This window comes from Piliocolobus tephrosceles, chromosome 15 (genome assembly GCF_002776525.5).
Source record: "Piliocolobus tephrosceles isolate RC106 chromosome 15, ASM277652v3, whole genome shotgun sequence".
NCBI lineage: Eukaryota > Metazoa > Chordata > Mammalia > Primates > Cercopithecidae > Piliocolobus > Piliocolobus tephrosceles.
The window spans coordinates 7,199,149-7,271,237 of NC_045448.1; the positions used below are offsets into that span (position 1 = coordinate 7,199,149).

At 37.5% G+C, this 72,089-nt stretch overlaps 1 long non-coding RNA gene across 1 annotated transcript; it reads left to right on the forward strand.

The window, feature by feature from the left end:
• The first annotated feature begins 16,749 nt into the window (after positions 1–16,749).
• On the forward strand, positions 16,750–43,244 carry LOC111531200. The gene is made up of 4 exons (XR_002728175.2): positions 16,750–16,898; positions 40,777–40,863; positions 41,491–41,528; positions 42,622–43,244. It is a non-coding gene; the product is annotated as an uncharacterized LOC111531200 (long non-coding RNA).
• The last annotated feature ends 28,845 nt before the right edge of the window (positions 43,245–72,089 follow it).

Below are 72,089 nucleotides of genomic sequence, written 5' to 3' on the forward strand. Positions count from 1 at the left end.
TTGCGTCCTTTGTAGGGACATGGATGCAGCTGGAAACCATCATTCTTAGCAAACTATCACAAGAAGAGAAAACCAAACACCGCATGTTCTCACTCATAGGTGGGAACTGAACAATGAGATCACTTGGACTCGGGAAGGGGAACATCACACACCAGGGCCTATCATGGGGAGGGGGGAGGGGGGAGGGATTGCATTGGGAGTTATACCTGATATAAATGATGAATTGATGGGTGCTGACGAGTTGATGGGTGCAGCACACCAACATGGCACATGTATACATATGTAACAAACCTGCACGTTATGCACATGTACCCTAGAACTTAAAGTATAATAAAAAAAAAAAAGGAAAAAAAAAAAAAGAAATTTAGGTATGACTTTCCAGTGCAACTCAGCAATGACCACTCACTTTTGCAATAATAATGAACTAATATCTAAAGGTTAGTGAGCAAACGTAGCAGAACCAGCCAGAGGGAGTCATCAGGAGGCATTCTAGCTGAAATACACTGTGTAAGCCTGGGAGGAAAGAGGTTCCCCTGAAAGGCTCTATCTGGATTCAGGGGTTTTCAGGGAGCCAGTCATTCGCTAAATCCATATAGGCTGGGAAGCAGGTAAAGAGCTGAGGCTGCAATGTAATCAGATGGGATTTGGGAACAGAAAGTCAGATGATGCCATGCCTGCCTGGACCTTAGACCAGAGCTCTAGAGAGTTCTCTGAGTAAAAGGGCGAACTTTGAGACTTTTGCAGGACACATTCAACTCTCAGTTGCCTTCAGCTCCTTATTGTCACTTTTGCTTTGTTTATATCACTGCAGTTTTCACTTATGTTTGCTCACACCTGTAATCCCAGCACTTTGGGAGGGTGAGGTGTGTGGATCACCTGAGGTCAGAAGTTTGATACCAGCCTGGCCAACATGGTGACCAAGTCGCTGCTAAAAGTACAAAAATTAGCCGGGCATGGTGGCAGCCACCTTTTATCCCAGCTACTCAGGAGGCTGAAACAGGAGACTTGTTTGAACACAGGAGGCAGAGGTTGCAGTGAGCCGAGATCGCATCATGGCACTCCAACCTGGGCAACAGAGCAAGACCCTGTTTCAAAAAATAACAAATAAATAAATAAACTAGTTAATTAATCTTAGGCAGCAAGAGTAGGAGGTTTGATTATGTGTCTGTTGCTTTAGTCTCAGGAGCCTAATCAGCCAGCCATGAACTCATGGTTATAGGATTCCAGCATTCCTATGACTTTTAAAGTCCTATGATTAGTTCAGTCAACAACCCAAAAAGACTAATCATAGTGTGAAATATCTACTTCCTGTGAACTGTACATTGTCATATTTCCACTTCAGTGCTGCAGAGTGCTAAAAAAAAAACATGTTGGTGCTAAAGAAAATACCTTCTTTATCATGTCAGCAGGAAAGGTTTGAAAATTAGCTTTGTTTTCTACCAGCAAACTCTATTCATTTGTTCTTTCATTAAACCCAATTATTGAAATTCTGCTGGGTGTCACCACTGTAGTGGGCATGAGGAATACAGTGGTTAGGAAGATCCGGTACCTCTCCCAAGGAGTTCCTAGGTACGTATGGAAGGACGACAAGAAATACATAGCTACCTCTATTATGAGTGGCATCGTAAACACAGGGTGTAGGACAATTCATAGCAGTGAGTTTCTCCCAAATCTAGGAGTCAGGGAAAATTTTCTGGGCAAGTGATATCTATCTCAAGACTAAGAGGATGAAGATGTCTTTGTTTTACATCTGAAAATTGATGTCAATTTTATCAGCTGATATGAATTTTTGAATAAGGATTGCAATTACTATTAGAAAAGATTATTAGAATAGATTATTGGTTTTCACATTACCTCTTTCTCTAATAAAGTTGCCATTTTTGTCCCATCACAAAGAATGTATATTAAGTAACATTATATGATTTTTAAAAACTCATACATGATTAAGTAACATTATACAATTTTCTGTTCAAGAAAGGACAAAAACATTACTGATGAAACTAAGCATCTGGTTCATCTGATGTCATTAGACACTAAGGCCTACAGGTAAGTACATGATGATGAAGAAATGGCAGAATTTCCCCTTGATGATGGGAGGCTTGGTCAAGGCCAGGAAGACCATTATGTAAAGACTTCATTGAAGAGAACTTCAATACTCTGACTCACTCACCCACTAACATAACTGCTACTGACTGCTGGCACCGTATTTTAATCATCCATTCATCCATTCAAAAATATTTTTAATGAAATATTTCAATAACAACTGAAGTGAAAATGCCCTTTAAGTGGAAGAGCTCATTTTTTGTGAATGAAGCAAACAGGAGAGTCATTCCCATCAGGGTGTCAGGACCATTCATGGTTGACATATGTCAAGTGTTGAGACTCAGAGGTGGGCAGAACTAACTCCACCTGGAAAAACAGAAAAAAGTTCCAGATTCAAGCAGGTGGGGAAGAGAAAGAAGAGCATTCTATTCAGTCCGTTTATGTTAAGCCAAGTGAAAGGACAGGATGGGCTTCAGAAAGAGTGAGCAGTTTGGTTTCTTTAAAACATTAACCTTCTGGGAATAAGGATGGAAGGATAATTTGAACAGAATGTGGGGACATTTTTCACTTTTGGGGATTTTATGCTTTGATCAATTTGCAACTACTAAAGGACTTTGACCAAGGCAGTGGTTCAATTAGTCTGTTATGTAGAAGATCCTTCTGGCAGTAAGTACATCAGTGAAGGGCTGAGCACAAAGACAATAGAGACGAGTGTGTATGCATATGTTGGGGTGGGTGGAGAATAAAATTCAATTGCCCGTTGAGAGACAGTGCATTGAAAGGACGCATTGAAGACAGTTTTGGGAATTAAAATGTTCAACATTAGTTGAACAGTGAAATGTGGAGGGGAGCATGAGTAATCAAGAATTATTACAATTTTCTCACAGAATACATGCTACCATGCAGGGAAAGCCAAGAGAAGCATGTTTAGGGGGATGATATGTCATGAGATACAATAATCTTAGGTGATGGGCTTCTTGATGTGCCTCAGCTTTCATCATGTATTTTTTCTTATTTCCTTCACTTAGAAGCTGTAACTTATGTAAGCTTTGACTGACTGTAATTCACTTACTGCTGAATGCATATTCCTCTGAATGACCTGCAAAAGCCTATTCTGTCCAAAAGCTGTGTCTGGGACAAATGTGATGACGTCAAGGGATTCCATCCTGGGCAAATGCATATAAGAAAAAAAAATTTTTAAGATGAACACAGCAAATTTCCCATGATAAAATATTTCTTTAAAAAATAGGAGAAAAAAGTACAAAGGCTTTAGAAATACCAGGTGAGGGATGTGTGAACTGATGAGTCTGTGGCTGTCACTTGCCTGTTATCGCACAGTAAATTGTCAGCAATGCTTCCACACCAAGCTAGACAAAGAGAGCCTTTAGAGCCTATTCTGATTACTCTAGAGATGCCCAGAGAAGGCTGACTCTGCACTCTGTTGATTTGTTTGAGTAAAAAAATTAAGTGGTTCAGACATAGGATGGATATATAAGATCAGTCTGGGATTAGCTCACTGCATTGTATTCATTTTCCTGTGTCCAAGAGTCATTTGAGCCAGTGGAGCTCTGTCTATAAGAAGACCTTTGTGCCTAGGGCTGAAGCATGGGGAAATATAACATGTTCTCCTGTTTTTGATCATTGCATCCCATCTTAACTGCAGAATGAGTGTTGGAAAGAAACTCTGACTTTGAATTTATCACAAAATACCCTTCAGTGTAGGATCCCAAATACTCTCTAAATGATTAAATAAATAAGTGAATGGATGTCTTTCCTCCTGGAATGAAAACGGTATTTAAAGCAGACCTGGGTTTACCTCCCAGCTCTGACCCTGATTAGGTATAAAACCAGGTGCAACCTATTTGGCCCATCTTAGCCCCAACTTCCTCCCTTACCCGAGAAACAGGTAGAGATACCCATTTCATACACTAGTACATAAGGAGAAGGCGTAATATAAGCAATGGACTTTACTCATTGTTTCAACAGTTGGCTTTCAATGCATGGTAGTTCTTACTAGGGTTGTAAAGATTCTTTCCTAAGTGTCTGATTCTCTAAGCTTGATAATGGTTTGGCTGTGTCCCCACCCAAATCTCACCTTGAATTGTAATAATCCCCACAAAGGAAGGGTGATGCTAGGTGGAGATAATTGAATCACGGGGGCAATTTCCCCCATACTGTTCTCATGGTAGTGATTAAGTCTCACAAGATCTGATGGTTTTATAAATGGGAATTCCCCTACCCAAGCTTCTTGCCTGCCACCATGTAAGATGTACCTTGCTCTTCTGCCATGATTGTGAGGCCTTCCCAGCCATGTGAACTGTGAATCAATTAAAACGCTTTCCTTTTTACAGAGCTTGCAGTGAGCCGAGATTGCACCACTGCACTCCAGCCTGGGTGACACAGCAAGACTCCGTTTCAGAAAAAAAGAAAAAAAAAAAATACACAAAAACTCTTTCCTTTATAAATTACCCAGTCTAAGGTATGTCTTTATTGGCAGCATGAAAACAGACTAATACAAAGCTCTATCATATATGCACCTTGTCAAAAAACAGGAAGAGAGGGGAAGAGGGTGAAAATTCTTGAAGGTAAGAATATTGAAGGAGAACCGTGGTTGAGAATACATGCTGAGGGAATCTAGAATATTCAAAAGAGAATTGGCACTAGGGATACATGTATCATAGCACTCCTTTTGTGGTTTATCCCAGAAATAAAAGCTCTTTTGGATAAAGGATTATTTGTACAACCATTGGTGAGGAGAGGAGCTGACAACAGACTGCAGCATAGGTAATGTGACACTTCCTCTTGCCAAACTTTCAACACAGCTTGTCGTGGTTCAGCAGCATCAGTGGGATTTATTGGTTTGTCGAAAGTGACAAAAGTTTTCTCAATAGGCAATGATAAACAAAGGAGACTGTTACAATAAGAATAATTTTGGAGTTCTAAATCAGATATAATTTCACCAGAGAGAATGAAAGTATGGAATTTTACAAGTTGTGTGTGTGTGTGTGTGTGTTTACACCATTATGCTGTGGTCAGGCAGCTGCTTTTCCTTCTTTTTAATTAACATTTTTAGAAACATTTCACATTCATTGTTTGTTTTTACATCCCCTAGTTTTCTTTTATTTTTTTGTAATCATTAGAGTCTCTGCTTTATGTGTATTTCACACACACACACACACATACACACACTCTTTCAAAACCCCAAACCACTATTTTTTTGTTGCCCTATGCCTCTAAGTTAAAGGAAACTAACATTTTCGCCTCTCCTTGTTTCAAGTAATATTGTTTATCAGCACTGAACTTTTCCTTTCTCCAGATGCATATGTTTGATTGTGAGTTTGATGATCATTCCCCCACATGCTTACATGAAACCTGTAATTAAAGATATTTTATGAAAGACACTGTAGTCGTCACTAAGCTAAAAGACCTTGCTTTCAAATGGTGAAGCTGAGGCTCCAAGTGCTTAAGTTGAAATATTGGTTATATAATCGACACATGTGCTTGTCAACTAAATGAATTTTTTTGTTTCTTCTCCAATATTAAATATTTAGCAGAAAGAGATAAGTGCCAAAAGGCAAGCATATAACATGGTCATTGTTTTGTTTTATTTCCTTTTTAATCTTTGATTTTTGAAGATCTTAATTCAAAAATTAAAGGGCACTTAATGCCACCATTATCCTCCATCTCACTCCCTCATGGAGCAACTACAGACTTCAATTTCTTTCAGTCCTAGTGAGATAGCTGTAGAACAGGGAAACTTCAATATGCACGAAGGCTAAAGGGTAATAGAGCTTAATTTCTTACTCACATAGAGTATAAAGGAGGTGTTCATGTTGGTGGGTGTCCCTCTTCCAAGCAGGGATGCAAGGTGCAGCTCTTTTCTTTTCTTTTCTTCTTCTTATTTTTACTTTCTTGAGATGGAGTCTTGCTCTGTTGCCCAGGTTGGAGTGCAGTGGTGTGATCTCTGCTCACTGCAACCTTCACCTCCCAGATTCAAGCAATTCTTCTGCCTCAGCCTCCCAAGTAGCTGGGACCACAGGCGTGTGCCACCGTGTCCAGCTAATTTTTGTAGTTTTAGTAGAGACAGGGTTTCACTGTGTTAGCCAGGATGGTCTCAATTTCCCGACCCCGTGATCCTCTCACCTCGGCCTCCCAAAGTGCTGGGATTACAGGCGTGAGCCACCGTGCCCTGCCCAGCCTTTGTCATATTGAGTAGAAGCCCAAGTAGAAGAGTAACTTGTGGACGATGGCTAGAGCAGGGTTTATGGGCCAAGCTGGAAATTGTAAAACAGTATACAGCTATTTTGCTCATAGTTTATTGGCTAGAACTCTGTTACCTGGACACACCTAACTGCAAGAGATCCTGGAAAATGAAGACCAACCGTGCATGTGTGTACACATGAATGCATGCACAGAAATGGAATCATACTCTTCCCATGTTTTGCTGCACGTTGCGTTTACCATATCAGCCCATACAGCTCTATTGCATTATCCTTAGTGTTTGTATAGTGTTTTAATAAAAGAATGTTTTATTTAACCAGTTTATAAGCCCTCATTTTTAAAACCACACCAACTTTCACAACAGAGTAAAACCTTGCTTATTAATTCTACGTAATGACATGTTTTGGAGATTTGAATTTTGTTAGTAATTAAGCCTTTATCACACTAAGCACCACTTTTCATCTAAATTTTAAGAAATATTTGCACGAAGCTCTTTCCAAATGCATTGCACAGTTAGGTGCTGTCTTAGAAAAAAATCATCCGCAGACAAAAATTTAACAATTTCATTTATGAGAATGGGGATCCTCCAAGCACTCAGTTTGTCTCTCCTGTTTCCTGCTCTTCTTGACTAGTTAGCTGTTGCCCTAGGCTGTAGATGTAAGCAAAGTATGCTTATTTGGGGCCAACATATACCAGATTGGCTGCAAACTTCAAGCTGTCTTCCCCTGTCTTGGTGATCAAGGATGCCTCACATTGAAGTGGTGGATGCACTAGATCAGAGTAATAAGAACCATTGAATTACTACATGGAGGGCTACCCTGAAAAATTGCCAAGAATTGCAGTGGAATTTTCATGACTCAAAAATGCAAACCATTATTGCATCAACCTTCTGAGAAATAGGTGTTATTACCAGAGCATATTCTAGCCTAAGAAAATGCTTATGCAATGTTACTTATTATATTAATCTAGTTACTTTGCATTATTAATTATATTAATTTACATGTTTAGATGGATTCATAGCTTGCTTAAGGCTTTCCTAATCATTAGCTTAGGAAGTATTTTATGACTTCTACAATAATGCAACTGTGGGCACAGACGGTTTTGAGATGTGTTCTCCTCAACATTTATGAGTTCGTACTATTTTACTTTTGAGTTTGCATATCTTCTTTTAATAACATGTTTCTGCTTTTGTGTATGTCTTCTATCCTATTGGCACTTTTTATGTCATGTGATTTTAGTAGGCAACATTCAAATTTAGTTTTACCTGTAATAGCAAAAGTAAATTGTCTCAGAATGAGAACCTGAGAACCACCTTTCTGAGTAAGCCATTTTACTCTTAGTCCATAGAATTTGAAGCCTTTGTTTTCTATCAGAAATATTATCTCAATAATACTTCAAATTGCTTCCTGTCTATTTTTGTTTATGTATTTTTTTTAAGACAGAGTCTCTCTCTGTCTCTGTCACCCAGGCTGGAGTGCAGTGGCACGATCTCGGCTCACTGCACCTCCGTCCCCTAGGTTCAAGCGATTTTCCTGCCTCAGCCTCCCAAGTAGCAAGGACTACAGGTGTATGCCACCACGCCTGGCTATTTTTTGTGTTTTTAGTAGAGAAGGGGCTTCTGCATGTTGGCGAGGCTGGTCTCGAACTCCTGACCTCAGGTGATCTGCCCACCTTGGCTTCCCAAAGTGCTAAGATTACAGGTGTGAGCCACCGTACCCAGCCTCTGTCTGTCTAGTTTTAAGAGTAGTCCTACAGCAATCCTTAGCTTCTCTACGTGTTTTTAAACTTAATTCTATCTTGTCTCTCCTTGCTTCCTATCTACACAACACTTCACTCAGTGTCGATTACTACAGGGTGAATTGAAGTTCCAGGAGAGAAGGAATTAAGCTGATACTGAGGAGGTCTGTATGCTAATCCTGCCCAGTACTAAATTGGTGTCCAGTTTAGCAGAAGGCAAGTCACTGCGTTCCTTTTTTCAATCAGTAAAATTATAAGGCTGGGTTTGATTACCAATTAAGATTTTTCTGTGTACCAAATTATCTGGTCTTTGGAGACTGAAAAGCTGTTCAAATCTTATAATCAAGAAGCAAAGAAGTACTAGATAACATATTTTCAGTATATGCTATGAGCCAGTTCACAATGCCGTGCACTTCACTATATCATTTCATTAAACAAATTTGTGAGATCCTCTTATGATTTCTGTTTCATACATGGGAACTGAAGCTCAGAGAGTACCATGCTCAGGGTCATGGAAGGAGTAAGCACTGAAACCAGCAGTTACATCGGAGTGTGTCTGACTCCTGGATCTCAGGACTTCTACAAGCAAACAGGAGTAGTGGCTACATAGGCCCTCAGAAAATTACCAAAATAAATAATAGGTGCTGTAGTTTGTACCAGAAGCCAGACCACTGTTCTGCCCTTGGTTGCAGCCTCTTCTGCACAGACATCGTCGGTCCATACTTCCACAGCCTGTCGTCTCATGGTTAAGGAATCCCTCAGGAGCAGCAGCCACTGCAGCTTCTGGGCTAGCTACCCACCCTTCTGTAGATTCCATGGGTGAGGAATGGATCTAGACAGACTTTTAGTCACAGCACAACAGGCAGCATGAGCTTCTTGTTGCATCAGTTCCATATGTCCCCAAGGTAGGCCCAGGTGATTGCCATGTACAGTGGAGTCTGCATCACAGCTGAGAAACACGGAGTGCCAAACCCCTAACCTTAATGGGGCTGCTAGAAAACCTGCCCAAACTTTGTTTCTGCAGGAGACACTATCCTTATTATCTTGATCACAAAATAAGTCTGCCCTTTGCCCTTAAGGGAGACACTAGCTTCTAAAGCTGCTAGACAAATGTAGTCTGAGATGCAGAGACGCCATAGAGAACTGCATCCTGACAATTCCTAAAGGTGAAAATGTGGCCAGAAGCAAACTCTATTCATATATGTGTCCCTCTGCTGGGCTTCCATAGCATCATAGCATTTGCATTGCTCAGACTTCTCTGCACAGCCAAGAAGGATGATACAACATAGAATGTGGACTGTGGATGAGAAGTCCCCACAAATTCTCCAGAAGGCTATTTGTCTCTGGAGCAGATAGTCTGAAGTGTAGACTGGTATAATCCATTTGGAAAACACTTTGGTAAAATGAAGAAAAAGACATATTAGTACATTGATACACGTTCCATGGAAATCACAGGTCTTGGAATCAATCCCCAAAGGAATAATTCAAAACTCTTCAGAAGACCCACAAAAATAGATCCTTTATGTAGCAAAAAGTGATCATAATTTAAGAATAGGAGAATAGATATTTTATAGTGTATTTTCTTGATGAATTATTATCTTTTTACTTAAAATGATGGCTATGGACTCCAATAATAAGAAAAATATCTATGACTTAATGTTATATGAAAAACTGGGTTTAAACTGTGTGTATAATACAGTACAAATGTGGTAAAACACTCCTAAGGGGAAAAGGTTTGAAGAAAATTCATTAACTCCTAAGCATTTGTTGAGTTAGACCGGGAGAATGAAGAATGACTTTTTTTCTCTTTTTATAATTCCCTGCTAACTTTAGACACATAGTTAGATTTTACAAGGAAAAATATGTATAAGGCTAAAAAGAAAAAAAAAAAAAATTGTAGTGATGTATTAATGTCCTCTCTAGACCTAAATCAGAAACCACCAAGCATTTTTCTTCTTTTTAATGTTAAGTCTTTTCATTTGTTAGGTTTATTCATTAAAATCTCTCCGTTAAAACAATTTGTCTGCCAAGCATAAAACAGCATCTGGGCCTCTAAAGAGAAGTCATGGGACAAATTCCCTGCCCAGGGCTCACTGTTGAGGTGAAGGTACACTTCATCGGACAGGATTCCATTTTTCTCTCCTTTCTCTTTCCCTTTCCCTTCCCTTTCCTTTCCTTTCCTTTTCTATTTTTTTTTGAGACGGAGCCTCGCTCTATCGCCCAGGCTGGAGTGCAGTGGCTCGATCTCGACTCACTGCAAGCTCCGCCTCCCGGGTTCACTCGGTTCTCCTGCCTCAGCCTCCCACGTAGCTGGGACTACAGGCGCCCGCCGCCACGCCCGGCTGATTTTTCATTTTTTTTTTTTAAGTAGAGACGGGGTTTCACCCTGTCAGCCAGCATGGTCTCGATCTCCTGACCTCGTGATCCACACCCCTCGGCCTCCCAGAGTGCTGGGATCACACGCTTGAGCCACCGTGCAGGATGGATCTTTCCTTTTTCTACAGGAATCCCCCCCCCCCCAGGAATAAAATGCAAATTTGCATGGGTATTGCAAGGTCCTTAGAAGTTAGCATTGACTCCTCCATAATTCTCTGGCCCCACCCATCATTAATAGAGCCTTCCATTAACAGCATCTCCCCGCCTAAGCATGCTGGGTCCTACCTCACAACCACCCCTTACTCTAACTGGACCCACACTGAAATTTTTCAAGCTCCTAAAATGCTCCAGGGTCTCTGGCTTCACGATCTATCACCTACAGTTCTATCTGCCCAGAGTTCTCTGCCTCCCCAATTCACTCTCACCAAACTAGCCGTTTTCTGATTAAAATTACTTTCTTCATGACAAAAACCTGTACTCCAGATCCCCCAGTCTGGATCAGGCACCCCTGCTGGGTCTCCTCCCTGGGAGCCCTCACCTTTGTCTCTACGGTTACCGAGTCGCATCGCCCTCTTGGTGCTCTCAAACGCTCCCTCCACAGTCTGGGAGGTTTCCACTGGGGACTATCCTGGAAAAGGCTTAACAAGTGATTGCAAGAGGTGACAGTGAGCACCCACACGTCATCTCAAACTGCTGAGAACAGGCAAGGCAGGTGAAGGTCCCGCTCCTATTGTTTTGTAACAACATAAAAGCACAGTTTATTTCCTACATAAATTTTATTTTCCAAAGAGGCCTGATCTTGGGTACTGAGATGTGAGATGGACTTCACGGAGAGCTGGCTGCATCACAAGGCCCCAAGGGTAAGAATCAAGCCTGGAACAGAGCACTCAGGCGCATACCGTGTGCTCACAGGTAAGGGCAGGGGTGGGCAGTGAAGAAAGCTTTGGTGGCTCCCATGTAACCCGACTTACGTCTCTGCTTTCACAGAATGAGGCATGAAACTACTAGCTAGGCACTCGCCTTCCTTTCTATTTAAATTTGCTCTATTGGAACGTGTTTCTATGTCTCATCTAAGTTATTGTCTCATAGTGTTTGGATAAACTTTGTTTTCCATTATCTTCCTAAAAATAAACTTCTTGAAATACTATGTGTGAAATCATCTCAACTTGCTTCTGAGGTAATCAGGCTTTTGGTAAATTCATGAAGAATTTATTCCAAGTGTTGGAAATTCACCCTTGAAGTCTCATCTCTGAGCGAAATGTCTGCCTTAGAGAATAACAATGATCACAGCACCCCAGGACTTCTCCTGTGTCAGTGGTTCTCCTCACCATCTAAGGGGAGGGGCAGAGAAACACCTGCTCTGTCATAGCAGCTCCACGCCCCTCCCCACATCTGATTTCCTCCTTGGTGGAGAATTGCTGACCATTCCTGTCAAGGATACAGCACATCTGACAAATAGATTGAATTGAAAAATGTATAAAATCATCTAATTGTTAGGGAATTAGGTAAAATCCTTAATATGTAGAGAAATTTAAACATATTTTTATAGGTTTCTATGTATTTGAACAAAGATTTTTTTTGTTTTTCTCCAGGCTAAAACACTTATAACCATCATCTTAGGTGAGGAGAAAAGACAGATATTTAAAAAAAATTTTGTGATGAGAAATTATTTATTCAAATATTGTTTTTTCTTATTTTTAATCTTCACTTTTTTCTCTAAAGATCAATACCCATCATTGTATGCATCTATTTCTTGGAACTTGCAAGGAAACCAGTCAAGAGATTTTTCAAGCCTTATAAGTTTATCCACCTGAGCGGTTCACCGGCTACATAGTGTTCTAAACTCTGGAGTCCAAGAAATGTGTAGTTTCCATTTTGGAGCCATTTTCTTTAATAAATAAGTAGTGAGGCTGCCATTCTTGTCAAAACTGAGGACCACAACCCTACTCTTGAAACTAAAAGATTGTTTGTTATGAGGAATTATGTTTGAGAGAGTTCTGTTTGAGCTACACAAGCAATGTATCCTTTCTAAAGAAATGTATCCAGAATCGTAGGTGTTCATTGCTCCAAGCCATGTGCAGAATAAAAAGAAAAAAAAACAAAAAACAAAAAAACCCACCAAGTTGTTAATATTTTTGGCCAATACAGTGATTACACTGCATTCCCCAAAGGGTTGTCTACAACGTATCTAAGCTAGAAATCATCGACAGTCAATACTGCGGGGTGGATCAACGGCGATTTCATCAGCGCCAGCCCAGCTGCTCCATGACAGAGAGGCCTGCCTGCAGCCCTCCATCTTCCACCTGTCCACGGCCGACACAGGGTGGGAGAGGGTTTTGCTGACATCAGTGATCTGAGCTGAAAAAGTGAAGCCACCTTTTGGAATATAATTCATATTGGTTTTTCAATCATTTGTGTCTGTGTGTTTTCTTTTTGTTGCAGTTTTTTCCCTTCTGAAGAAACTCGTCATGCGGTGTTGAAGGTGACCTGACTATGGCAAAGAGCATGTTCTGTGTGGTTTGCCTTTCCACCCACGCACAACACACTTTGCAGACTTGACAGGGATGGATCAGCCCCACAGAAGAGAAAACAAAAAACCAAAAATACCCCTCCTCTGAAAAATACCCCCGGTGTGAAACTCTTTCTGAGAAAGACTGGCCCTTTTCTTTAATGTAAAAACATATATATAACAAAAATAGATTTCTTCTCAAGACTCTTGTTTATTCAGATCATATCAATTCTGTTTCCAGCACAACATGTTGTAGCTGCTACTCAGAGATTTTTAGAAACTGAGATCGACGCGACTGCAATGGGTTTTTGCTGTCAGTGAGCCGTGCTTCTCACTTGCTTACTAGAAGGTAAATGCGTAATTATATAGCACACTCATGGAAGAGCAATGAACTTTATGGGCGTATTTCTAAAACAGTCTGTTTACATCCACGGTGCTATACAAGTAACAAATAATAATAACAGTGTGAAGAAAATTAGCTCCTTAGAAGCATAACAGTTAATATGTAGCTCTGTATAATTAATATCCTGCAATTTAATGTGTTACTCATTTTCTTTTTTCCCCTCCCCTTTACTAGGAAGAAAGAATTTGTTTAATTAAATATGGCATTTTAACAGTAGTATCGAGCCAAAGTAGATCAGGCTGAATTAATCTGATTTCCTACCCCATCCGCTTGACATTGGGCATCAGTTTATGCCCGACTTCCATTCTGCCCACTTAGAATATGTAAATGTTGTCAGCTCTTCATTGTTATTTTTATCTCCATGCCTAACAAATGTGTAGAGAGTTCTCTCCACTTTCAAATAATTGTATATACATTTAATCAGTGGTTTGCAACTGGAGCCAATTTTGCTCTTCCGGGGGACATTTGATGAAGTCTGGAGACATCTTTGGCTGCTATAACTAGGGGAGGAAGGAGTTCTACTAGTGTGTGGTGGGGAAAGGCCAGGGACCCCTGCAGTGCCCAGGCACACCTCCACAGCAACTATTCAGCTCAAAATGTCAGTAGCACTGGGGCTGAGATCCCCTGCATTAGCTCCTGGATCTTTAAAACCATCCTCCAAGGTAGGGATTGTTATCAGTCTCCTCATTTTATGCATCAAACAAAACAAAACAAAACTTAGGCCCAGATGAGCCAGGAGATTTGTATCCAGGATAATCACAAGGCACAAAGTGAAGGACTTGGGCCTTGAATTCAGGACTCTATAGTCTAAATCCCTCCACACTCACTCCAGCCACTTTTTTTTTTTTTTTTTTTTTTTTTTTTGCATGAGTCCTGCTTGCATAAGGCACTTTTGTTTACTGTAGCTGACAGCATATGTGCTCTACAGAAGTATGTGGGGGCACATGAATTTTCCTGACATCCACACTCTTATTCCAGCAAACAGTTTCTAGGAGGCAAACAAGTCTGACTTGAGGCAAAATTGTGAGAAAAAGCCAAGCCCATCTTTGTGCTTGTGTCCTCCTGTGTTTGTCAGTGATGCCTCCAACAAAGTGGCCACCCTAGAGAGTCCACTGCTGTGTGCTCTCATTCTTTCCTGGCCAGGGATGCTTAACCCCACCCTTCAATACATCTCACTCGTAAAATATATACCAGACCCATACAGCAGCTAATCAACGAACCAGGCGGAAAGATGGTATGCTCAGAATGTGGGCATTTCCTGGTAAGCAGGAAAGGCTTCCTGGCCTCTTCAAAGTAGATCCGATTCCCATCAAAGCCTGTCCTCTTTTCTGGGGTGTCAGGGCCACTCGCATTGCGGCTTTTCAGTGGAGACATGGTGCCTGTCAGATTCAGGAAAATGTTTTCCTACAGCCAAACGAGCTCTCCATGCTCCCCTAAACAACACTCACGAAAAGCTGCCCAAAGCTAGGGATACAGAGGAGAGGGTTACTTACCAGAGTGACTTCTAACAAACCATTTTTACACAAGACAAAAGAGCAGAGAGATTCAGCTGTGTGTTTATCCTGTGGTCTACAGTAACAGCAGCCCCTCCGCCGTCAGCACCGCCCATGCTATCATGCCTCTGCCTTCTCTCTAGAGTAGTGCACTCCCGGAACACACTGGGAAGGGGCCCTTCCTCTAAACTATCTAGCTGTCACTGTCACCACTTAATAAACAGTTAAAATGCACTGACTCAGATTGCAGGTGTCCATTTGGCCTGGGTGATTGTCAAATGGACCCATCCCAGCTAATTTAGGTCTTCCGTGGCTCCACTCAGATGCCTAAAGGCAGGCCTGATGCCAACACACCCTGGCAAATTCCAGGAGCAAGGGGGACAGGAAAAGTGCATAGAGAGTGCATCTGGGCATGGTGGCATCCAGGTGTGAGAGATGTGGAAGAAAGACTTGGGAAGGAGGAGCCTCATGCTGTGAATCAGTGAGTAATTTATGGTCTGTGCTCCAAAACTAGCAGCAGTCCCTCTTCTCCTACAACCCCTGGAGGCAGAATCCCTGGCTCTGCCATGTTAGGTCTCTCCACACCTGCTGTGAGGAGCAGGAGAGAAAAGAGTGTTTGTCACTCAAGGGAGTTCTTCATGGATGGCTCAAACTTGCCATCGTGAGCCAGCTAGTCCCATCACTCCTCGTACAAAGGGCTTCTTTCCTACACTCACTTAATTCAGTCAAATAACATCCATGTGTGGTTCTGGGCCACATTCTATCACCCAGAGTGGCCCATTAAGGATGCCCAAGTAGGGTGAAGAGTGTCTGCAAGTAATTTTGTAAATTTTAACAAACTTAACAAGAAACATTCTAAAGCATTCAAAACACAAAATCGACCAAGTGCCTGCTACAGGCCAGGCACTGTGCTGGGCTCAGAGGATGCTCCCGCATAATCCTCGAGCACAGGAGTTTCAGAGGAAGCAACTGGTTGCCAAATAACTCTATGTACATAATAATAAGACACATGGGATACTGAAGAGAAGAGGAAAAAGAATTCCCATCACTCAATACTGGAGACAGATTTGGAGTTGGTAACAGAGAGTATCAACCACAAAGTGCACATGACCTACTGACTTCAAGGTGTGTGGCCAGCCAACAGGTATTCTTGACATCCTTAGCGTGGAACATTTTGGGAACATTGTGCTTCTTATCCCCATCACTAGCCTTTGCATTGATGTTTATTTCTTAATTCCACATTTATTCATCCTTCCACCTTGATTTATCTTTCCACATTTATTCATCAAGCTTATTCATGTTTCTAGACTATTTTAGGGCAAAACATTACCCTGAATTTTGTGTTTCATGGATGTTCTGATATGGGTTTTTTTCTGTTCTTTAGACCCAATTGAAATACTGTCTCTTCCAGGAAGTTCCCACTGAATGCTTCCAGCATCCAAGAATCTACACAGAGTGCCCACTCTTTATTTGCGGGTTTTAAATGCACACCTCACTTTTTATTTTTTTTCATAAGAATTAGGTTTACTGTTGTGCAAATTGCTTTATCCAGTTCACATTCTTACAATCATGAGAAGAATATTTATATCCAGAAGAATGCTAAACATGTACAAGTTAGTCTTTGGATTCATTGTCACTGAAATCTCACCAGCGCTTTCCATGATCCCCATACAACACCGCCCTTCCTCCATCCCCACCAAAGTCAGGCCCTCCCCACCCTGTGCTGGCATAGAATCCTGAATATGTCCCTTCCAGTGCCCTTAGAAATGACACTGCCACTTGTATGTTTGTGGTTCTCTTTCTCTCTGAAGAAACTTGAGTCCTAAAGAACAGAGACTGAATCTTGTTTGCTCAGCATCTTGTTTAGGGGCAGATAAACAGGAGGAACTTTGTGTTCATGTTGACTGGGCGGAGGTGTCTGTATGTGGGCATCTGCGTGTGAGCATCATCTGCCTGTGTGTATCTGCCTGTGGGTATCTGCATGTAGGTGTCTGTGTGTGGGCATCTGCACGTGGGTATCTACATGTAGGCATTTGCATATGGACAGCTGCCCATGGATATCTTCATTCTGCATATGGACAGCTGCATGTGGGTATCTGCATGTGGACAGTAGCATGTGAGTATCTGCATGGGGGCATCTGTGTGTGGGTATCTGCATGTGACCATTGGCATGTGGATATCTGCTTCTAGGTATCTGCATGCAGGTATCTGTTACTCATCTGGGCATTAGCTCTGAGGAACCAGCACATAGTCCTGAGGCTGGAAGCCTGGGACATCCCACTATTTATGTTATACAGAAAAGTAGTACGATGCTCGAAACAAATCGTTCAAATCATTCATCACACTGGAACCGTCTTACTATGAGTAAATTCCACCTGTACATGACAATTTTTGTTTTGTTCTTTAACCCAAACTTATGGACTCACCTTCAAGTGGCAATCTGAGTTTTAACCTTGAACTGTCTCTCATTAGGTGTTGAAAGCCAGCTGAGCAGTCAGCAATTGAGGAAGTTAGTGTCAGGAGCGACCTGTGAATGCCTGTGTCCAGAGCTTCGAAATCCTGTCTTCCTATTAGGTTAAACCCTTGAATAACACACAGACCTTATCAGTGAGTCTTGGTAAACTATTGTCCCTGAGTTACCTCTGAAACTCATGACACTACATTTTTAGAATATTTTTGCAAATAATTACCATATAGAATACATATCTGTCTGTTTTATACAGTTTCGTGATAGGCATCTCGGTCGTAACCAAGAAAGGTAGTATAAAATCATGGCTGGGAACAACGTATCACTGTCTTGGAACCCATGCCCATGGGTACTTCCGCTTTGACTAGCTGTGCATGAACTTGACTAGGCACTTACCCGCGCAAAGTTTCCGTGCCTTCTTTACCCAAAAATGATAATAGGAATGATCTCTGTGATTGTGAAACTGAGTAAAATTAATATATAAAATGGCATACGTGGCTAGGACATAATTAAAAATCACTTTTTATTATACTTTTGTTCAGTGTCAATGTACATTATCCTTTTAGTCACTATTTAGTAACAGATAATAAAGTAAAATGAAAGATGCCAGTTTTTCTTTTGGCTGCTGTGAAGCTCAGAGGAAATGTTTAATCCTCAGTCACAGTAGTCATGTCAATCTTGACGTTCATTACATGGCTTTTCTATTCCTCTCATGTTATTTTTGTTTTTATTTGACATTTAGATTTCTGAAGTCTATATTTTATCCAAACAACACATTTTCAGAGTAGATGAGATAGGTTCTATAAATAAGTAAATACATAGATTTTTATTTATATAAACAGAAAATATAGGCTCCCTGTCATGTAGGACTTACAATATTGTTAGGGTAGGAAAATACACAAAAAGTAGAAGTCAAATTATAGATGTCTGTGTGTACACGCACACACACACACACACACACACACACACAGTGCTGTGACAGCAGCTTTCACAGCTGGCTCTCCAAAAACAACAACAAAACCCCTCCTTTGTAGGGTTTGCCAATTTCCATGGTGTAAATATTCTTACCATGGCTAATTTTAAGCTCCCACTCATTTAAGAACTGGCTCATACAATTCCAAAAGTACGAGTTGGCTCTGCAGAAAGATGCCAAAGTGGCCTAGTCTCAAAGTGGGAACTCTATTCAGAAAAGAAGGGCTACATGTCTGTGGACCAAGAGAGTCTAAGAAGGTCTTAGGGAGCACAGACAACCTGAGGTGCATCTTAACAGACTCATACCATTTGGAAATAAATAAAGACAGATGAAAAAGTTCTAGCATCTGTGTGTAGCCAGCTCACTCATTCATTGTGTATCATTGCTTTGTTTATTCAAACCATTTAAAAAAAAATTATAACCAGACACCAGGCACTTCCTGTAGAGTTTTAAAACATGGAATTTTAATCCCTGCCCTCAAGGGCAGGAGGTCAGGGAGATGTAAAGTGTAAAATAATGTGGACACAAGGGGAGAGCCACATGACACTCTCCAGGTGACATCCGAGGAGAGTGGTTGACCGGCCTGGTGGGGAAGGGACGGAGGCTGAGAGGCAGGCCAGGGAAGGGCATCCCAGCTCGAGAGTCTTTGAGTGAAATAAAAAGTAGAGGAAGCATGGAGTGTGGACAGCTGCAAGCATGGCCCTGTTGTGACATGACCTGCATGCTAGGTACAGGCAGGAGCAAGAAATGTGTCAGGGAGGCGGGATGCGGGAGAGGCAGATTCTGAAGGATCTCAGGGCCCCAGAAAAGAGCACGGCGTTTCAGCAAGTCTCAAGGCACCACTGCTGCGATGGAGCTGTGATCAGAACTGCCTTTTAGGTAAGTCATGTGAATGGATTCGCTGTCTGTGTTGAGTCTGAAGGGCTGAGCGCAGAGGTAATGAGATCCTGCGAAGGCCATTTCCAGTGTCCAGGCAAGAGCTGGTGAGAGCTCAAACAGAGTAACAGAATCAGGGATGGAGAGGAGTCTACAGACTGTGGTTCGTAACTTGTCTCTCAGTTTGACCTTTTAAATCAGCTTATACTGTAAGCCAAGCAATATCATTATCCATTAATTTAGGTTTACATTTTAAAAGAAAATAAGACGGGTTTTTATTGGCTAGTTTTGAACCATATTATTTTGTTAACTTTCTGTTTATTCATGCAACAGACTCTCTGACCGATACATTAACCTGGAAGGCATTTTACATACATTGTATTCCTGTTTTGATACAACATACAATAATAATTTTCAAATCTTCTTTTGCATTAAAAATAACACATTTTTACTAGATTAGTTTTATGTCAGTCGGGTAAGATAATAATTAAACATTTTCCTGAATAATCATTAATCTTAACTGGGGAGTTTGTGCTAGAGTTTGATCAGTAAAAGAAAAGGTAAAGTTAATTATGAAATTAATGTAGCTCTAGGAAACTTGAAATGTCTGGAGCTTAGAAGATTGGACTATAGCTCTTTTGATGACCAATGATCAGATGTATTTTTTCTGTCACTGAAAATAGAATAACTGAGATACAAAATAACAAATTAAAAGATCACCATTGCTACGATCCGAAGAGAAAAAAACAATTAGTTTGTTTTCTTAAAAATAAAGTATTAGCAAAGTCATATCTCTGGGTTAATTTTACCACTAGAAGTTCCTACGAGCCAGGCACCCTGGCTTATGCCTGTAATCCCAGCACTTTGGGAGGCCGAGGTGGGCGGATCACGAGGTCAGGAGATAGAGACCCTCTTGGCTAACACGGTGAAACCCCGTCTCTACTAAAAACACAAAAAATTAGCCAGGTGTGGTGACGGGCGGCTGTAGTCCCAGCTACTTGGGAGGCTGAGGCAGGAGAATGGCATGAATACAGGAGGCGGAGGTTGCAGTGAGCCGAGATCGTGTCACTGCACTCTAGCCTGGGCGACAGAGTGAGGCTCCATCTAAAAAAAAAAAAAAAAAAAAAAAGAAGTTCCTATGATTAATGCACCGGCTTTTCATAGAACATTGCCTTAACATTTAAATTAAAACATATTTAAAGAATATTGAAAACACTTGAAAGCCATTTGAATTTGCATTTACTATACAATAATTTGAATTTCTAGTCCAAAGTACATTTTTTCTCCTAATGCTTTCTGGGATGCATGATTTATTTTCTTTTTGTTAACATAATCAAATAATTTTGTTTTGAAATGTGTTTTTCATTATAAAACCAGTGTAACCACATTACAGAATATTTGTGGACAGCAAAAAATCATTTCTACTTTAATGTTTATTGCAGAATTTTGTAATAGCAAAACAATGGAAACAACTAAATGTTCATCGATAGAAAAATGGTTCAATAATCTAGCATGGGATATAATCTGACAATTAAAATAATGAGGTAGATATTGACATACAGAGATATGTTGACATAGAACGCCCACAAAGGCACAGTATTGAGTGCAAACATTAAAGAACCAAACAATCATAGAACGTGATGTCATTTGTATAAACATACACATAACAATAGGTGCTATAAATGCATAGAAAAGGGACTTCAAGACTAAGTACATCAAATTGATGAGATAAATCACCTCTAGAATGATTGTGCATATTTGTGCATTTGGTAAGACATAGGAGTAGATTTAGGGGTGGCAATCAAAAGGAATTTAACCTTATTTGTTATGTTTACAATTTTTATCACAATATTATGTACATTTATTAGTGCATTAATTGCAAAATTAATAATAAATAAAATAAAACAGAAAAGTGAGGTGTTTGGAGGCTCATGGTTCCACTCCTGTAGCACAAAACTGGTTAATGTTTGGTATATTCTTTTCAATACACACACACACACGTATATGTATGTATGTATGTATAAACAGAGTACATGTAAAAATTCCCTCATTTTTTCATCCAATGTTTCAGCATATTGTTACATCATCCAATGTTTCAGCATATTGTTACATAGACTGCAAAATTGGGGGTTGGTTTAATTTATGTAACAGTTCTGATACAGTTAGATATTTGTTCTCACTCAAATCTCATGTCAAACTGTAATCCTCAGTGTTGGAGGTGGGGCTGGGTGGGAGATGGCTGGATCATTGGAGCAGATCCCTCAAGAATGGCTTGGTCCATCCCTTTGGTGATAAGGGAGCTCTCGCTCCAAGTCCTTGCAGGATCCAGTCATTTGAAAACATGTAACACCTCTCCCCACCCAGCCTCTCTCTCTTGCTCCTGCTTTCACGAGTGAGATGCCTGCTCCCACCATCCTGTGCACTACGAGCCAAAGCTCTCTGAGACCCTCCCAGAAGCCCAGCAGATGCAGGTGCCATGCTTTCTGCATAGCCTGCAGAACCGTGAGCCAATTAAACTTCTTTTCTTTATAAATTATTCAGTCTCATGTATTTCTTTCTTCTTTCTTTCTTTTCTTTTTGTTTGAGACAGTCTGGCTCTGTCACCCAGGCTGGAGTGCCTGGTGTGATCTTGGCTCACTGCAACCTCCGCCTCCTGGGTTCAAGTGATTCTCGTGCTTTAGCCACCCGAGGAGCTGGGATTACCGGTATTCACCACCACACCCGGCTAATTTTTGCATTTTTTTATAGGGATGGTGTTGCAATATGTTGACTAAGCTGGTCTCGAACTCCTAGCCTCATGTGATCCACCCTCCTTGGCCTCTCAAAGTGCTGGGATTATAGGCATGTGCCACTGCACCTGGCCTCATGTATTTCTTTATAACAATGCAAGAACAGCCTAAAGCGAGTTCTCTTTGGAGGTAGTTTACGTGTTACATTTTAATGCTAGTAATGAACATCTTGCATATACTTTCATCCCATATTTTGAAGTGTTTCCATAGGAAAGATTTTTAGGAACATTTACTGGTCAAAAGATATGCACATTTTTGTGGTTTTTATTTTATCTTTCACGAGGAATGTTACCTGTGCTCAAGAATCTATACCAACATGCTTGGAGTTTTGGTTTATTTTAGATCCTTAAGCAGATTCAGTTAACTCATTTGTTTTATTGTGTTTTGTTTTAGGAGACACTAATTAGAGCCTGGCCAAATTCCAGTAAAATAGGAAAATATCAAATCTGAGACAGAAGAGAGTCAGAGTCAAGATCCCACATTAATCTACTTATTCCATCTGAAAGGGGCCATTTGGGCACTGGGGGCCTTGACAGTGCTTGGCCAAGTTGGTGCTCAATAACTATGCATTACGTTAAAGATAAATGAGAAATCTGAGTTGTACCCCAGCTAAAACCAAAAGGTGATGGAATACACAGCGGCTCAGGAAGTCTGGAGTTATTAGTTGACAGCAGTTCTACTCCTACAAGTATCTTCTGGGTAGACCGAAAGGCTGGGTAATCTCAGTGTGCATCTGGCCATGGTTCTGATGCACTAAAGTGTGAAGGTCAAAGCCCATTTAGGTCAAGTCACAATGAGCTCACAAATCCATACATCTATGAGAGATTGTCTGTAAGCAGACAGAGGGAAGATGTATATCTTGCCTTAGAACATGTGATGAATCCATTCTACTGTTCATGAGCCAATAGCACCTGTTTTAGGCTTTTTTGTTTTGAAATAATTACAAATTCACAGGAAGCTGAAAACTTACTACAGAGTGATCCTATGTACCTTATATTCAATGATTTTTCCTAATGTTTACATCTTACATAATTATGGTACAATGACAAACACAGGATCTGACATGTCTACCATGTATATATATAGTTCTGCTACTTTATCACATGTCAATTTGTACAATGATCACTGCAATTAAGATAGAGAACCATTCCATCACCACAGAGATCTCCCTATGCTGCTTTTTAATAGTCACATTCCCTCATCCAACCCACCTACATAACACTATCCCTAAACCCTGGCAACAACTAATGTTTCCCAGATCTATAATTTTGTCATTGTGAGGATGTTATATATGTAGAGTTATATAGTGTGTGACTTTTGAGATTTACTTTTTAACCTCAGCTTAAGTCCCCTGAGATCTGTCCAAGTTGATGCATGTATACATATATTACTTCACCTTTTTATTGCTAAGTAGTATTTCATGGTATACTTGGTATACTATGGTACACAAAATACCACATTTTGTTTAACCATTCAGATTTCTCATTTATTTGTAATGTAATCAAATGACTTTTGGTCTGTTTCTTAGTTTGGGCTGTTACAAACAAAAGTGAAGGACTTTTGGGCTATTTCTTAGTTTGGACTATTACAGAAAAAACTGCTGTGGACAATCTTGTTCAGATTTTTGTGCCAAAATAAGTTTTCCTTTCTCAAGAATAAATACCCATGAGTGCAACTGCTGAGTCAAATGGTAATTGCATGTTTGGTGTTATTTTTAAAAAGCCAATTTTTTTTCTAGAGTTACTGCATCATTTTACATTCCTACCAGCCATGTAGGAAACATTCTGTTTTTCTGTATCCTTGTCAGCACTTGATATTATCACCCTTTTAAATTTTATGTGTTTTAATAGGTGTGTAATAATATCATAGTCTTGGTTTGCATTTCTCTAATGGCTATTGTTCAGAAGATGTTCTAAAGAGGCTGATCATCTTTTCATATTATCTGCCATCCTTATACTCCCCTCAATGACAGATATCTTCACATCTCTTGCCCATTTTCTCCCTGGATTGCTTTTTTTTGCCGTTGTGTTTTGAGAGTTCCTAATATATTCTATATATGATTGCCTTTATCAAATACGTGGCTTTCACACATTTTCCCTCAGTCTGTAGCTTTCCTTTTTATCTTCTTTACAGGGTCTTTCCCCAAAAAGATAAATTTAATCTTGATAAAGTCAAACTATGTTCTCTTTTATGGATCATGCATTTGGTGTCATGTCTAAGAATGCCTTGTCATGTGGTAAATCTTGAAGATTTTTCCTATGTTACCTTTCAAAAGATTTGTAGTTTTATAATGAATATTTAAATTTATGATCCATTTTAAGTTAATTATAGTAAGTTATAAGGTTTAAATTAAGGTTTAGTTTTTAACCTACAGTTGTTCAATTGCTTCAGCACCATTTATTGCAGAGACCATTCTTCCTCCATTGAATTCTTTTCACCTTCATCAAAAAGCAGTTGGCCACACCTGTGAAAGACTATTTTTAAATTCTCTATTCAGTTTCACTGATCTTTGTTCCATTATACTCCATCAATACCACACAGTTTTGTTTAGTGTAGCTTGATAAGCCTTGAAAATTTGAAGACTGTTTTCTCCAGCTTTATTCTTCTCTTTCAGAATTATTTTAGCTGTTCTAGCGCCTTTGTAGTTCCATATAAATTTTGTCATAATCATCTGTATGTCAACAAATCATCTTGCTTGAATTATGATAGGAATTGCATTAAATTGGTGTGTCAATTTGAGGAGATTTGATAGTTCACTATGTTAAGGTTTCCAATTCATGAACATCATATGCCTCTTCATTTATCTAGATATTTTTATTTCTTTAATTAGAATTTTGTAGTTTTAGCACATAATTTATTGCATATTTTGTTAGATTGACACCTGTGTATTTTGTCATCTTTGAGTAATTGTAAACAGTATTGTAATTTTAATTTTAATACCTTCACTGCTAGTATACAACAATACAATTAATTTTTGTTGATTTTATATCATGTGACATTGCTAAAATCATGTATTAGTTTTAACAGTTTTTACAGATTACTTGGGATTTTCTCTGTAGACCATACTGTCACATGCAAATAAAATCAGTTTTGTTTCATCATTTCTAGTATATATGCCTTTTATCTCTTTCCTGACTTATTTCACTAGCTAGAGTTTCCAGTAACATGTTGAATAGCAGTGGTGAGGGTGGACAACCTTTGCTTTTTTGTAGTCTTAGGGGCAAAGTATTCAGTCTTTCATCATTGAGGTATAATGTTTGCCATAGGTTTTGGTTGATGCTCGTTAGCCAATGGAGAAATTCTCCTCTGTTTCTAGTTTTCTGAAACTTAGAAACTTAAAAAAAAAAAAAAAAAAGAATGATTATTCATTAGGAAAATGCTCTTTCTACATCCTTTGATTTAATCATCTGGTTTCTCTTCTATAGTTGTTAACATTAAATACATCAATTGATTTTCAAAAGTATTGAACACACCTTCCATCCCTGGAATGAGCCTCACTTAGTTACGTTTTTAGTTTTTTAAATGTTTTGTGAAATTCTATTTGCTAATATTTTATTAAGAATTTTTGCATCAAAGAAACTATCATCAGATTGAACAGACAACCTACAGAATGAAAGAAAAATTTTGCAATCTATCCATCTGATAAAGGTCCAATATCCAGAATCTATGAGACACTTAAACAAATTTATAAGAAAAAAACCAACAACTCCATTAAAAAATGGACAAAGGACATGAACAGACACTTCTCAAAAGAAGACATTTGTGGGGCCAACAAACATATGAAAAAAAGCTCAACATCACTGATCGTTAGAGAAATGCAAATCAAAACCACAATGAGATACTCACACCAGTCAGAATGGCAATTATTAAAAAGCCAAGAAGCAAGAGATGCTGGTGAGGCTGCAGAGAAATAGTAATGCTTTTATACTGTTGGTGGCAATGTAAATTAGTTCAACCATTGTGGAAGACAGTGTGGCAATTCCTCAAAGACCTAGAACCAGAAATACCATTTGACCCAGCAATCCCATTACTGAGTAGATACCCAAAGGAATGAAAATCATTCTATTATGAAGATACATGCATGCATGCATATGTTCATTGCAGCACTGTTCACAATAGTGAAGACATGGAATCAACCCAAATGCCCAAGAATGACAGACTGGATAAAGAAAATGTGGTACATATGCATCATGGAATACTATGCAGCCATAAAAAGGAATGAGTTCCTGTCCTTTGGAGGGACGTGGATGGAGATGGAATCCATTATCCTCAGCAAACTAACACAGTACAGAAAACCAAACATCATGTATGCTCACTTATAAGTGGGAGTTAACAATGTGAACATATAGATACAGGGAGGGAACAATACACACTGGTGCCTGTGGCAAGGTGGGAGGAAGAAGAGTATCAGGAAAAATAACTGATGCTTGTTGGACTTAATACCTAGGTGATGGGTTTATAGGAGCAGCATATCACCATGGCACATGTTTACCAATGTAACATGTTTACCAATCTGCACATCCTGCATATGTATCCCAGAACTTAAAATAAATAAGTAATTTTTGCATCTACATTCCTGAGGGACATTAGTCGGTAGGTTTCATTTTTTGTACTGTCATTGTCTGCTTTTTGGTATCAAGATAATCCTGGCTGGCTTTGTAAGATAAGTGGGAAATATTGCCTCTTCTTCTATTTTGTGTAAAATGAGTGTTTTTTTTTTGTTGTTGTTGTTAACTTTCAGTAGAATTCGCCAGTGAAGCCATCCAGGCCTTGAAATTCATTTTTAGAAGGGCTTAAATTATGGGCTCTTCCTTAATAGTGATAGGGCTATTCAAATGATTAGGTTCTTATTGAAAGAGTTGTAGTAGTTTTGCTTTTCAATTAATTGTTATATTTTATCTAATTTAATCAAGTTTACATGTGCAGAATTTTCCATAATATTCACTTAGTGTACTTTTGCTGTCATCAGGGTCTGTAATGATGTACTTTGTTTTATTACACATATTCATAATTTGTGTCTTTTCTCTTGTTTTCTTTGTCAACTTTGATAGGGATATATAAATCTTATTGATCATCCTAAAGAACCAACTTTTTAATTCATAATTCTCTCTACTTTTCAGTTTTGTGTATCTGCTTTCTACGTTGTGTTTTTGTTTTCAATTTCATTGATTTCTAATGTTATCTTTATTACTTTCTTCTACTTGCCTTGATTTTCTTTTTGGTTTGGTTCTTTTTGCCTTGATTTCCTGATAGGGGAGCTTAGATTACTAATTTTAAATGTTCTCTTCTTTAATACAAGCCTTAGGATCACCATTTTTCCTCTTATTACAGTTTTAGCTGCATGTCAGAAATTTTGGTATCTTCTATTTTTATTTTAGTTCAGCTCATTGTATTGTTTTATTTTTCTTGAGACTTCTCTTTTCTGCATAGGGATTATTTAGAAGTGCATTATTTAATTTCTGAGGTTTGGGAGATTATCCTGCTGGATTTCTGTTATTGACTTCTTGTTTGATTCCACTATAGTCAGACAACACGCTCTGAGTAATTTCGAGTTTTAAAAATTTATTGTGGTTTGTTTTGTGGTCCAGAATTTGGTCTATCTTTGTTTATGCTCTACGGGTACTTGGAATGAATGTGTAGTGTCATGAATGTATAGTCTACAGTAGTAGTTGGGTGGAATGTTCTATAAATATCAATTAGACACTAATTGTTGGTGATGTTGTTGGGTTTTATATCCTTGCTGATTTTCTGTCTAGTTGTTCTATCAATTACTGAGTGAAGGTTGTTGAATTCTTTAACTGCGGATTCATCTACTTCTATTCTCAATTCTGTTACTGTTTGCCTCAAATTATTTTACAGTGCTTTTGTATGGCACATGCACATTAAGGTTTTGTTTCTTCTTGGTGGATTGGCCCTTTTGTGATTATGAACTGTTCCTCTTTATATCCGGTAATTTATTTTGATGTGTATTTTATTTGATATTGATATAACCACCTCTGCACTCTTTTGATTAAGGTTTCTCTGGTATATCTTATTTTAAACATTTTTGTTCAACTTACCTGTATTATTATATTGAAGTGACTTTCTTGTAGAAAATATATAGTTAGATCATCTTTTGTTTGACTTTAAAAATCTACTTTGCCATTCTCTGTCTTTTGTTTTCAGCCCATTTACAGTTAATGAAATGATCAATTTGTTTTGTTTTTTCAATTCTTCATTTTTGTTTTTCCACCTTCCAGGAGGTTTCTTGAATATATTTTAAATTTCAATTTATCTGTGATGACAGTAACTGTATCTCTATTTAAAGTGCTTTTAACCATATATATATAAATTTTACTAATCTGAGCAAAGTATACTATTACCCCCTTTAATCTCCATTTACCCTCCCTCATTTATAATGTGGATCTTAAATATTTTCTCTACATAGATTGCTTCAACAGTCATACATAAGTTAGAAAATTCCAGAAGAGAAAGGAATTATATTACACTTTACCCATGTTTTAGTTTTCTTTTTGATGTTCCAATATTCTTGCTCTTAATATATTCTTTTTATTTAGAGAACTTCTTTTAAATATTATTTAGAGTAGGTACACTGGTGATAAATTTTCTTATTCTTTGAGAATGTTTGGATTTTCCTGAATTCATGAAGGATATTTTCAATTAATATAGAATTATGGGTTAATAGTTCTTTCAGTACTTGGGAAATTGCGTGCCATTTCCTTCCTACCTTTTTGGTTAAAAAAAAAAAAAAAAAAAAAAACTCCTGTGGGTACACAGTAGTACCATTTCCTTTTGGTTTCCATAGTTTCTGATGAAAAATCTACTGAGGGCTGGGCGCGGTGGCTCATGCCTGTAATCCCAGCACTTTGGGAGGCTGAGGTGGGCGGATCACAAGGTCAGGAGATGGAGACCATCCTGGCTATCACAGTGAAACCCCGTCTCTACGAAAAATACTAAAAATTAGCCAGGCATGGTGGTGGGCACTTGCTCAACCACAGAAAGCTTTCACTCCTTCAAAATCTGAAGTCATTATTAGCATATTCTAGCAAGTCCCATGGTGCATTGCAGGTGTTTTTGTTTGTTTATATGTGTCCTGGTACCCGGATTATCTTGTAAAACCTTTGAGGAAATTCTGGGAGAGTATGTAGTCCCAGCTACTTGGGAGGCTGAGGCAGGAGAATGGTGTGAACCTGGGAGGCGGAGCTTGCAGTGAGCCGAGATCACGCCACTGCACTCCAGCCTGGGTGACAGAGCAAGACTCCGTCTGAAAAATAAAAATAAAAAAATCTACTGAGTTGTTTCTACCCTGTAGGTAATGTGCTATGTCTCACTAGAAGTTTCAATGTTTTTTCTTTCTTATTTATTTAATTTTTTACTTTAGTTTTCAAAGGTTAATTTTGATGATGTGTTTGGATTTCTTTGTGTTTATCTTGTTATTTGCTCAGCTTCTTGAATTTATACATTTATGCTTATTTGTGAATTTGGAAAGCTTTCAGTCATTATTTCTTTGACTACTCTACCTGCTCCAAGAATATTTGATCTTCTGTTATAGTTGATCTTCTGTTATAATCACACATATCTCAGAGGTGCTCTCTCTCTCTATTGTATTTTTTCTGTTGTCCGGTTGAGTAATTTGTGTTGTCCCACATTCGAATTCACTGATACTTTCTCCTGTCTTTCCTAGTGTGCTGGTGAGCCCAAACAGTGAGTTTTGTTTTTCTCTTCATTTTGGCTAATGCTAATGCATTTTGTTTTAGTTCTGTAATTTCAATTTAGTTCCTATCTTCCATTTATTTGATAACTTTCTGTATTTTTATTTGTGTTTGTATTTGATCATTAAAACAATTTTATAATAGCTGTTTTAAAATCCTAATCAGATTATTCTAATATCTGTGTCATCATGGTTTTGCTGTCTAATAATTATCTTTTCATATTCAATTTGAGATCTTCTTGGTTCTTAGTATGATAAATAATATTTTATTGATGTGTGGACATTTGCAGAATTATGGTTTGAGACTTAGGATTTTATTTAAATCTTGTCTGTCAGTGGGCCTCCCCTTATAGTCCTCTGGCTGGTGAAAGGTGATCTCCTTCATTACAGTGAGGTGAAGTTGACACTCAGTGTTGCTGTTGGGTGAGGATGGAGGTTTATTCTCTCCACTTGGCCTCTGCTGATACCACCCTGGCTGGAAGGATGAGAGGCATATTGCTCCTCCTTATGCAGCCTCTAACAACACAGTGCATGTGGAGTGGCCTGGTTAATTCTGGGTGACGGTGAAAGTCCAGACTCTTCACTAGGTTCAGATGAGTCTACTCTAGGCAGAGGCGAAGGATGTCTCATTACTGGTGGGGGTGAGATTTCAGGTTCCTTAAATGGTTCACATTTACCCCCAAATGCCTGTAGAATAGTGATCCCAGTAAGATTGTGTTCATTTTAGATAAAAATAAAATATTGGTATTGAGGGGTGAAGACTAAGTGTTCATTGTAAGAAAGCTAAGTGATTTATCAGAGTCTCACTATATACAGCACATTCAAAACATAGGTCATACAGAGTCTATTCCCCTGAATTTACTACCCGTGGCCCATCCTAATCTGTGTCCAATATAGCTTTCCTACCCTCCTCTACTCCTCCTCACTACTCTCCCTGCACTCCAAACAAATCAGTGGTTTATGGATATCCACCCACATCCAACCTGTGCCCTCTCTTTCCTGACACTGCTTTCTTCTGCCTAGAAAACGCTCTCATCTATTTGGCTACTTTTAACACCCTACAAGCCTTGTTTGAATACCCCTTCACTCAAAGGTCTTGTTCAAGCACAGAAAGCTTCACTCCTCCAAAATCTGAAGTCATTATCAGCATATTCTAGCAAGTCCCATGGTGCGTTGCAGGTGTTTTTTGTTTGTTTGTGTCCTGGTACCAAGATTATCTTGTAAAACCTTTGAGGAAATGTTGGGAGAGTATGTTGCTCAGAAAAAAGCTTTTTTAATTACTTTTTTTTTTTTTCTATTTGAATGATGGTGAGGAATTAAAGAAAACCAAATTAGGAGGTGATGGACCAAAAAAAAAAGGAAAGATCAGATAACTACTGAAAATGATTTCTAAAACTGTAGGCATTAGTGAAAATAATGCAAAAAGAAAATTGTATAGGTGCTTAGTAAACATAAAAATATCCCAAAGTTTAGTTTTTATACAATTACAAAGGAGTATTCACTGTAAGACAGAGTTTTAGTTCAATTCATTTTTTCTACTATTATTTACCAAACAGTAACGTCTGATCGAAATCCAATGAATCAAAATAAAATCATAATATTCTTTTACAATTATATTTTAGATGGTAATTTATGTCTCATCACTTGTAAAAATGATTTCTTGCACTTTGACAGATTGAGTAGTTTTGGTGGAGTTTCTCGTTTTGTTTTCCATGTTCATTCCATTATTTACTTCTATTATATGTGGAAATGTCCCACAAGAGCTGCATATTCTTAAAACTGTTAAGAAGGTATTTGAATTTGAAATGTAACTGAGGACCTCTGAGACAAAATGTATTGTGTTGGCTTTACAGTTTGTTTTTTTGTTTGTTTTTTTGTTGCTGCTGTTGTTTGAAATGGAGTCTCTCTGTCTCCCAGGCTGGAGTGCGGTGGCGCCATCTGGGCTCACTGCAAGCTCCGCCTCCCGGGTTCACGCCATTCTCCTGCCTCAGCCTTGAGTAGCTGGGACTACAGGCGCCCGCCACCACGCCCGGCTAATTTTTTGTATTTTTAGTAGAGACAGGGTTTCACCGATTTCCTGACCTCGTGATCCGCCCGCCTCGGCCTCCCAAAGTGCTGGGATTACAGGCATGAGCCACCGAGAAAGTCCACACTCTCATTAATGCCCTAGGCATTTTCTAGCTTTGTGCTTTATCCTCTTAAATATATGGTTTTGCCTGCCTGATTGCCTCTTGATCACAAAAGCAATGCTCTCTCTCCAAGCTCAGCCCTCATTCCAGGAAGAAAGAATATGAAAGTTACCCAAAATAGAAGTGGCCATCTTTTGCAGAAAAGCAGACTTTCCCAGAAATTCCCAGCTGACTTACACTTGCATCTCCTTGGCCATAACCGTGTGACCCAAGCTGCAAAGAAAGGGTGATAAATGTTCTGCTTTTACTCTCCTATCCCAGCACATTGCCACCCTGAGAAACATCAGTGCTGAGTCTGTGAAGAAGGGGAGAATAGATTTGGGGTAATGAATTAGTAATGTTTGCCGCACTAGGTTAGAGCTGTCTTCCTATGAGCAGATAATTTACCTAGTCCTTTAAAAGTTAAGTTCACAGTGCCCTGGAGCAAAGGTAAAAATGCTTCAAGAGGAGGAGCCATTCTGAAACACTCTGAGACTCAGCTGAGTAACCCCAGGGCCCATGAGGGCTCCTGTTCTGTGTGCCTCCTTCTGACAGGGCCCTTGGTGCTTGTTGATGTCCACTTGCTCTTGGTCATCATCCTGACGTCTGCATGGCCTTTTCATGTCAACCACCAGGATAAAAGTCATAATTTCCATGTATGGTTTGTTGCCACATTTCAAAAAAATAGTATTTTTAATTTTTGTGTGTGCATAGTAGGCATATCTATTTTTGGGGTACACAGAATATTTTGATACACACATACAATGTGTGATAATCACATCATGGTAAATGGGGTATCCATCACCTCAAGCATTTATCCTTCTCTCTTATTTCAGAAGTGGCTAATATCCTCATTATTGATATACTGCAAGAAATTACTTATGCATTACCAGTATAAAAGGACTGCTTTATAAGGAATTCCATTTTTTACCACCCATTCAACACTAAACAGTCTCCCTTCACTACGTACCATTACATGCAAACAAATTTTCACTGTAGTTAATGCGTTTTAAGATAACCACAGATGAGAGAGAGAAAGACAAAAACAGAAAATACAATCAACCTTTGCTCTGCTTGAACCATTTAAAGTTATGTGGTTGTAGTTGATAACTTATTTGCATTAAAAATTATCCTTTTGTCAGCACTGTGGCTTTTGTTAATTTTTTTTTCTTAAGAAGAGAAAAAGTTTCTCAACTTAGTGTAGCAAAACCCTTTTCTAAAGGGCCTATAAATAATTTTGAGTCCCTGGTGCTGCCTGGAAATGCAGCTCTTCTGAGCTGCAATGTCGGCTATTTCTCTGAAACTGGAGTAGTCATTCGAAAATAGTTTCACTCAATTTAACTGCCTATTGAACCCTCTAAATTACAGATATTAAGCCTTTGGTTTCACAACAAACTTAATGAACAGTTCTGACAATCTATAAGCAAGGCCACTGGAAATTCATGGGCCAGATGGAATCACAGATTACACCATTTTCCTACTGGCCTGCAATTTTCTGGCACCTGGATCTACATTCCAGGGATACATATTATGTCTGGTGCAATAGTCCCTGCCCCTAATAACTGAATTTGTGTTTTAGAAAGCTCAATCCTAGCAGAGAAAAGGCTTCAAACTTTCAGTCCTGATTCTTTGAAATATCAGGACAGAGACCAACCATTGATATTTAGAATGCAAGGTGCTATGAGGAGACCCGCTAAGAGGAAATTTGTCTAGAATGGGGAGGGACTACGGGAACAGGTGGGGAAGCAAGAGTGACGGAATGAAGAAAGAAATCTGTAATCTCAGGTGTGGGATAAGGAAGAAAATACATAAATTGGCAAAGGAAGAAAAGAAGACAGCTTGAAAGTCAGGACATTCCCCCGAGAATCTCTCAATTATCCATGGGAAAATGAGCACTGGTGAGATATATTTTGCTGTAGAGATTCAGCATATCTGCAGTATAGTGATTTTAAGGGGAATACGCTTAATCACTGAGAGATTCCTTTTCACATCCTGAAAAGTGGCCAAGTGTCAATGACATGATTGAGTGTGAGGGAATCAGACCGTGTGAATCCATTTTCTCATTCAGAACGTTCATACACCGCAGTTCCTGTGCTCCAGCATGTTACACATTTCCTGTTTTCAAAGAACATGTATCACTCTTCCCCCCATCTTTATATTTATCATGCTGTATTCTAATTGTTTATTTATTTACCAATCTGTTTTTCTCAGAGTAGGTAATGTGGTCACTGAGGAAGAGATTCATCTTATTTACCTCCATATCTCTTGAGTCAATAGGAGGCCTGAAAAATAGTCAAATCTTGGCTGACAAGATGCATGCTCAAATTTCCTGGGGCAAATTCAATGATTTAAACATGGATTTGTGTTTGAAGCGGAGAAGAGCATCCTAGGGAGAAGCCAAAACCTGACTTGAAATATTCAAACATATGGAAGGTAAAGAATAATGCCTGATTAGTCAGCAGCACTTGAAGAAATCTGTGGATGTGATTTCATCTCCATGCTTCTCACTTGACCCACTGCGGATATCAAGAGAGATGGTTTCTCTGGCAGGAAGCAGGGACTCTGTCTTCTGAGTGCCCATAGGATAGAATGCTTTTGGTGGAAAGCAGAGGACATTTTATTGGCATTATACATTCCACATTTCTTTATTAAAAATAATTTTTGTTATTAAAAAAAAAACACTATAGAATGGTTTGATATCAGGGGCTGAAAGTTCCCGGAGAATTGGCAGTACAACTTATTTTACAGTTGTGGAGGTGAAGCCCACCTGAGAGAAGGAAGTCACCCGCAGGAGGACGCTGGGTCACCGCATGATTACTTTTATGCCACACAACATAGGGTCCCTGTCCCCCCCGGAATACCAAAAATTGGCAAATGCCTTTTGAGGACAGTTTTCATATTTTTAAAAATATCTGGCCAGGCATAGTGGCTCACGCCTGTAATCCCAGCACTTTGGGAGGCCGAGTCGGGTGGATCACGAGGTCAAGAGTTGGAGACCAGGCTGGCCAACAACGGTGAAACCCCGTCTCTACTACACATACAAAAATTAGTCAGGTGTGGTGGAGTGCACCTGTAGTCTTTGCTACTTGGGAGGCTGAGGCAGAAGAATAGCTTGAACCCGGGAGGCGGAGGTTGCAGTGAGCCAAGATTGTGCCACTGCACTCCAGCCTGGGCCACAGAGTGAGACTCTGTCTTAAAAATAAATAAATAAATAAATGAAATACAATAATTTAAAAAAAACAAATGAAAATCAGATTTCTGTTATCCATTGAGTTGCCAAAATACTAAAAATTAAGTTGTTTTGTAGGTGAGGAGGAGATAATATGTCTTTACTTTTGACTGTAGTGATGGTGACAATTTAGTCAAATTTGTTATTTGTTGATAGATCGCTAGGAAAATGTGCCAATATTTATTAACCATACTTTGTTTTGGTTCTTAGGTGATCTTTAAAATATTGTTGAAGTGCCTGAAAAAGTGTTTTTAGTGGGGGAGAGACAGAACTATATCTGAGAGAGGATGCTTACTAAATATCCCATCTTCTTCCCTGACATATCTTGAGCTCCTGAATGTTAGGCAGGGCCAAGTGACTATAGCGTTCCTATAAAATGTGAGCAAAACTAACGTGCATCATTTCTGGTCTGAAGTGGTAGAAAACTCTTATGCAATTTGCTCATTTTTCTCTGCTACAGGGACACATGCATGTACCAAACAGAGGAGACTTGTTTTCATCTCCCTCAGCACCCGCTGACAACCCTTTTAGCACAAAGAGCATCAGGAAGGAATAAACTCATCTGCTGCTTATTATGGAAGAATGAGGTCATGTGTTACTTTAGCATACACTGAATTAGCCTGACTAGGTCAAGAGCTAACATTTCTCTGATACCTACTTACTCTGTCAGGTGCTTTTGAATCACAATTTCACTTAATTCTTGCAGAAGTCTATGATGGAGCTGAAATCTCTACTATATAGATTTTACAGTTGGGGGAAGAGCTGAGACTCAGTGAGCCTCCATCCACTTCTAAGGTCCCACATTCAATAACTAGCTGCACAACTGGACTGGAATCCAATCCTTCTGGGTCCCACTGTCCATGCACTCCCCACTGTTCCATGTCACCAGATGAACAGTTAAAATCTTGTGATAGTAGCAGAGTCCTCCTGAGTTCAAATCCACTAATCCATGATTTTTTGCACTATGAACCAACTATATCGTTTGGTTCATGCAGGTTCCAAACAGGTCATCACAACCACTGCCATCACAGTAAATGCAGTATTTTTATTTTCTAAAAATAACAAATGGCCGTGTGCAGTGGCTCACGCCTGCATTCCCAGCACTTTGGGAGGCCAAGGCGGGCAGATCACAAGGTCAGGAGATCGAGACTATCCTGGCTAACACGGTGAAACCCCATCTCTACTAAAAATACAAAAAATTAGCCGGGCATGGTGACAGGCACCTGTAGTCCCAGGTACTCGGGAGGCTGAGGCAGGAGAATGGCATGAACCCGGGAGGCGGAGCTTGCAGTGAGCCGAGATTGCGCCACTGCACTCCAGCCTGGGTGACAGAGTGAGACTGTCTCAAAAAACAAACAAACAAAAACAAATTGCAGATCGACTTTCTTAACCAAGCTTAAATTGTGTGTCAAATATAGAAATCACAGTGCTCTTACAAAGGAATTCTAAAGTTGTTTATTATGGCAACTCCAATGACATGAATCATATCAGGTGCAAAAAGTCAGATTTACATATGTCTCACTGATTATCTAAAGGAATGTTTCTCCCCCTCCTCCATCTCCTGCTCAGTTGTGTATCTATTTCCTTTCCTTCAAGTAGGTCATGTGTTGCCAGAAAGGTTAAATGTAAAAGTCAGCAGTATCTGGCAGAGACGCATGTGGAGATGGAGATGTTCTGTGCTGCTCTCAGACTGATTAAATAAAGGATGCCGGGGGAGTAGAATGAGGCTGGATGCACACTTTACTAAATGAAAGTAATGCATTAGAATGCAGCTTTAGGGTCTCATTTAAAAATATAATTCAGGCACCAGCAGAAGTCTTTAAAATATCGGCAGATGTCTTTATGCCACATTTCATGTAGAGGACAAAGTGGATTAAAAGACAAACGCAATCCGCAGAATGGTTCAGCTTCCCTTATAGTCCCTAGTGCTAATTTCTTTTACATGTATTTCATTTAAAGAGAATTTTTAAATCTATTTTTTCATATACTATTGCAAAATTACTCAAAATCTACCTGAGATCGTTCCAAACTATTAATTTCTGTATACATTTTTCATTTGCACTTCCCTTCATCCAGCTTGTATTTAGAACTTACTATTTGCAGAGTGAAAAACGAAGACTGTTACCTTCAGAGGCGAGAAAATGGAAATATCTCAGGGAAGCTGATTGGAACTGACTTTCCATTTTGAATCTCACAGGCTTTGTCAAGGGGGTTACCCCAGGGGATCGTTTCTCAGATAAACGCTTGCATTTTCCTTTTCACGTTATGAGGAGGTGATGAAGGACAAAAGAGCTATTGTTCTGTCACTTCTCCTTTAATTTCCCCCAGTGGTGTTTTATCAGGTTCTGCATTTCGGAATCTGTTTTCCCTTTTCCTGATCCTCCTGTTTTTAAGTCAGTAATGAGGAGTTCAAATGCCAGGCAAAGTGCTGACGCAAGCATTGTGCTATCTGTTTGGAGAAGAACTTGGAAGATTTATCAATTAGGGAGGCGTTTGCAATACTCAAGTGGGGAAGTAGTTTCCAAAGCTACCTATTTTGTAGACGGAGATAAAAGAATTGCCAGCCTCTTTACCGTAGAGTGCGATTCCAGCTGACCGAAGTGAAAAAGTCAGAAATGAGAATGCTGCTGACCTGAGAATTTAGGGGAATCACAACACCCCTTGGACTCATTACTTTTGACTCGTGATGAGATTTTCTTTTTGAGAGGTTTACAGCAAGGGGCATCTTAAAGGATTTTGCCCCTAGACAAATCCGACTGGGCATGGCATTCATTAGAAATCTAAAACTGCTATTCACGTATTTAGGAGCCAGACAAAACTAAAAATTCATTTTGTAAATGTATTTCCTCTTAAATTCTAGTGTCTTATGTGTAAGAAATATCCTTAAAAGTGAATCAGCAAAGCTTCAAGAAAATCACTGAATCTAATTCTCAACAAAATTTTGGTTCTACATAGAAAAAGTATTTTTTAAATGATGTGTTAGTTAATTTAAAAGACAAAAATAAGTTAAAAATTAGAGACAGCCTCACCACACAACTAGCTGTAAACTTAGGATGAGCTGAAATACGGTCATCCCTCTATTGTTTTCATTTTGAAGAGGCTCAGAAAAGAGAAGTGCTAGGACCACTGGAAGCCACCGAAGTAGAATCATACATCATGTCTCCTGGTCTCCCAATTCCTTCCCTCTACTATGTTCAGATTTCATTATTGCTTGAGCTTTGTGTTTGTTTTTAATACAATCCAGGTATTCCTTGAAGTTTACTTTGGTCACAATAAGAGTGGTTATGTGCTTCTTTTGAACACATTTGGATCTCACCCCCTTGATTTGGAGGTTATCTATACAAGTTTTAACACACATAAAATTTACACTTCCTTAAATCAGAAAACATTTATTTATTTTGTATAGATTTTGTCATCTTGAGGGGAGCACGTAATAAATATTTGATGTTCCTCAAATTGGCACATAAGAAATGCTTTGATGATAAATTGGACTTGCCTTCTGAGATTTATTTACAAATATATATCTGAGAATAAAGCTACTATGAAAGTGAGCAGACTTTTAGTATTTCTTTTGGAAGCCTTAATTTGGAGACCACAGCTTTTCAAAAAGTTCTTGAATTTTCAGTGCTCAATACTTCTACTCTGGACTTTTGTGACATGTTAAGTCAGGCAATAAAGCATCTGTGTCTCAGATAAATTTTCTTATTAATTTTTATGTAAATTAGGGGCCCACTACTTTGTTTATTGGCTCCTACTGCAAAAAAGAGAGAATATGCCTTTTTAAAAAAGATAAATTTCAATAGATCCGTCTGTCAAAGATGCAAAATAAATCTTCGTTTTCAAACTTCTGCTGCTGAGAGGGAGAAAATACCTCTTTTTTTAAAATGTGTTTTCATATTTGCATGGGAAAAACGAAACTTCAAGAATTAAAGCAAGAAAAACAAGTATATAAAATGTGAAAAACAGAGACCTTTCGGTGGAGCACGTTTGGAGCGGCATTGTGCACAGGACAGAGCAGGGGTCTGCTTCTAGAAGCCCCAAGCAAGCCTGACATTAATGAGCCACAGGATGTCAGAAGAAGAGGAGAAGGGTGAATGGGTGAATTCATTCTTATGGATAGGCCAGAAGCCAAGCAAATTTGTAAGTTGTGTAGACTTTCCAATGTTTCTGTAAAATCAGAACCCCCCAAATTTCTTTTACTTCTATTTTCTTGTACTCTTCTACATTAAAGTTGAAAATAGATAAAACAACTGTTATGGGTGGAATTGCATCCCCTCCCAATTCATAAACTGAAGTCCTAAGCCTCATAGCTTCTGACTGCAACCAGAACAGGATCATTGCAGATGTAATTCACTAAAATGAGGTCATACTGGAGTAGGGTGGACCCCTAGTTCAATATAATCAGTGTCCTTAAGAAAAGAAAAACTCTGTACTAGACACGCATGCATGCACGCTCGTGCGTACGCGTGGGCGTGCACATGCACACACACACACACTGAGGGAGGATGGCATGTGAAAATGAAGGCTGAGATCAGGTTGAGGCTTCCACAAGCCAAGGAACACTAAGGATTGCCAGGAAACCACCAGGAGCTCAGAAGAGGCTTGGGACAGATTCTTCCTCACAGTCTTCGAATGGAACCAGCCCTGCCAACACCTTGATTTCAGACTTCCAGTCTCCAGAACTGTGAGACAATAAATTTGTGTTGTTTTAAGTCACCCTGTTGGAGGTACTTTTTTACAGCAGCCTTGAAAACTAATATTACTCCTAAAAATTCTCATCATCTTGAATTTTTTTTACTCTATGGCAAAACTTTTTTAAAGAACTAACGAAAACAGCACTGGAAGACGTCATGGGAAGGTTGAGGTGCCCTGCTTAGCTGCATCTCACAGGGCAAGGGAAAACAGAATAACAGATGCTGGGTGGTGTATAGGGCTTTTCAACATTTCAAAGCATTGCACAAATGATAACTACTACACAGCTTCAATAGGGCTCCCTTTCTCCAGCTTTAGGGCAAGACAGATGAAGAATGGGAAGCAAAATGGCTCCAAACCACCGAAAGAGACGTATGGATTAAAGTAGGCTGTGGTTTCTTTGTACTGTTTCTACTTGTACTTCTTCCATTTGTGTCTGGAGGATGCAGGCCTCCTTCACCCACAAGATGAGGTTGCTTCTAGTGTTCTATGTGTTTCAACTGCACAGCAAACACAATGTTGAATCACAACCCTTCTTGCTTCGGTTGGGGAATCTTCTCCATTCTTATGGAGTCCTGCCTATTCTACACCTAAGAATTCTCACCTATTGTACACACTTTTAATTTCTTTCCCCTTTCATGGGAAAGCTTTTCTTAGCTTGCATGTCATAGCACTGTCCTTGACATGTGAAGAGACATTTTTGGAGTTTAGAACCACTCTTTTACCCGGTTTTTTGGAACAAAGCCTACTTTTCAATGAATCTTTTGTTTTAGGTTATCTCTGCTCCTCTCCTAAATTAGTGAATGCCATTTATTCCATGAGTGGTGAAACTCAGGGCTAGAAATATCTATATGAATTGAAAAAATGCACCAGAAAAGAGTTAAACAACATTATCCCCATTGTGTCGTGTTTTCTTTTGCAGAGGAAAGTGAAAGCAGTGGATACAGTATTGCCCTGGGAGCCCTAAGCCTGGAAACACTGCAGAGCTCAGGACACTTATAAACATGTGTGATCATTCTTAGGGGTTGTTTGAATTAGGCATTCTCTCATCAAAGTGATGAACCTAATGTGTGTGTAATCTCCCCACAGAGCCTGAGTCTCCCTGGAGGAAGGCACAGAGTTGCGCAACCCATGAAGGGACCCCTTAAAGCAATGGGGAGCTCCACCTGAGCCCAGGTATGGCGGGCTGACTTGTGACCTACCTCAGAGCCCAGGATAAGGGAGCCAAGAGCTGGCCAGTGTTGAAACAGATACTGTGCTCTGCCTCTGGAGTCACACAGGCCTACTTCCCTCTTCCCTCCTTCCTGAGGGAGCCATGATAGAAGAAAGCCCAGATAAGGAAACTCTCAGGACTGAATTTGCATTTTAGACTTGACCTCTGGGCAAAAGGACTCATGGGTTTCTAGAAAGTGTAAGAGATGATCATATAGGTTCTCTGTGCTTGGCATCTGTGTCTAGGAGTATTTGAAAGAAATGTTTAAGGCTTTTGGTTACTGCTTATTTTTTGTTAGAGTAAACATTGAAAGCTATGTGTAGAAGCCTGGAATATCATCAAAAATAGGTTACAATAAAATACAATTCTACTTGTTTCTGGGTCTTGAACTTTCCACATCAAGTATGGAAATAGATGTATAGAAAACCCTTCTTCTATTATTTCTGGCATATAATCTCAGGATTAAAGAGTTAATATCAACTTGTTACCCTCTCACAAATAGAGATGGAGCGCAGTTCTAGGAAATGATTCTTCTATAGAAGGGGCTTGGTTTGTTGTTGTTGTTGTTATTGTTTTGCTTTATTTTTCAGATTGATTCCGAGTGTTGGAAGCCCAAAAATTACTGTAGGTAGGTAAGAAAAAGAAAACATACCAGTTCTTTTTCCTTTGGCTCATAAATATTGAAGTTACTTTTCTTTATTTTTATTCCATATTTATACATGTTCTGACTTGATTATATCTGCCTTATTTTCACAAAAGCAGCTTACAATTAAAGAACAAGTAGGATTAAAACCCATAGAGGCTGAGAAAGAGAAAGAGAAAGAAAAAGAAGAAAAGAGCAAGGAGAGAAAAAGATGATACAGAAATAGAGTATTGAGCTTCCTACCAAGCATAACACATGCTGTGTCATTCTATGAATGCTATGAATGACACAGCATAAATGACACAGCATTCACTATTTAATAATGGAATTCATTACATTTCATAGGAGAGCAAAATCATTTCCAGCCTCAAAGTTCTGAGATAAATACCTAAAAACCTTTATGTATGTGACATTTGGAATATGATAGAACAAGTCTTCACTAATCATACTTTACAAATGCAGAGAAATTTTATGGACTTGTTTTTTCAAACTGGCTTCCAGGGTAAGCCAGTAGAGAGTTTAAGTTCATAGTAATTCTTTAAGAAAATCCTGGTGCTGGGGCTGATGGCTGTAGAGACAGCAAAAGATATTGGCCTCAGGTATGTAGCTTTTTTTAAATTTGACTTAATTTATGGGGGAAGAAAACCACATATAAGGCTGGGTGCAGTGGCTCACGCCTGTAATCCCAACATTTTGGGAGGCCAAGGCAGTTGATCACTTGAGGTCAGGAGTTCAAGACCAGCCTGGTCAACATGATGAAACCCTGTCTCCACTAAAAGTACAAAAATTAGCCAGGTGTGGTGGCGTGCACCTGTAATCCCTACTACTCAGGGGGCTGAGACAGGAGAGTCACTTGAACCCAGGAAGTGGAGGTTACAGTGAGCCGAGATTGTGCAACTGTATTCCAGCCTGGGTGACAGAACAAGACTCCATCACAAAAATAAATAAATAAATAAATAAATAAATAAATAAATAAATAAATAAAATCAGATAAAATAATAATAATAATAATAATACTAAAAACTAGAAAATCCTGCAAAGTAAATAGTTTACAGAATTCTTAGCTCATTCCTTTCAGGTCCCAGTTGTCTCAGATGACCTTGTGGTAAGACCTCCCGCCAGACGACTCCAATGACTATCATCTGGGAGGACCGGAAGTGCAGACATTTTGTGTTATCAACTGAAGAAAGATCAATGTGCTCTACAACGGTCGGAGAAAAGCGTTCCTTCTTTTTGTGAAAAATGAAAGATTCTGACAGAAAGTCTTCCTTGATGAAAGATTTCCCCAGATTTGTGGTGAGAAGGAGGAGGGGTGTCACCAGACTGAGCCGGCATCTCCTGCCCATCATCAGAGCATCTGAATTAAAGGAGAGTGTGAGAATGAACACACACCAACACCAGAAGTAAAAGAAGTAGAGAAAAATACACCAAAGGAAAGTACGTACGAATTAATAAAGACTGAAACTGAGATTATTCCACTAGAAAACAGAGCCAACTAAAAAGGCAACGCAACAATGAGTAAAAGTAGATATTATTTTTTAATGAAAAGTCTAATAAAAACAAAGAAAATATAAGCATGGGGTAAAAGTATTTATCAAAAACCAGGAGCAAATATTACATTAAAAGAATAATTGCTTAAAAAATGTTCTACTACAATCAAGAAAAAAATACAAGGATATCAGTTATTTAAAATGGTTTTATAGGGACTATGTGATACAATTTTAAAAAAATAAAATTAGTGGTATATCTAAAAGAGAGATATTATCCTTACTTGCAGATATTTTTATATATTTGGAAAATAAAAGAGCTTAAATTGAAATAGTTAGAACTGATAGTTTTCATATGTAGCAGGATATAGGAGGTTTGTAGTACCATCTATTAATTGTCAGAGAATGAAATGAAACAATAACTAATGGACTTCATCCATATAGTGACATAACTACAAAGTCCATAATACTAAATGCAAAAATAAATATGTAAGTTCCATGTGCAATAAACTGTATTTTAAGGAAAAATATTAAGAATACAATTAAGAATCACAAGCCCTGTTCCTAGTTAAAATGTCAATCCTCCAAAATAAATAATTAAACTCAGTAATATTTCTGTCATGCACTTAACAGGGGCATATTTGGGAAGTGGACAAATTGAATATAAAGTTTATATAGAAGAATAAATGTGTGAGGATTACCAAGAACAATGTGAAATCTTTACATAATTGAGGTGGTTTTGTCTTATCAGATATTAAAACATTCTAAGAAGTTACTATTATAACAAAATATGGCTATCCCAGAAGAACAAAACATAAGAATGATAAATATATCCAAGAATGCATGAAATTTAATCCATAGTGCATTTGGTATTGCAAATATGTAAGAAAAAAACTGGGTTTCTCCCAAATTATGTTGAGAAAATTGAGCAAACATTTGGAGAAAAAATAAGTTTGATCACTACTTTAAAGCATACATAAATTACAAAAAGTAAAGTGTTCAAAAAATGCAAGCTTATTCAAAGTAATATGAGATTATTTTAAAGCATTTGTGGAGGAGGTCTTCCTAAGTACAATAGGAAAGCTTAAAGCTACTGAAAAAATAATGACCAATTTAATATTTAAACATTCAAACTTCTATAAATCAAACATGACAGAAACTTAGTCAAAGAGTAATCTACAGAGACAATATGTGTAACATATGTGACAAAGTTTCGTATCGCTAAAATATGTAAGTTCTTAAAATTTGTTTTGAAGACACAAACATAATTAGAAAAATATTGAGAAGATAGGAAAGGTTGATTGATGAAGAAAATAAATCAAAAGGTCAATAAGTGGGAAAAACAAGTTATATAATAGATTCAAGGCAACATCTAATGGGAGCATAAGAAATTCACATTTTCATACATTGTAGATAGGAGTGTAAATATCCTCATATTCTCACTTCTCTTTTTCTCCAGCTTAGCGTATTGATACACTTTCAGATGCCCTAAGCTTTCATTATAACACAACTGCAAAAGGCCTAATCCAAACCCTTGTGAAATTCAAATATCTGCCTTCTCTATGGCTGCCCCTGAGCAGCTAGATTTTACTGATGACACAAATGTGCACACACACAGACACATTCAGACACATGTACACTCATGCACACATGCAACCACAGGCACACAATTTGATCAATCATGTTCTGTTCTCTCTTCCCTGCCATCCTATGATTCTGACACACTGACTTCAGCACCCTTCTAAGACTTTCCTTTTACCTGTAAAATTAAACATCATCCAACTATATATAAACATGTTGCCTACAAGAAAAATCACCTTACCCATAAAGACACATATAGACTGAAAGTCAAAGGATGAGAGAAGATATTCCATATATATAGAAATCAAAAGTGAGCAGGAGTAGTTCTTTATATACCAGATAAAACAGATTTTCTATCACAAACATTAAAAAAAAGAAAACAAAGAAGGTAATTGTGTAATGATAAAGGGATCATTTAGCAAGAGGATATAACAATCCTAAATATATATGCATCCAAATGGGAGCACCCTAATTCACAAAACAAGTATCAGTATGCCTAAAGAGATAGACAGCAATGCAATAATATTGGGATGTTTCAACAGCCCACTCACAGCACTAGACAGATCAGCAAAACAGAGAATTAACAAATAAATATTGGATTTACATTGGACTTTAGAACAAATGGACTTAACAAACATTTACAGAACATTCTACATAATAATTACAGAATATTCATTCTTTTCATCAGCACATGGAACATTCTCAAAGACAGACCACATGTTACAGCACAAAGCAATTCTTAACAAATTCAAAAAAATCACAATCATATCACATATCTTCTTAGAATTCAGTGGAGCAAAGCTAGAAATCAATACCAAGAGTAACTTTGGAAACTATACAAATACATGGAAATTCAACATTATGATCCTGAATGATCAGTAGGTAAATGAAGAAACTAAAACAGAAATTACAAAACATTTGAAGTGACTGAAAATGAAAACACAACATACTAAAACCTGTGGGATAAAATATAAGCAGCACTAAGAGGGAAGTTTACAGCATTAAGTTCCTACATCAAAAAAAGGTAGATCACAAATTAGCAATGTAACATCACACCTCAAGGAGCTAGAAAAACAAGAACAAACGAAAACCAAAGTTAGCAGAAGAAAATAAATAATAAAGATCAGAGCAGAACTAAATGAAATAAAGACACATACACACACAAAAACAAAAAACCCAAGGAATTAACAAAACAAAAATCAATTATTCCATAAGATAAACAAAACCGATAAACCACTAGCTACACTAATTGTAAAAAAGAAGAGAGAAAATGCAAATAAACACAATTAGAAATGAAAAAGGAGACATTGCAAATGATAACACAGTAATAGAAAAAATTATCAGAAGCCGCACACAGTGGCTGTAATCCCTGGATCCTGGAAGGCAAAGGCGGGCAAATAGCTTGAGCACAGGAGTTGAACACCAGCCTGCGCAACATGGCTAAACCCTATCTCTACGGAAAAAAAAAATTAGCTGTGTGGTGATATGTGCCAAGTAGCCTCAGCTACTTGGGAGAATGAGGTGGGAGGACTGCTTCAGTGCCAGAGGAGGAGGCTGCAGTGAGCCAAGATCATGCCACTGCACTCCAGCCTGGGTGACAGAGTGAGACCCTGTCTCAAAAACAAACAAACAAACAAAAAACTAGAAAATTTAGAGGAAATGGATAAATTCCTGTAAACATACAACTTCCTGATATTGCACCAGATAGAAATAAAACTCTTGAAAAGATCAATAATGAGTGATGAGATTGAATCAGTAATAGAAAATTTCCTCCCTTCCCCCCCCCCACAAAAAAAGCCCAGGTCCAGGTGCATTCACAGTCAAGTTCTACCAAACACACAATGAAGAATGAATACCAATCCTCCTAAAACTATTTTTAAAAATTGAAGAGGAGGGAATTCACCCCAACTCATTCCATGAGGTATCATCATGACACTAAAACCAGATGACACAACACAACAAAGAAAACTATAGAACAATATCTCTGATGAACATAGACAAAAAAATCCTCAATAAAATGCTAGCAAATGAAATCCGACATCACACCAAAAAATTTAGAATTCACCTTGATCAGATGGGATTCATCCCATAGATTCAAGAATGTTTCAATATATGCAAATCAATAAAGTGATATATCACATAAACAGAATTAAGGATAAAAACTATATGATTATCTCAATAGACACAGAAAAAGCTTTTGATCAAATTCAGCATCCTTCATGATAAAAATTTTCAACAAACTGGCATGAAGCATTCCCTCAAAGAACTGAAACAAAGCAAGAATGCCCACTTTCACTACTCTTACTCAAAATAGTCCTGGAAGTTCCTGCCAGAACAATCAGGCAAGAGAGTAAAATAAAAGACAACAAAACTGGAAAAGAGGAAATCAAAGTATCCCTGTTCACTTATGGTAATCTTAAAGACTTCACCAAAAACAATCATAGTTTTGAAAAAATGAATTCAGTAAAGTTTCAGATACAAAATCAATGTGCAGAAATTGGTAGCATTTCTATACACCAATAATTGTCTAGCGGAGGACCAAATCAAGAAGGCAATCCCATTTACAATAACTATAAAAATAAAGTACTTAAGGAATATATTTAACCAAGGATGACAAATATCTTTATAAGGAGAACTATAAAATTGTAATGAAAGTAATCATAGATGACACAAACAAATGGGAAAACATCCCATGCTCATGGATTAGAAGAATGATTTTATTAAAATGGCTACATTGCCCAAAGCAATCTACAGATTGAATGCAATCTCTATCAAACTACCAATGTCACTTTCCACAGAATTAAAAAAAAAAATTGAAAAAGTCATATGGAATAAAAAAAAAAGCCTGAATAGACAAAGCAATTCTAAGCAAAAGAACAATGCTGCAGGCATCAGATTTCTTGACTTCAAATTATACTATAAAGCTATAGTAACTGAAACAGCATGGTACTGGTACAAAAATCAACACATAGTTCAATGGGACACCCTAACTCACTCTACAAAGCCAGCATCCCCCTGATACCAAAACCAGACAAGGTCATAACAGAAAAAGAAAGCTACAGAACAATATCCCTGATGAACACAGATGCAAACATCATCAACAAAATATTAGCAAACCAAGAATAGAGAACCCAGAAATAAAGTGCTGGGAATACAGGTGTGAGCCACTGCTGTCAGCCTCACTTTGGCATTTTCTTGAAGAAACTAAACCTGGAATCACCATGTGACTGGCAATTGTACTTTTGAACACTTATCATAGAGAAATGAAAAAGTATATTTACATGAAAAGTTGTACATTAATTTCCATGACAGCTTTATTCACAACCACCACAACTGGAAACAGACAAAATGTCCTTCAATGAATGAAGGGTTAAGCAAACTGTGGTATATTTATGTTATAGAATACTACTCAGCAATAAAGAATGAACCATGGGTACATACAACAACCAGACTCAATCTCTACAAAATTTTGCTGAGTGAAGAAAGCTCTCAAAGATTACACCATTTATGATTCAATTTAGATAAAGTTCCCAAAATAAAATAATTATAGAAATAAGAAACAGATTAGTAGATGCCAAGGGTTAGAAACTGGGGGATATGAATATGGTTATAAAAGGGTAACTTGTGGAATTAGCGGAGGAGGGAGCCATTCTGTACCTTGACTTTAGTGATAAATTCATGTACTACAAATGTGATGAAATTAATTTGTAGAGCTAAATACACACACACTAATGAATACAAGCAAAACAGAAACACAACAAAGTTGAGCTACAAATCAATAACAGAAAAATACAGAATCCACAAAATGAAATTAAATAATAAAATTCTAAATCATCCACGGGTCAAAAAAAAAACACGTAAGAAATTTTAAAAATTTGATTTTAACAAAAATAAAAAAGCAATAAGATTACTGAATCACGTCAATGTCACTTCCTGGTTGTGATAGTGTACTATATGTGCAGGATGTTATCATTTAGGGAAACTTGGTAAAGGGTGCATAGATCTCCTCATATTACTTCTTACAACTGCTTGAAAACCCACAATTATCTCAAAATAAATGTTTAATTAAAATTGTTAGATATTATTAATTATTTAAATAGGAAAAACCAGTGATATTTCATCTAAACACTGATCAAAAAAAAGCTTGCATAGCTATACTAATGCTAGAGAAGTATTAGAATTCAAAGAAAGGCATATTAGAGAAAAGGAAAAATATTGTGTAGCAATATATTAGTCAATTCTCCAAGAGACCATAATAGCACTATATGTATCTATAACAAGATAGCTTCAAAATTCATTAAGCAGAGTTATGGAAAAATATGTATATATGAACACTAGGTTTATAACAGACCTGTAAAACACTTTTGAGCAATCCAACTTAATTGACATTTATGAAATACTCTATCCAAAACAGCCCTATATACATTCTTTTCAAATACATATGGGCACTCAACAAGATAGAAGATATTCCAGGCCATAAAATAAACCTAAAAGCATTTAAAAAATTAAAATTTTACAAAATATCCTTTTAGAACACAACAAAGTTGAGCTACAAATCAGTAACAGAAAAATACAGAATCCACAAATGAAATTAAATAATAAAATTCTAAATCATCCACGGGTCAAAAAAATCACATGAGAAATTTTAAAAATTTGATTTTAATGAAAATAAAAATGCAATATATTGAAATTAGAATGTCAATGCTGAAACGAAAGCATTGTTTAAAGGGAAATTTATAGCATCATATACTTACAATTGAAAAGAATGATTTTGTATTAATAATCTAAACTTGTGCCCTAAGAAACTAAAAATGTTAGAGCAAATTAAAAGCTAAAGCAGTGAAAGGAACAGCATAATAACAGCAGCCATTAATGACATTTTACAAAAAGAAAGTTAATAAAGAAAACCAATGAACCAAAATGTTCAGGTGTTTCAAAATTATAAATAAAATTGATAAGTTTCTAACCAAACTTCTAACTGAAAAAAAAGATGCAACTTAACAACTATTTGGAATTTAAAGAGGGGACATGACCTACAGATTCTAATAAATATTAAAATAATCAGATATAATTGCTTATTATTTCAATTTAAATAAAATGGAAAAATTCCTTGAAAAATAAAAGCTACCAAACCTCACTCAAGAAAAAATAGAAAATTGAATAGTCTAATGTCTATCAAAGGAATTGCATATTATTTAAAACCTCCCCTTGAAACCCCAGAATAAAAAATTCTGTAACACAGAAAAATCCAAGTGGAGATGCCTCTCCTAGCAATTTCTACCAAAGACAAAGAAGAAATATAAATTATACACAAATTTGCATATAAAAGCAGAAGAGGAAGGAACACTTCTCAGCACAACTTATTTACAATATAACCTTGATATCAAAGTAAGAAAAGACATTAGGAAAAAACTAACTAGAGATCAATAGTACTCAAGCCCACAGGCACAAAAACATTTCAACAAAACATTAGCAATTCAAATCTAACCTTATAGAGAAAATATCAGGCAGGCTTAGTTTAGGAATGCAAGGCTGAGACAACAGCAGAAAAACCAATCAGTATAATTCATCATATGAAAGACTAAATAAGGCAAAATATAGATTCATCTCAATAGATGTAGAAAAATATGTTGGCAAAACTTAGTATCAACTCATGGTAAAAGCCTCAACAGACTAGCTATAAAGGACACATCCTTAACCTGATAAATGGCATCTATAAAAAGCTACAACTAATATTACAATTAGTGGTGATGTATTGAACGATTTTTCTTTCTGCTCTTAACTCTTCTATTTAATATCACAGCAGAGGTCTTACACATTGCAAAAAGTAAAGGAAAATAAGCATACATCTTAGAGATAAAATTGTAAAATAACCTCTATTTGTATATTACATGATTGTCTATGTAGCAAATGTCCAAAAATGTGCAGAATAGTTCCTAATACTCATTAGTAACTTTGGCAATGTCAAATGATACAAGGGCAATATACAAAAGGCATTTGTATTTCTAAATATTGACTCCTACTAAACTTTAACTACAAAGTTACAGTAGTGAAGACAGCATGGCAATGGAGAAATAATAGACATGTAGATAAATGGGACAGAATGTAGCCACATAGTTAATTGGGTTTTGAGAAATATGCAAAGGTAATTCAATGGAATAAAAACAGTCTTTTCAACAAATGTTGCCAGAATAATTTCATATCCTTGTGAAACTGAATGAATCTTAGTGTATACCTTGCACCCGATAAAAATTAATTAAATGGGTAATAGGCCTACATGTAAACTATAGAACTCTGAAAGAAATAATAGGAGAAAAACATTTGTGACCTTGAGTAAGGTATGAATATTTTAGATACAACATCAAAATCAAGATCTATGAAAAGAAGTACTGATTATTTCAATGTGACCAAAATTAAGAATATCTGCTCTTCACAGGACACTGTTAAGAGAATAAAATGGCAAGCCCCTCACTATCTCTCTCTCTCAAGTCTCAAAAATAGTAACATAACCCAGTTTATAAATGAACAAAAGCTTTGAACAGACATTTCACCAACAAAGATAGATGGAAATTAGCAAATAAAAATATGCTGAATATCTTTAGTCATTAGGGAACTGCAAATTAAACCACAATGACACAGCACTATATACCTATTAGAATACATAAGAAGTACAACTACAAAAAAAAAAAAAGGAATAAACAAACAAAACCTAACAGTAAGGAGTCAGCAAGGATGAAGACCAACTGAAACTGTCATGCAATGCTGGTGGGAATTTGAAACAGTGTACCAACTTGGGAAAACAGTTTACAATTTCTTCTAAAGTTGAATAGACACTTACTATACAACCCAGCAGTTTCGCTCTTCAACAGCTACACAAATGGTGAAAACCTACATTTACTCAAAAACCTGTATAGAATGTTTATATAGGTTTTATTCATATCCATAAAAAACTAGAAACAACCGAAATGCCCTCAAGTAGGAAGTGGACAAAGTACAAGACATCTATGCATTTGAAATATGATATAGTTTGGCTGTGTCCCCACCCAAATCTCACCTTGAATTTTAATAATCCCCATTATTACAAGGGCAGAGCCAGGTGCAGATAATTGCATCATGGGGGTGGTCGTCCCCAGACTGTTCTCTTGATAGTGAATAAGTCTCACGAGATCCTAAGGATTCTATAAATGGGAGTTCCCCTGTACGAGCTCTCTTACCTGCCACTGTGTAAGACGTGACTTTGCTCCTCATTCACCTTCCACCATGATTGTGAAGCCTCCTCAGTCATGTGGAACTGTGAGTTAATTAAATCTCTTTCCTTTGTAAATTATCCAGTCTTAAGTAGGTCTTTATTAGCAGCATGGGAACAGACTAATACAAATTACTGTGAATAATGAAAAGAAACAAACTATTAATACACATAACACGGGTGAATCTCAGATGCATTATACTAATTGTAAAAAGCCAGATCTGAAAGGTTACTTGCGTATCATAACCTTTATATGACATTCTCGCAAAAAGAAAACCACAGAGACAGAAGACACATCTATGGTCGAGGGAATGGAGACGAGATGATAACAGAAGGAGCCAGGGTTAATTTTGGGGGGTGATGAAGTTATTTTTTATCTTGATTGTAACAGTAGTTATAAAACTGTATGCACTTGTCAAAATTCACAGAACTGTAAAAAGATGAATTTTACTGTATGTAAATTATATCATAATTTCAAAAATAAAAAGGAAGCATGAGTGATTGAATAAGCTAAAATGATAAAATCCAAAATAAAAATGTTTCTAGTTAAAATCAGTTGACAAAAATGAGAAAGAAAGAGAGAGAGAGAGAGGGAGAGAAAGAAAGAAAGGGAGGAAAGAGGGAGGGAGGGAGGAAGAAAGAAGGAAGGGAGGAAGGAAGGAAGGAAAGAAGGAAGGAAGGAAGGAAGGAAAAGGAAAGGAAAGGAAAGGAAGGAGGGAGGGAAGGAAAGAGGAAGGAAGGAGGGAAGGAAGGAAGAAAGAAAGAAAGGAAAGGAAAGGAAAGGGAAAGAGAAAGGGAAGAAAAGAAGAGAAAAGAAGGAAGAAAAGGAAAAAATTACCTTGTTCCAAAGCTTGGCCAGACCTCTAGACTATGTAAGAACCATTCCTCTGTGAAGCCTCAGGGACTTGGTGTTGTTTTAAATCTCTAATGTCTATGATATAACTGATGTATTTGCTGTGCGATGTGCGCTTACCTTTGTAAACATGCTTTCCAACCAGTGAGGTCATGTTTTGTTCAGCTGCTGCTTGTCCTGGGACCACCATTCATGTGCTCTGACCTGGTAACAGTAGTATACTGGGCACCACATGGTTACTTACCTCAGTCTACCTGATACCCAGCCTTCCTGTGGGGTATGCCACAGCAATTTAATTCAGTCCAGGTCAGCCTGTTAATCTGGGCAAAGGTAGTATGGGGTAAGATTTGGACCAATATTCCCTGACATGTTACAGCCCGTATCAGGAGGATCTAGACAAACCAAATTAAGGCCAGGCAAATATTAACGGCAAACATCTGGTCAGAGCGTCCCTTTGGTGGCTGCAAAATCACCACCCAGGGAAATACTTCTCTCTCACTCTCCCTCTTTCTCTCTCAATGTGTGCGTGTTTGTAGTTCGTTTTATTTGTTACCATATTTAGTACAAATTTATTCAATTGTATTGGGCCCTGGGCTGAGATCTCATTTGAATGGGAATCTGCAGAGTTACATAAACAGTGACCACAAACAAGAGAAGGATCATCCTGAGTGGCTTATCTGACCTTTGAAAATCATTTCATGTGGAGATAATGGCAGCACCAGAAGAGCAAATGCTGAGCTCTTCAAGCTAAAGATTTGAAAGGCAATACTCATGTTTAGGTGCATCAATACCCCATCTGCATCTGCGGAACTCATCCTTCAATGTGCAGCTCAAATACCACCTCCTCCCTGAACAGTGACTGTCACCTTGGGTGGGTGAGCCCTCCCTCCACTGACATCGTCCAGTGCTCTGCTCAAACCTTGTTGAATCAATAAATGGGGAAGATGGCCCATATTTATTCTCCAACCGTTTAGTATTTTATAGATTTCTATTCACATTGAACTTATTCATTTGAATGGTTTTACTTTTCCCAAATGAAATCTACTCTCAGTAATTTCTTACACTTTGCCATCATTGTCTATGGACATTTCTCAAAGATTAATTACTTTTAAAGCAGTGGCAGCATCACTAGAATAGGATACCTCCCAATGTTTGATGTATTTCATATGTTTAGTCTTCGTTAATGTTGTTCCTTCTTTCTGGAATTCCTCACCCCATTCTTTTTCCTATTACTTTTTAACGAATAATTTAAGGTGGGACTTAAATCTCCGGTGATTTGCTCAGCATTTCTTACTTTCCTTTTCTTAGGATCGGAACTTATATAGCTTACTCATTTTTTCCCTCATGTCTTTATGAATACCGTCATTATTTGACAGAGGATCACATCGTGTTAGACCCGTTTATTTATGTGTCATTTAACTGTATTTCACGACAAGGACCATTTTTTTCACTCCTATGTATTCCCAATGCCTAGCAGATTGACAAGTACAGAGGATGCACACCATAAATATTTACTGAGCTGAGTACTCTGAGAGTGAGTACACCGAAAGGGAGTCTCTCTCTCCTCTCATATATGTGAGTGTATTTATATATATGTGTTTGTGTGTGTTTGTGTGTGTGCACACACATACATACAGAGACATGTAGTTTTGGGTATGTGTTTGAAAACATGTCACTCAATTTTGCATTTATGCCTAAAATAATAGAGCAATATTTACTGTGAATGTATCTCATATGCTTATTTTCCAATTTGACTATTACTCCTAGGGTATTCATTTTAAGCACAAGATTAAAGCTTCTATGCAAAGATAACTTGGCAAGACCTAGAGGATGTGTATTTTTTTATACTAATTGTCTGAAACAGCTTTTCTTTTAGACCTTTTCTAGAAAAAAAAATTAGGAGTATATTCACTCACTCAAGACTATCTCTAAAATAAAGAAGATATTTGAGAAGTTGCAAAGAACTTCTAAGTGTAAAAATAAAATGAGTTGATACATCGGAAACTAAGTTTGGTCAAACTGAAAAGCAATCGTAGTTTTCTATGCACGTGAGTGATTGTTTAATTTCTATTTTTTAAAATAACTTTACTTATCTTTGATGGTGAGCCTGTATTAACCGTGCAATAATAAACTTTCAGATTATGTTTATGCAATGTAATACAAACAGATATATTAGCAGAATCTACATACAGAGTTTTTAGTAAAAATAACAGCTAACAACAATGATTAGATAAGGTACATAGCAAATGGCATTGTGTTGACCATGTCCTGAACCTTAAAGCTGAATGTATCAGCCCAGTTTCTCTGTTTCCTAAGATGATAATAGTATCATTGACATTAATAATAATACATCCAAACACTTAATGTTTAATAGATGATTTTCTGAATGTTTATATATATCACCTAACTTAATTTAACCCTGCCATATCTAAGAAGTTTGCACTATTATTATTTCCATTTTGGAGGAGGAAACAGAGGCCTTGAGAGGTGAGATAAATTGCCCAAGGCCGAACAGTTCCTCAGTGTCAGAGCTCCAACTTCAACTTTTCTCTGAAAATAATTATGTTATTTTAATTGGTTTTTGGTATTCTCTGTTGTCATTGGAATTGTAGGGAATTAAACAAATCCCATCTTCTTTTCTGGAAGAAAGAGAATATCTTTTCTGTAACCAAAGATTATTCTCCATGCATAATAACTACAACTTATTCAGATGATATAGAAATGTAATTTTTTTGGTCTTATCCTTTCAACATTGAGGTTTATCTTCACAAATAAATATGTTGTAAACACCAATGTTCCAGCCAAGAAGTATCTAGAGTAGACATAGTTCTTGCTTTCAGAGTCTTAAAGATTTTCTAGAGTACTTATCAAACTGTAAGGAAACAGAACATTTTATAGAGCCCCACCATTTATTTCTATAGCACCCATACTTACTTCCCCTTTATTCTCTGTGACTTTCTCTCACTCAGAGCAAAAGTCTGCAAAGTCCTGCATGATCTCTGCTCCTCACTGGGTCTCTGATTTAGTTTTTGCCTACCTTCTTCCATGCTCTTCTTCCAGATATCTACATGACTTTCTTCCTTATCGCCTTAGATCTTTTCTCAAATGTCTTTCTTATCCATGAGCTTTATCTAATTATATTAAACATCGCAAAATCACAACCAAATGATCTCTTCTTCTTTCCTATACTTTATCTCTGTAGCATTTACCAGTGCCTAATATTTATTATAGTCATTTTATTTATTTTGTCTATGGTATGTTCTATCCCATTAGAACATAGGCTCCCTGAGGATAGCAATTTTTGTTTGTTTAGTGGGCTACTATGTCTCTAGGGACTAGAAAATGAGACTCCAGGGCTCTTGAACAGGGAACAAACTTAGTAAATATTTCTTAAATGAATGTTGCATAAAATCATCACTGTATAAAAATACTTTTATCTGTAAGTTTAGAGTTACTCAGGGCTAACCAGTATGTGGATCAATACTAGTAACTACACTGTGACTGACTGGAATTTCTTGTTTACTTTAGAGATTGTGTTTACTTTGGAACCATTAGGAAAATATTGGTTTGCCTGTGCATTGGTAAATTATTTTCACAATTTGACTTTGACCAAGAAATTTACTCAAAATGGATTGTAGACCTAAATGTAAAACTCAAAACTATAAAAGTCCTAAAAATTAACAGAAAAGAAAATTTAGATGGCTTTGGGTTTAGTGTTAACTTTTTAGATATAACACCAAAGGCACTATCCATTAAATAAATAATTGATAAGCTGAACTTCATTAAATTTAAAAATGTCTCATGCCTGTAATCGCAGCACTTTGGGAGGCTGAGGCAGGCAGATCACTTGAGGTCAGGAATTCAAGACCAGCCTGGCCAACGTGGTGAAACCTCACTTCCACTAAAAACATAAAAATTAGCAGGGCATGGTGGCAGGCACCAATAATCCCAGCTACTTGGGAGGCTGAGGTAGGAGAATCACTTGAATCTGGGAGGCAGAGATTGCAGTGAGCCACTGCACTCCAGCCTGGGTGACAGAGTGAGACTCCATCTCAAAAAACAAAAACAAATAAACAAAAAATTAAAAATGTCTGCTCAGTGAAAGACACTTTCAAGAGAAGAAATAGACAAGCCAACAAACACCTCTCCAAAGAAGACACACAGGTGGCAAACAGGCATTTAAAAAGGTGTTTCCCATCATATGTCATTAGCGAAATGCAAATTAAAATGACAATGAGATACCATGACATACCTATTAAAATGGCTGAAATCCAGAATGCCAACAACATCAAATCCTAATCAGAATGCAAACAAACAAGAACCTCATTCAGCATTGCTAGGAATGCAAAAGGGCACGATTATATGAAAGACAATTTGACAGTTTCTTACCAAGCTAACCACACTCTTACCATATAATCCAGCAATCATGCTCCTTGGTGTTGACGAATGAGTTCAACCGTTTTGTCCATGCAAAACATTGTACGTAGTAGTTATGGCAATTCTATTTATAATTGCTAAAACTTGAAAACCACTAAAGTGTCCTTCAGTAGGTGAATAGACACCCATTGTATATCTTTGTGATACATCCAGGCAATGGAATATTATTCAACACTAGAAAGAAATGCACTATCAAATTATGAAGACATGGGGGAACATTAAATGCTTAGTATTAAGTGAAAAAAGCCAACCAAAATGGCTACATACTATATGATTAAGTACATACATGTGGCTTCACCATGATTCTTGGCTTTCTCACAACACAGTCACTTTACAGAAGTTAAATTTTTTACATGGTAAGTCAGGTCTTCAAATATGGGTGTTTCAGTGAACAGGAGAGAAGCTGCATCACGTTTTATAAACCAAACCGAGACATCATAAAAAGTCATTTCTATGATACTCTAATTACAAATTCATCTACATTTATAAGGAGGGTAATCTGACTCCATCTGTTAATGAATGAAGTCAATGTCAGTCACCTTGTAGAAGAATACGGGAGAAGGAGAATGTAGTTGCAACCATCTTTGGAGAATACAATCTGCCACAAAACTTTTGTGAACCTGTATATATAGTTACTTTGATATCTTAAATTGAAATAAATATGACGTTATCTTATCTCCAGGATGTTATACTTGATCACATTTTGATAATTATTTAGAAACAACATGCTTAGGATGTAGCTAATTCAGCACTTTGAGGAAAATTTATAGCATTGAATGTTCACATAAAACAGATACAATAGTATATTCTTAAATAATTACGTATCTTCCACATTAGACATTTTTTGAAATAAAAAAAAAAAAGCAAATTAAGCCCAAACCAAGCACGGAAGCAAACATTATAAAAGTCAGAGCAGAAATCAATAAGACTAAAACCAGCACAATAATAGAGAAAAATCAATGAAACAAAAACGTACTCATTTAAAATATTAATAAAGCTGTTAAACCTTTAGTCTACTGATGAAGCAAACAAAAAAAGAACATGCAATTTACCAGTGTCAGGAATTAAAGAATGAACATAACCATAGATCCTGTGGATGTTAAAGGATGATAAGATAATTTTATGCAAAACTTTAAGATAACACAGATTTAAGAGACAAATTCCTTGAAAGATACAAACTTTCAAATCTCACTCACAATGAAATAGAAAACCTAAATAATCTCATGTCTAATAAGAATTTGAAGTCACATTTTAAAAGCTTCTTACAAGGAAATCTCCAGGACTGAATGGCTTTACCGGCAAACGTTTAAGAAAGAACTAGTATTAATTGTACACATACTCTTCCAATATATATAAATATATATAACACACATGTGTATATATACATATACATATGTATATATACTTGGAAGGCTGAGGTAGGTGGATCACAAGGTCAGGAGATCGAGACCATCCTGCCTAACACAGTGAAACCCTGTCTCAACTAAAAATACAAAAAATTAGCCGGGCGTAGTGGTGGGCGCCTGTAATCCCAGCTACTTGGGAGGCTGAGGCAGGAGAATAGTGTGAACCCAGGAGGCGGAGTTTGCAGTGAGCCAAGACTGCGCCACTGCACTCCAGCCTGGGTGGCAGAGCGAGACTCCACCTCAAAAAAAAAAAAAAAAAAAAAAATATATATATATATATATATATACATGTGTGTGTGTGTGTGTGTGATATATGATATGGCCATTATTATCTTAGTACCAAAAGCAGTAAAGATGAACTTCCTCAGGATCTGCCTTTGACAAGAGGCATCTGAATGAACTCATACAGTATATAGCCTTAAGTTTCTGTGTTCTTTTGTTTAACATTTTCTTTGAGATTTCTTCATATTGTTGCATGTGTCTGTAGTTTGCTTCATTCTATTGCTAAGCTGTATTCCGTTTTATAGGTAAACCATAATTTGTTTATCCACTCACCAGATGATGGAAATTTAAATTCCAGGATTGATACAAATGACCGTTTAAAATATACTTATGTCCTTATTAAGATATATGACTAATAGAAAAGAGATGCTGATGTACAATGCAGCCTGCCTGCAATCTGTAATCTGTACACTATATTCAAAAGAGCTAAAATTACAATAAAGACAGGGTGAGGATAGAAAACTACCTATTAGGTACTATGCTGATTACCTGGGCAACAAAATAATCTGTACACCAACTCCCTGACACATGAAATTTACCTGTATAAAAAACCTGCACATGTACCCCTGAACCTAAAATAAAAGTTAAATAAAAGGAGACTAATAGTTTATACTATAACGAACAGAAGCCAGACAAAAGAAGCTTTCGGGGGCATGCTATTTCTGCTGATTATTTTCAAGGTGATTGACATTCCTATAAGGGTATATAACAAATTGCCTTAGACGGTGAATTATTTATATCACTGCAAAGTCATTTTCAAAGCTCAGATGTTGAAGTGCCTCATCTGCTGTCCCTCTTCCCCAAGTCACCTGCAAGTCATTGGACAGTCAGCTGATCTCAGGGTGGCTCCGTGTTGTCTAATAACTGTCCCTCTAGATCATCTCCCAGTTGAAATCCTTGAAAACTCCTTTAGTCCTTAATATAAAGTTAAAAGGTATCATGTAACCAGGATACACATTACCTTTCCGGATTTACTCTCTATGTGTTTCACTTACGTCTTTAGTGTTCTGTTTCAGACAAATGATTTTGCTCTTTTAAGGATAAACTTTAATATTTTAAAATGTAAAACCATTGTCCATACGGTTTGCCCCACCTTGGAAGTCTCGACTTCCTCTGTCCCTGTTTGTCTGAATCTTACCTGTTCTTAATCTCAACACAAAATTATATTTCTAAACAATCTGTTCCTAACCTCTACCACCTGGCAATTATTTCTATTTATTCTTTTTTTATTCTGTATAATAATATTTAAATAATATATTTAGGCCACATGATACTGCAGAAAGTAATAGATTATTGTGGGCATAGTGAAATTTTGTTGTCTGTTGATTTGTTTCTTAATTCTTTTCTTAGTTGTGAAATTCCCTACCACATGAACCTGTTCTGAAAGCAGAGTTGGCCTCCTCCTACAGAAAGTGAAAAGTCAAATACTCACTTTCCCAGACTCCACTCTTGCAAGAGTGGTAGATCAGATGCAACCACCTAGGAATTTAAATCAAGACATAGCAAAGCAAAGAAGCCTGGGGAGGGGAGATTGTGTTCCTTCAGCAATTACATCAGCAGTGGCAACAGCAACATTCAGGTTCAAAAAACTACAGAGGCAACAATTTTAGCAATTGCCATTACTGTCTACAGTCACAGCTCTGCCCTAGAAAGCCTCAGGTTCGTCTGCTCATGGTGACAGCTGCTCTCTTTTCACCTAACTGGTTTTGCAGAGCAGTTTTTTGTTTGTTGTTGTTGTTGTTGTTTTGTTTTTTTGTTTTTTTTTTTTTTTGCTGTGATTATCTCTGTCTGTCCTTCCTTTGATATTACCTATTTTCTCCACAGATTTTTCACCTTCTGATGTTTTGTTAACTACTCATCCATTCAATAAATCCCTTGTTCCGATGAAACCAGCTTGCTGACAATGGAAAACTACTAATCCAGCACTTTCACACATATCACTGCATCCTTGCAACATTGCTTAGGTGGATATTAATATTCTCAGCTGCATATGGAGAAACTGAAGCTCAGAGAGGACATATAACTTGTCGAAGTCACTCCTTTGGCATGTATTATTTATTAAACATTATAGCACATAAACATCGAGTTTATACTTCAGTAAGAAGACAATATTCAGAGAAAGTCACAAAATAGCAGGTTGTGTTGCATTTTGAAGGGAAATCAAATAATTCAATTAGAAAAGAGAAGTGACATTTTTAATCCAAAGCAGAATGAAGTTCAAGGCCAATAACTTTGATGATACATCTGATGTTCTTTATGTTTCCTAATGCAGATGTTATTTTGGGCTGGTGAACTTTCTATTTTCTCTGCTGTAAACGGTGGCAAGGTAGGAAGGAGAGGTGAGAAGAGGTGAACAGTAACTACATGGAGATTGCCATTAGAACAGGTAGTGGGCACACAGCATTGACTCAGTGGCCAGTAAACAACAGCTCTCCATATACAAGATTTACTGAGGACCCACTTGTCTTATAACAACACCGTATAGCCCACACCTTAAGACCACATCATTTCATTATGACTTGTTAAAAAAAAAAAAAAAACTCACAAATCTTATGCACCAAAATTTGGAGATCACCTTAAAAAATTTTTTAAAAGCACTCACTTCTTCTCAAACAGTAGGAGGTAGCAGGATCTGATGAATATTTGGGAGCCACGTGCTTCTTTCATTTTATTAAAATCCTCATGGCAATGTCCAGTTCAGTATGTACGCCAGAATGCAAATGTTTTCCTGGCACTTTCTAAGAAATCCAGAAAGATCCAAATGAACATAAGAACTGGTGGGTGATAAGTGTGTCACAACCAGAATTATAGATTTTAGAGCTGGGAAGAAACAAAAGTTGCCTATTTTTAAAACATAAATTCCAACTGCTCAAAACCCTGTAGTTTCCAGAATTTAATTAGTGCTGTCTTTGAGGGCCTGTTAATGAGGTACAGAGACTTCTGGGTTAGCCTTTATTGGCATTCTAATAACATGTGGTACATATTTAAAGACTGTCTTGAGTGGGTCATTCCTGCTGATTTTTACGAAAGTGCAAATTCAATCAAAGGAGACAGTCAGCTATTACGGATGACCCCACGGAGGACTCTTTCCAACATGAGTCCCCAAAGGAAGTACATATTATGGGTAAGGGGTCCCTCCATTCATTCTGGTGTGCAGTTTCCTAGAGCTGAGGTGACAAAGTACCACAGACTTAGCTGCTTAAACAACAGGAATGCATCGTCTCACAGTTCTGCAGACCACAAGTTTGAGATCAAGGTGTCTGCGAGATTGGTTCCTTCTGAGGCTGTGAGGGAGAATCTGTTCCAGGAACCTCTCCTAGCTTCCAGGGGTTTGTGGATGATCTCTTCCGGTAGTTTGTGTCCCTCGTCATACAGAACTGTCGCTCTAGTCTCTGCTTTCATCTTCGCCTGGTGTTCTCTCTGTGTGCGTGTCTGTGCTCACAATCTTTCTTTGTAAGAGTACCGATCATACTGGATTATGGCTCTACCCTACTCTAGTACGACCTCATCTTAACTCATCACATTTGCAGCAACTCTATTCCTAAAAATGATCCCAATCTGAGGTACAGGGGGCCAGGACTTTGACATGTAAGAGAGGGGTCACAATTCAACCCATAAAAATCCCCTCATTACAAGCAAGTCAATCTCTGGACATTTCAGTGTCTCCAACTTCACTTCCTTCTCTACACTTTCTTTCCGTTTCCTCTCTGCTTACTACAGTACAGAAAATTCATGACCCCTCTCAAGTAGATTTTTTTATACTGTTCTTTTGAAGCCTTCCTAGAAAACTACAGCCTAATATTAGTCTTTCCCTTTCCTGTCCACTCATTTCATTAATGAATTTAGCAGCTCTTGATCACTAACCATTTTCGATTCTTTATCTCAAAAATTTGCTTAACTCTTGGGAGTGGCAAACACTATGTACTTAATTTGTTGTGCCTCATAATGTGTTCAGTAGGCTGTTGGATTCACAGTTCTGGAGCTCAGCAAAAATATGGCTGTCTCCCAGGCACATAGCAGGCCTTTGCTGTCTTGATTAAAGAGAAAAAACAGCAGAAGAGAAGAGAGGGAAAAGAAAAGAATAGAAAAAGAAACACACAAACTGTTTCTTAAGCTAAAGCTAAAGAAGTTGCTGGACATATGTTCTTTTGGAACATTTTGCATTTCAATTGAGAAAGTGGCTGCATTACAAATTAACATGGATATATTTAGCACAAAGAATATACTCCTGTACAAGAAGACTTTCATGACAATTGCAGCTATTAGACATTAAACTAGTTTGCAGGGCAGATGTGTTGCTACCTTTAGCCGTGCTAAAGTTGTTTGATTGCTAACTGACTTCGTGTTTCTTGTTATATTTATGAACCTGAATTCTCCAAAAAAAAAAAAAAAAAAATCTCTTCATAGTAAATAAGGCATCAGGAGCCATTAAATTCTAGATAGTATTGTCACAAACTTCCACGAGCAGCACTCGAAAAAATGTGTCACTATGATTTCAGCAATTCCAGAGATCTTATCCCCTCTAAGCTCTCCTTTGTCTTTATTGGCCTTCTTTGCAAATGTGGAATTTAATAATTCTTTTTTTTTCTAGTACGATTTAGTTATGGAAAATGCTTTACTAAATGTTTTCTGTCTATAAAATAATTTCGTTGACTTTGCGAGAATATGAATTTCAAAGAAGATTATCCTTAGACAACAGGGATTTCTATGAGGGCAGCAATTTTGTCTTGCGCACTTCAGCACTTAACACCTGGCATATAGTATTCCCATAATTTTCAAAAACATTTGGAAATTTTGAAGAAATTAATGGATGGAAGAATTCTTAGGTCCAAGGATAGATGAACGAATGGAAGAATGAATGAATGGAAGAATACATGAATGAATCTATTAATCAATTTTCTAAGGAAAATACTGCTTAGATTTGAAAGTTCTATAGCAAAGGATACAAGTGTTCTATTTACATTTTATATATAATTAAATTGGAACCAAATATCCACCAGGAGAACCTATAAGAGTCCTAGTTAGAATAACTACAACAAACGAAGAAAAAAAAAAAAAAAAACAAAAAAAAACAAAGCTGGAGGTATCACACTACCTGATTTTAAAATGTACTACAAATACATAGTAATGTAAATGCATAAAACTGGACACATAGACCAGGAACAGAGTAGGGAACCTATAAATAAATCTACATATTTACAGCCAACTTATTTTTAAAAATGGTGTCAATAACTTGCATTACGGAAAGGGCAGTCTCTTTAATAAGTGGTTCTGGGAAAAGTAGGTATCTATAGGCAGAAGAATAAAACCCCCAGAGGGCTAGGGCTAGACCCCTAGCCCTCACCATACACAAAAATTAACTCAAAATGGATTAAAGACTTAAACGTAAGACCCAAAACTACAAAACAACTAGAAGAAAATGTAGGGGAAATGTTTCTGGATACTTGTCTGGGCAAAGATTTTGTGGTTAAGATCACAAAAGCACAGTAACAAAAGCAAAAATAAACAAATGAGCCATATCAAACTTAAAAGCTTCTGCACAGCAAGGGAAAGATCAACAGAGTGAAATGACAACGGTCAATTAGAGATCAATATCCAGAATATAGAAGGAACTTAAACAACAGCAATAAAACAAATAACGAGATTTTTAAATGGACAAGGAATCTGAATAGCAATTTCTCAAAAAAAGACATACAAATGGCCAAGAAATATATGAAAAAATATTCAGCATCACCAATCATCACAGAAATGGAAATTAAAACCACAGTGGGACATCATCTTACCCAGTTAGAATGGCTGTTCTCAAAACCCCAAGGGCCGGGGGAGGGGGGGGGTGGGGGAGAAAAAACAAGGAAAAAAGAACATGCTGAATATGCGGGCAAAAAAGAAAGAAAAAAAAAAAAAAAAAAACAGTTGTCCCAAATTCTCGCATTCTGTGAAGTTACACTTTATATTGGAATTTTTTTTCAAGAAAGAGAGTGAAGAAGAAAGGAAGGAAGAGATGGAAGGAAACAGGAAGGAAGGTCGAAAATGAGAGAAAGAAAAGAAAGAAATAAAAAAGAAGGAGGGAAGGAGGGAAGGAGAGGAAGGAAGGAAGGAAGGAAGGAAGGAAGGAAGGAAGGAAGGAAGGAAGGAAAAGAGAAAGAAGCTAGGGAGGAAGGCACAGTGGGAGGTTTGGAAGTAAGAGGACAGTCAAGAACTCAAGCACTCAAGAACAATGCAACCATTGTATCAATATGAGTACATATTAGCTTAGCTTTATTTTTTTATATTTATAATGCTTAATTTTAAAGTTTAAAAAAATTGAGCCTGGAAAAATAATATTGATTCATTCTTATTAATATAGAATAATTCCAACATTGGTAGAGAACAGTACGTTTGTAAATATAAAACAAATAATTGGTATCACATGACTTTATTCTAGTGCAGTCCATTCTCAAAATCTGTGAAGTTGTCAAACAGTCATTTTCTACCTGAATGCAAAAATATAGCCTGAGTTTTCAAGAGAATAAGAGTCATCCGAACACAAGAGTAGAATATTTAAGATACTACCAGAAGACATTGGAAGCATCACTATTAACAAAAAAGAAAACACACTGGGTGTCACTTAAATTAATATTAATAGCAATAGCTGATATTTGCTAAGCACTGACTATAGCCTGGACTTCCTGTTTCTAGGCTGATGTGATTTTCATAGCAAGTTGCACATGAAGGTTCTGTTTGTATCCCCCTTGCTTCTGTACTTCCTCCACTGTGGAGTTTACAGAACTAGAATTGCCCTCTGTTTGTGCAATATACCATAATCTTCATTTAATTCCAGTATGGTTAAATTCAAAAAGAATTAACTTCAGTTTGTCTTAATTTTGTAAACTTAAATACCGGACTTTTAAGTGCAGATGCAGGTTCTGGGAATTCAAATGGCTATGGAATTAATACCTTCAAATAGTGACTGGTGTCTGCTGGGAGTTTTTTTTTTTTTCTTACTTTTTAGTTGAGAGAAAAGGAGATTTTATAAACAGCACTGGAAGTGTTGCAGAGTTTCATGAGGTAGTAGATAACATATGGAAATAAATCTAACTTTACTTCATCAATACAAATCATGAGCAACTCATTCCATGACTTGCTGGGTGATGGTCTGTGTTGCTAGCTGGTCTTCTCCAGCTGTTGACTTTGAGAGCTGCAGAATACATGGCTGATGTGTGGTTAAAAGCATTACATTTAGATACAGAGACTTTTGGTAGCAGATCCATTTGTTCTTATTGACCACATGATGCAGAATATATTACGTAAATCTATTTCTTGGGACTTCAGTCTATAAAAAGATGTTGGTAACACTCAGTGAGGCTGAAGTTGAATACCAGATGAGACGATGCATGTGAGAAATCATAAATAATAAGGTGATCCACAAACTTAAGATACTCTGTTTCCCATGGAAATGTTCTTGACTCACACTTTGTAAAAAGTCATTATTTACAGTTCCAATAGCCTTGGGCTACTCTGACTTGGAATTGATCTGCTTGGCATCAGCCAAGAAATATTGAACCCGAAGAAGGTTGTTCAGATGCAGTGACAATGTCTGACTGGCCACGATCATTTTTTAAGTTATTTCATAAGGGAGAATTTGCATAAATGAAGGCTTAGTCCACTTTAAAGACCTTAGTTCTGAATTTCATTATAGTTGGGACTATAATGAAAGAAAAGCCAAAGTAGATGAGCACATTAAGTTTGAAAATAGTGTTGTCATTTTTCCATGTTTTTGTTTTCAGCTTTCCTGTGATCTGATGACCCCAGACATTTTTGTCTTTATGAATAGTAATAGCTGAATTTTATGTTTCATAGTGTCAGCTAAACTATCTCTACGTTAGAATGTTCAGTCCCTTTATATGGGTTGTAATTACTGACGTATTTGTGTTTATTTCTACCATTTTTTTTGCTTTTACTTTTCAATTTTTTGTATTTTCCCTCTTTCTTCTCTCCCTTTGTATTGTTTGTGCCTTTTTATCTTTTTTCATTTTTCTCTTATACTTCTATAAACTTAATTATTGAAGTAAACTCAGAGTTGTTACCTTCTTCCAGGACAATGCAAATCTCTATAACTTACAAGGCTTGAGTTTCATTTGCCTTGCTCCTACCTCAGGACTCAACACTGTTTTGTCCAGAATTATAGCTTTAAATATCCTTATATTTTAGTTATAATTAAACCTGCTTTTATTATTTTATCTAATTAGTTTTTGTTTCTTTTTTTGCCTTTTATTTTTGATTTAAAAACTTTTACCAATGATAATTTAATTTCTTACTAAAATGCCTTCTTTAGGATTTCTTAATAAAATAGTGAATATTATAAATTCTTTTAATCTAAAAATCTTATTCAATTTTTGAATTTTTTGAAACTTTATTTTATTTGAAACACAGTTCATCTTTGAATAACACAGAGGTTGGGGTACTGATCTACCACATAGTCGAAAATCACCATATAACTTAACTACTAATAGCCTGCTGCTGATCAGAAGCCTTATTGATAATATAAAATATTGATTCACAGAGATTTTGTATGTTCTGTGAATTACATACAGTATTCTTACCATAAAGTAAGCTAAAGAAAAGAAAATGTTATTAAGAAAATCATCAGGAAGGGAAAATATATTTACTACTCATTAAATGAAAGTGGATCATCATAAAGATCTTCATTTTCATCTTCACGTTGAGTAGGCTGAGGAGGAGGAGGTAGAGGAGGGGTTGGTCTTGCTATCTCAGGATGGCAGAGGCAGAAGAAAATCTGCCCTTAAGAGGACTCCTGTAGCTTAAATCCATTATTTGAAGTTCAATTATATCTCTTCATATTTTTACATGCTGATCTACTCCTTAGTTTGTTGTGTATATCATTTTGATAATCAGATATTTTTATTTTAGTCCACTTTAAAGATAACTATTCTCTAACACTTATCTGTCAGTGTCAGACAACTGTTGGTCTAATTGTTATTCCCGTTGGTTAAATTGTCTTTTTATTTGACTATGTTCTAAATAATAAATAACCATATAATCTCTTTGCAACAATTCTTTCACAATTTGACTAAGATTCATTTTAATAGTTTTTTTTCTTTAATCTTGCTTAATACATGATGGAGTTCTGCCCTTGGAGAATTAATGGCATTTTGTTGTTTTATTCTTAATTGACAAATAATAATTGTATATATTTATGGTGTACAATGTGATGTTTTGATCAATATACATTGTAGAAATATTCAACCAGCCTAATTAAGGTAGCTTTCACCTCATCAATTTATTTTTTCTTGTGGCGAAAACAGTAAAATCTGTTCCTTAAGCAGTTCTGAAATCTAAGTCTGAGAATTTTCAGTCTTTGTCAATTTTAGCAAATTGCCTTCTCCACTCTCTATTAGCTTCTTACAGATGTTGCAGTATGCCACTCTCTTGTCAATTCTTTTCTCACTGTATTCTGCATTTTGTCACACTGTGCTAAATTCTATACAATTCCACCATTCTATCTTCAAGTTCATTAATTATCTCTCCTGTGTCCAATGAACTAACCCTTTCTTTTAGTCTAAATTTCAATTACTTGTTTCTATGCAGTCTATTTGATTCTTTTTCAAAACTGCTGGTTCTTACTTTTGAAGTATCTTTTCCTTTGTTTGTGAGTTCAATTATTTTTAAAGTTTTGGAAGTCTGGTTCCAGTTTTCCCTGCTAAGGGTGCATTTTTTACAGGGAGGAATCTCATTTGATAATGTCTAGTTCCTGAGGGCACTCTGTTGTCTTGGTATTTTTGAATTAAGAGTCTCAGCTTGCTATTTTATGAAACATATAAATAGTATTAATCCAAAATTCCATTCCTGATGCTATTTGGCCAGTGAACACAAATTATTAGACAAGATACCTCTCACTCTCCAAGGCTGAGACAGACAAACTTCTAACTAGTTATCTGTGTAAGCTGGATTTTTAGCTTTCCCTAAGTTAAAGAAGGTAGATTATTATTCAACCTGATCAGAAGATGCCCCTTCCCAATCTTATCGCAACTCTGGCATTACTCTACTCCATATGTGGCTCTTAAAACCAAATATGCAGACTATCAGAGTTATATTCACTAGATTTAAGTTCTGCCTTTATTCTTGGTCCTGAACATTTTTATTATTTCTCATAAACTCATCCAACTGTTGACAAATCTTTAAGAATTTTAATCGGTTATATTTAAGTGTCTTGCAATGGTGGGGTTCCAGTATATGTTGAGTCCTAGTAATTGGAAATACACACACACACACACACACACACACACACACACACACACACACAGAGAGAGAGAGAGAGAGACAGAGACAGAGACAGAGACAGAGACAGACATTTCTATTACTACTCTCTGGTTGATTTATGTTTTTGACTGTCAGTGATTTTGTTCCTTAACAACTCCTTTTAGACCCAAAATCGACTAAACTGACCATTGTCCAAATCTCCATCACATAAGAGGTTGAGAAATAAGTATTTTACGTTCAGTGTTTTTCATGAAAACCTCTCCAAGAATATCTCAAACAACTAAGATGAGTCAACCTCTACTGTCAGATGATCTAAAATCAATAAAAATATCTCAGATGATACATTCAGTTCTATGGATTTCACTTCCTGACTCAAATAAATCTCAAGTAATTGGTCTCCCAGCGAGAAGTGAATATCCACTAAAGCACTTTAACATATAAGAAATAGTTTTCACCTTCGCAGATGTGTTCCTTGTTCATCACATGCATGAGTTATCTTTCAGCCAAATCAGCTCTGACTTCTGAATCCTGGACATGTCATCATTTATTTAGTCTGATTAGTCATTCAGCAATGTTAATACTTATGTATTTGTCTTAAGTATTAACATGAAGTGTTATAGGACTTGATGGTGCAGGCCATGTTTCTTTAACAAAGAGACACAAATGTCAGTGGCTTAAATAAGATAGAGGTTTATTTCTCTTTTATATGAGAGATCAGAGGCAGGCAGAGAGCTCAGGTTGTCAGTGTGGCTCAAAAACATGAGATCATTCAGGGACTTTGATTCCTTCCATCGTTTTGCTCCTGTATTCCTCTATGATATTGTTGCTATCCATGTGGTTGGAGCCTGGCCATGGGTCTACTCACATGGAACAATGTGGAAGAAGAGTGAAATAGAAAGGGAGGATTTCCTTTCAAGCAAGCACACATGATTTTCATTTGCAATTTTGGGTGCCAATTAATTGCCAGTCACTCTAAGATCCAAGAGAGGCCGACAAATATGTAACCTCCAGTCCGTGACCTGGGTCTGGCCACTGCTTTCTTACTAGGAAAGAAAGGCATGGAACTCTGGGGCCAACTAGTAGTGTCCCATGGCTTTTCTGATGGCTTCCAATGGTGAGGGGACATGTGTGAGTCTTCTGCCCTGTGAAGCATCCGCACTTCTAGGGGTGCTCTTGAGAGCCTGTGATTAGAGTGCATGTCCAGGCTCTTTCCACAGAATCTCTTTCTGGGTGCTAGTATCCTGCACACTTCCTCAGACACAGCAGGCACTGCCTCAGTTCTCCAGAAGTAATTGCTTTGTTCTTTTCTGGAACCCTGGCCTTGTGACACATCTCAGCCTGATAGATGATGGGATCTGGAATCAGATGGTTTGAATTCAATTCCCTGGTCTGACCATTGGTCTTGGTGTGCTGCACGATCCTGGACGTGTGCTTCAGTTTCCATATATGTGGTAAGATAAAAATGGTGATGATACCTGTCTCATACTGTGGTCAGGAGAAGTTGGTTATGAGGAACAAATTAGACACTCTCAGGAAACTGGTGGAACAACAACAAGGGAGTATTAGTTGGACTCCCCAGGATGCGGAAATGCATTTTACTCTTGCCAATCCTTCTCCTTACGAACTACTCTGTCATTTTACCCCCCAAATCTTTCAGTGCAATCTCTGGGAAATATAATATATTTTCTTCTGATCTTCATTCTCAATTAAAACTCATTTTAGTTTAAAAAAACACATTTAAAAATTGGTCTTTCAATATTAGCCTTATTAGACTTGGTGTTATATTTAATGAAAGAAATTGTTTTTAATGGCCACCTTTAAAACTCTTCGTCAATGTATAGTGTCTTGTTTCAGCTGATGAGCAGCCTGGACTCCTTTTATTCTCTGCCTTGAAAGTCTAAACCAACCAGTCTGATTTAACATTATTTTGCATGGCAATCATTATACGTGTCCCCCTTAAAAGCTCCTTGAAGGCAGGGGGAGTATATTTTTCGTCTTGTTATCTCTATAGTTCAGCATATTCTTGGCATACACAAGTGTTCAATAACATTGTGAACAAGTGAATGAGAAAAGCTTGTAACCAGATTTAAGTAACATTTTTCTACTCAACACCAACATATACTAAATCATGTTGAAGAGGACAATATTTTGCTAGGCAAGGTCTTTTAAGAATGTACGTGTGGCCAGGCGCGGTGGCTCAAGCCTGTAATCCCAGCACTTTGGGAGGCTGCGACGGGCGGGTCACGAGGTCAGGAGATCGAGACCATCCTGGCGAACACGGTGAAACCCCGTCTCTACTAAAAAATACAAAAAACTAGCCGGACGTGGTGGCGGCGCCTGTAGTCCCAGCTACTGGGGAGGCTGAGGCAGGAGAATGGCGTGAACCTGGGAGGCGGAGCTTGCAGTGAATTGAGATGGCGCCACTGCACTCCAGTCCAGGCGACAGAGCGAGACTCTGTCTCAAAAAAAAAAAAAAAAAAAAAAAAAGAATGTATGTGTTCAAAGATGAAAACCCAAATGTCATTAAAGAGCACTCCACTGGTAATTCCCGGGAGGCAGTAAGTGAGCCGTTGCTAGTTAAATTGTACTAATGCAAAACATTGTAGCATTAGACTGCAGCCTGTAATCAATCCCAGCTGGAAGCCTGTATCAACAGTTTTGTGTTTCTTGCCAGTTCCTTGTTAATCCCCTAAAAGGGAAGGTAAAAACAAGGCCAATAGCTTTTATTACGTAGGATGGTTGATCGATCCCAGCTATTCAAACGTTTCACTTCACCCAGTGTGCATACCAGAAATGTTCATTTCAGAAACGCTTAATTGATTAATTATGCCATGTAACATAGATGGCTGATGAGTAAAAAGGAAATCCTGTCTATAGTTGTTATATGTCATCTTTCATTTTTAAGATAAAATAGGTTTATCTTCCATTGAGTCTAGTGACAAAGGCTTTTAGGAGTAGAATGAACCCTGTAAGCCTGTAACTTCCCCCCATGTC